Consider the following 72,089-nt stretch of genomic DNA (forward strand, 5'->3'; position numbering starts at 1 on the left):
GGAACACGAGCAGCACCTGGAGGCAGCGCTGCCCACGCAAGAGAAGCTTGGCGTAGTTACTCTAGAAGATGGCTGGAGGAGCATTCGATTCCCCATAGGTAGCACCGCTGTAGTGCTATCAATACAAGGGCGACGGATCCTAGACACGATTGGTTTGATGACAGTAACCTTCTTTCGGACGAGTGTGAGGTGATCAAAGGCAGTATCTGATCAGCATTTAGGCGGCGATGGATTACAGCCCCTGAAAAACAACAAAGCTGCTAGAGTGGACCAACTTCCCAGTGAGTTGTAGAAATACGGTGGAACACTGGCCAGAACGGTGCAGTGAGTCATTGAAGAATGAGTACCGGAGGAGTAGATGGAACGAATCGCGTGCCCCATCTAAAAAAAGAGCGACTAGCTGGAGCGCTGCAATTACTGGGTATCATTCTCTGTGCCGAGGGCAATCTCGAGCCCCTTCAAAACTCAAACAGGATTTCTGAGAAGATGGCGAATACGTACATCGGGCCGGAGGCCTAAGCCAAACAGGTTGGACTGGTCGTTCAAGACAAGATATAGCTAACCTCTCATCTCGATTTCAGATTGATGATGAAGAAGTCGAGGTGGTCGACGAGTTCATGTACCTTGGCTCACACCGCCGACAACGATGCCAGCAGAGAATTTCATCGGCGGATTATGACAGAAAATCGTGTCTACTCTGGCCTCCGGAGGACGCTCAGATCGAATAGAATTCGCTTCAGCACCAAGTTGACCATCTACAGGACACTGATTAGACCGGTAATTCTGTATGGACTTGAGACATGGGCTATGCTAGTGGAGGACCGGCGCACCCTTGGGGGTTTTCGAACGGAAAGTGCTGCGTACCATCTATCGTGGAATGGAGTGAAAAATCGGATGATCTAATTTTTAAAAAAGTTGGGCTGTAGCTGGCAGAAAAAATATATTTTGTAGAAAAAAAAACAAAAAACGCAGATGATTCGTTTTGCAGATCAGTATTGTCAACTGCCAATTATAAGACTACATCCTCCAGTAGTTGCATGCGTTTAAATTATCATCGATCAAATGTTTACCTAAACTGTCGATTCGTTCGATCAATTCTATATGCTACTATTTCAAAATGCTTATCAAATAAATTGCAGAACGAACTGTAAGTGTTGCAAAATCTCTTAGACTACTCCACCAATTAAAAAAAGAATAGCTTTTTCTTGATCAATGCCAACAGCTTTCAGCTTTCAGTTGTACAGTAGGTCTAGTTTAATCGAGTCAATAACCTCCATGGTATCACCGTCGAATGCAATAACGTCCTGAGGATCGGGGGAGAGCAAGCAAAGATTTTCGATCCGGGGAACAATGGCACTTTCACCGGTGCCTGTCGAGTGATTCTGGCTGTCACCACGATGATTCGATGAGTCGTACAGCAACTGGCGGGGTTGGTCCTGGTCGGTTCCAAAATTGCCGGTAGGATGTCCGATACCCATTTTGTCGTAGGACTCATTGAACAGTTCGTCCAGGGTACGGTTGATGTAGTCTTCAGACTTAATCTCCTGTGGTTCGGATTGGTCGGTACTCTCGATGGAGTGCGGCGGTTCTGAATCAGTCATCGGGGAAGCCGCGTCGTGTAGAGTCGGGAGAATTGCCGATGACTGGAGGAGCTTTTGCAGCAAATCACCCGTCTGACGGACGACGGTTCCTGGCGGTTGAGCCGGACATTTGTGTGTGCGCTGAGATACCTTGTAACGGAAGCTTTTGTCACATGCCGTGCACTTGTAGGGCTGTGTGTTGGTGTGGATTCTCCGGTGGACTAGATAGGATACCCGCTGACGAAAGCACTTGCCTATGGTAGGGCGATACAGTTTAAAGCATTTTGAGGGATATTTCATCTTTATCATACCACAAGTTTCGCAAGAGAAAGGTTTCTCCCCGCTATGGATCCGTTCATGGTTGTGCAGCGTCGAAAGTTCTTTGAAGGCTCGATTGCACACCGTACAGATGTGGGGCTTTTCGTCACTGTGATACAAAAGATGCTTGTGATAGGATTGCTGGAAGGTGAACGATTTTCCGCAGATTTGGCATGAGTAGGGCATTTCACCTGCAAGTAAAAGTCAACATCATTTTGCTGGTTGAGGTAAAAGGGACATCGATTACTTGCCTGTATGAAGCCGTTTGTGTTTCTTCAGAAAGTATTTGGTGGTAAAACTTTTCAAGCAAACATCGCACTCCCACTGTTTGTTCGTCTCTGAAATAGTTCCCAGCGATTGCGGAGAGGCCTGCGATGGGGAGGGAATGTCGGAAAAGTTCCCAGCTGGAGAAGCAGCACTGGGTGGACTAGCATTTGGAGCCGGACATTCGACGGCTTGCTGCTGGTGATTAGCTACGTAGATGAATTCCGCCAATTGTCTAGGATCTAGGATTTTTATTATTTGCGCTTGACCCATAGAGGGTGCTATCGAAACTGTTGATGTTAGCGGTGCAAGTTGCGGTTGAGTCTGTGTTGACATCACTTGATTGCTGTTTTGCATATCAAACTGCATCACATCTTGATAGTGGTAAGCGGATGTTGTGGTGGTACTGGTGACCGTTGATTGAGGGGTGGCGCAACCATTACTACTCAGTGTACCTTTCTTCTGGCACCCCAAGTGCACACACCGTATATGTATCTTCAGTGATCCTTTCATCCTAAAAGCTTTTGGGCACATGCTGCATTGGAAGAGATCTTTGGGTTCTTCGATTGTCATCCCCGTTTCCTGGCTAGTTTTTGGGGGGCTTCGGCTTGATACCGTCGAAATCTCGTGAAACACAGATTTGTGCATTTTGAGAAAATTTTTATCACTAAATTCTTCTGCGCAAATGTCGCACTTGACTTTGTTGACACTTTGTTTCTCCCGAAAGTTTCCATTATTGATGACACCTGCGCTGATGACTGTTGCTTCTTTTTTAGGTTTCCGAACATTTTTCAGTGAAGCCGTTATTGTAGGTTTCTTTTTTTCTTCCACCACGGGAGCACGCTCTTCTTCTTGTCCTAGGATCGAGTGTCCGAAAAGATGAATCGTCAGTTTATCCAACCCGAGCAGTTGCTCAGCACAGATCGGACATTTTAATGGCCGCGATGTAACCTTAAGTAGGCTAATACGTAAGGCATCGATGTTCGGAAAATTAGACTGACAACACAGTGGACACGACAGGGTTTTGGTGCACATTATTACGGAATTTTTCTCACCGAGAAACACTGACGAATGCAACTATGACACTTTAGAATCTCCCAAATAGGGCAATTTCACAGTTCGATTGTCCTCCACATTGCAATCAATTGAAAATTTTCACATCTTCTCCACCCGACCTGCACGTTACGATTGACGAATTTTCCTCTCTCTCTGGTGTTTTCCTCTCTGACGAGTAAGAATGCGCCAGAAGTGACCAAATTGAAACGGCCCCCGTAAGCCGTTGGCGCATGTCTCTCACAGTTGGGGCATGAAAAACATGGAGGACGCGTTTTCTTAAAATAAAATCACTTCGATGACGTAGTTTCGGAGAGAAGAACATTTGATCTGCATCAGGATCAATCGCTGTCGGTGTGCATTTGCCACCCACCAAACCAACACGCAACACGTGGTTGGGATCGCATGCGCATGGTTACTTTGTTTTGTTGAATTGTCCGGAGAGTGAACGCATGTTGCGATACCCGCGTGCTTGCTTCATTCATCGCGTAGCAACCGCGTTTCCGTTATTGTTGATAGATGGATAGGTGAAAAATTTGTTTATCTGGAAAACTCCGGACTTTAGTCTGAAAACTTACTTCGTTATTCAGAGTTCTTTTGGAAAATATGGCCCAACCGTACGTGATTCGTGTGATGGAAGAATTGGGTTGGGGCTCCAGCGATCGCAGCTTCATTCCGATAGCAAACGATGAGAATAAAAAGCTGTTGGAACTAGTGAACCGATTGGGTGATAAGAAAACAGCTTGTACTGAACGCATCCAGGATAGCGGCAGACGGCTGGCTAATCTGCAGCAGCACTGGAAAAGTGCCCAGGTCGAGTTCGATCAGAACCAGAAACTACTGACAGCGGACAAGAGTCAGATCGATGCCGAACATGGCATGCTCAAGCTGTCGGAAAACGAAAGCGGCAGGCTGCGGAAAATGGCCAAAGAGGCACAGTACACCCAGGCGGAGCTGGAGCAGCATGACCAACGATCGCAGAGTAAGCACGATTTTTTTTCAAGTCTCATATTTTTGGAAAATAAGAAAAATATCAAACGGGAGATATGGGATGAAAAGATTGAGGTATCAATGAAATAAACCCCAAAAAAACTTACATCGGGCAAAATAACCGGAATGGTTAAGCGTTGTTTGTTGTCTTATTTCGTTAAGTTTTCAAAATCAATAAAACTGAATTCTAGTAGGTATATCTAGAAAACGATTACTTAGTTACTTTATTCTACCTCTACTGATATAATGCTGTTAAAACTGTTTTAAGATGTTTGAGAGTATCATCGTTTTTTTATCATTTACATATTTAAATATACTTTTTCGGACCACTCTGGGGACTCTATATATTTTAACATATATTTAAACGAAAAAATGGTTTCCACTCCCAAAAAATATGAACGCTTTCTATACAAATCACGACTCATTTATTCTGATCGCGATCAAAACAATAAAGTGGATAACTCGGTTATTTATAGCAGAAAAAAAGGACCAGATCACATCACTAGGCTGATTAATTTAAAATTCATTAATTCTTACGCGAGCTGTTGACAGAATCTCCACAATTTTACACTACACTTTTATTTCACTTCACTTTTCAATGTTATCACTTTTTCACTTTTCACTTATCACTTGCAAATGCGCATTTCAACGCTTACATAGCGCCTTCTTCATTGCAGTGCAGTCCATCTTAGCCCTGAAGAAGGCGATATGTAAGCGTTGAAATGCGCATTTGCAAGTGGAAAGTGAAAAAGTGAAGTGAAATAAGGGACCATACTTAAATGACGTAGCATTTATGGGGGGAGGGGGATATCACAATTTTGTGACAAGCTGTGACAAGGGGGGAGGGGGGGTGGTAGTAAAATCGACGTAGAATTTTTTTAAAGACTGATTTTTTTGAAGGAAAAATGTATTCTAAAAAAACACTAAAACATTGCACAAAGTATTGCAGCGAGATCTGTCGAAATGTTTTTATCTGTGGCATTCTGAAATCTTCTAAAAGCTCTGCTACATAAACAATCACTTGGATTTCCAAACACACAATCTGTTTTGAATACAAAAATCGTTACATTTTTGTGGCTCTTAATAGTGAAAATTACAAGATACTCGTTTCATTTCCGGAATAGTTTCTGTGTTTTCTGCAGACATGGATCATAAAAACAATAACAAAAAACAATAAAAATCATGAAAAAAATGCTACGTCATTTAAGTATGTTCCCTAAAAGTGTAGTGTAGAAATGATTAGTTTGGCGTTTTTATTTTTTTGAACATTTTAATAAGTTTACCGATTCTGGACAATTATAAGTTTTATCTTTTAACAGATTTTTTAAAGTTTCAGATTAGAAAGTAATCTTTAGTTGTAATAGAGAGAGATACGGATTAATCAAGGGTACACTATTTCTATCAGTAGAGTAAAGCGGGCCTCAAACTCCTAAATTTTTATCGATATCGACAATTTGAATTACACAAACCTTCATGTTGTTATACAGTTGTAACCGTTTAAAATATAACCTAACATGTAGCCGGTTTCATTTCGCTTTCACAGAATAGAAAACGAAACGTCAAAAATTAAACAAAATTGCAGCCATTTTCTGAGTGTTGGAGAAAACCCTCTGCCAAACAGATGTAAACTGCTTAACCCATAATGGACCAGGTGTTCGATTTTTCGAACTGTACTTTAAAATTTTTTTACGTATAACTGAGATGAGATAAACATATTTCGTTTTTTGTATATGATAGCTGGGAATTTTAGCTGGGGTACAAAAAAAACCAACCGGGCACCCTTCCCCTCCGATTTCGATGGGAGGGGAGCGTTTGGCGCAAATGTGTTCAGTAACACAATTTTTCAATAATTGTTTTAAAGTTGAAATAAACAATAGAAACTTTTGATAGTAATATATTCTAGTAGCTAACAAATGACATTGTTTTGTACCATTTATCAATATTCTGCAAGCATAATTTTTCACGATTGGTCCACTGTTGTGTAAATTAAAAACCGTTAAATACTCGGTAGTGGGAAGTCGAAAAAACTTTTTAATAACACAAAAAACAGTACAAGAGATTGACCCCTTGCTAATCGCGTTTTTCGTTTTAGGACAATAGTAATCATATACTAGTTTTCGAAAAAAATCACAATTTCGGGTGTAAATACTGACACTTTATAATATTGCATTTTTGCCTTTAGACTTACTCCCATTATACTCAGTCAAAGTTTAAACGTTTTGAGACGATTTTCTACATTATTTTGTTAGCTTAATTCTGTCATCAGGTTGTTAAGTGTTACGTCATTTATGTTGTCATGTTGACATGTGTTGACATGACATGACATGTTGAACGTTACTAATAGCTACGTAGGCTGGGAAGGGGGTCTGAAATGTAAACATTTTGCGTTACGTAATTTGTGTACGACGCCTTGTGTTATTTTATGTATTTGAAAGACAGCTACATAATCGAAGTTTTCGTTTTCATCACTGAAATTGTCAATATGTATTGATCAAATTTTAGGAGTCACTGATTGCGTCGTACCTTACCATACTTAAATGACGTAGCATTTTTATCTTGATTTTCAAACGGTCCCTCTCCCCTCGTAACAACAAAACTTTAACCCCCCACTCCTGAAAAATCGAACCTTACCTTACCTTACCTAGTATCTTGTAATTTTAACTATTAAAAATCACGAAGAAACAATGATTTTGTTTTCAAAACAGATTGTGTGTTTGGAAATCCAAGCGATTTTTCTGTAGCACAGCTTTCAGTAGATCACAGAATGCCACAGAAAAAAGATTTCGACATGTTTCGCTGCAAAACTTGGTGCAATATATCAGTGTATTTTTAGTATACATTTTTCCTGTAAAAATTCGGTGCTTCAAAATAAATGTTACGTCGATTTTAATCCAACTCCCCCTTGTCACAACTTGTTATAAAACTATGATATCCCCACTCCCCCATGAATGCTACGTCATTTAAGTATTACGGGAGTCCCAGGAAAAAAAATATTTCAAACCCAAATTTATGTTTATATTCTATTGGTTTTTAGCTTCACTTTTAGATAGTAACAAAGAGGATGACTCGCGTGATTGCTTGGAAATGATTGTAATTACATCCCCAAACTGGGATTTTTAGAATTTGTAGTAGAACAGGCAGATTTAAAAGCTACAAGTCGCCCCTGAGCTACTTCCCGGTGAAATATATTTCACTCTCACGCTTACTTCACATGAACTTCACAGTTATTTGAGAATGAGAATAGGACAAGTGAAATGATGGAGTTTCCTAGCTCAAGCCCAGAAAGCCCATTCCAGCTCAGTCCCGAAAAGCCGATTTTTTTCAGATTTTTTTTTTCGAGACAACACCAGATCTCGATGTTTCATGCATTTCTTAGGCATTTAGCATCAGAAAATTTTTTGATATTGACAATTGCATAACCTGTCCTTTGGTCATCAGTCGAAAAAGTGAAACTTCGACCGCTTTGAGACATTACTTCTTTCTGAGTCTGATTGAGCTGAAATTCTGCATTGCGACTTTATTTGAGAAGACGAAACTTTCGAGCCCTACCGCCTAACGAAGTAAATAAAAAAAAATTGTTTTGAAAAATAAAAAAAATAGTTTTTGTGTTAAAGGTAAACAAATAAATATACATTGATCAAAATTTTTCTTTACGTTTGATTGCATTTACATAAAAAGTAACTACACGACATAATTATTTTTTTTTTTTGCAATAAATTTGTTTTCTGACTTTCCTCATAAATTAATTTAAATGGATATATACAAGAATAAATAAAAAAAATCTTTAACGCAGTTCCTCTCATTGATATCATTCCCTTCGTTCCTGAGATACGGATGCCTCTATTCAAAATGGGTTTTTAAAACCAGGATGTTAGTAGCCAGAGACCGACCTCCAACACCATTGTAAATCCAGAAGACTATTTCTGGCTGCTTGAATACATCCTAAAATGGTTAACTATTACCTAATCTGGGTTTTTCGATGGCAACATTCCGTTTCTAAACAACTGCCCAAAGTGACCTAATATCTTCCAATATGAGTATTAGTGGAACAGTTTGATACCCAGAGACCAAAAATCATCTTCAGACGCCATTTGCAATTAGATAAAAGCTTCCGATTTCTAAGACAGCATAAAAAGGACAAACATTACCCAATGTTAGTTTTTCTGCTCAAAGGCCGGGATTTAACTCCATAGGTTATTTGAAAACCCGATTTTGCGACTTACGATTTCTGGAAAACAACCTTGAATTGCCAAATTCAATTCACCAAGGTATATTCACTCTTTTAGTTCTAGAATATTGATGTTGTATTTGAAGTAATAATTGAAATAAAAAATGTGAAATTTGACGTAATATTTGTGCTAAAGAAATAGCGAAAAAGTTCAAGCTTTAATCATCCAATGTGTCCTTCCAAAACGCACAATGTCTGCTCTGAATTCGCACAACAAATGTGTGAAATGCATAACGCATCAGTTGTACAATGAATACATGGACAGGGATCGGAATCAGAATATATATCATACACACAAAATCGTGATGTTTTGGTAAACTTCGGCTCCGGGCTAACGATCTGTTTTGGGGCGCTCGAGAAACCTTTGCTTACTTTCGCGAGCCTGTGCGTATCAAAGGCTAGTGCATCCCTAATCACTGTCACGAAAAAGCCAATAGCGAGCTTTGTTGCAACAGGATTGACTGACGCTGGTGCCAGTAACGTGGAACAGAATCAGGGTGGCGACTCAATTTCCAAATATAAATTTCCTGATTGACCTGATGTTCCTAATTTTTTTCCCTGACTATTCAAATTTATTTTAAACTGATTTAAGTTACGGCTTTTTCACCTAAATGTACTAAAAAGGATCAGACTTGAACTGATTCTTGCTAACATTCCCACCAGTAATTGAAACAGTTTAGCTTCGCTTTTGCTAACTTTAAATTCGAACAAAATTATTTTTTGTTGAGAAACACGTCCAGTTAAATAAAAAAAAAAAAAAAATACACTGGACGACAAAAGTGAAAAAAAGTTGTCCTTATGCTCAAATAAGTACCCTAGAAATATTATAGCTTTTTTACCTGTTTATTTTGGTGCCCGTGGTAAATGCAGAAATGCTTTAAAAGTGCTCACCGTGTTCGTCGTTTTTCCGTTTACTTACGGGAAAATTTTATTGAAGTTTATGAAGACTTGAGGCATTTCCGAAACGTCTAGGGGCACCAAAATTCACAGGAAAAGTGTTATCAATTAACTATCTCGAGGCTTTGACAAGAAAACCAATCAGATTTCGAATTCTGGTTGGATCAGTTGAATAATTGTTTTAAAATCTTGACTGTAAAAAGTAGAAAATTAGAAATTAACAATTTCGAAATCAAACCTTCATGCTAAACACTGTCGAATGCTTTTTCTATGTAAAGAAGAGCAGCTCGGCACCTTGAAACCTCAGCTGGTTTCTTATCCGGCTTTAAAATTTGAGTATTTTTGGCATTTTCCGTAATTTGACAAAATGATCATTTTAAAACAGTTTCTGAGAATTTCTCAAGAACTTCATTCGAAATGTTTAAAATCCCATCGTGACGAGGTGCTTTTATACTTTTGAAAATTTTCAAGGTAGATTCGATCTCATTTAAGTTAGTTTCAATTAATTCTGCTGGTAAGAATTCCTGGGTAGAAATTTGATAAAATTAACGTGTGACTTCGTCTTTAATTGGGCTCACTATATTTCGAGTTATGAACACACTCAAACTATTGAGCAAGTCTTTGAGTCTTCTGTTAATTGGTTGCAAGAAAGCAATCACCATTCTTGATTACTGGAATATGACAATAGGCAGTAGTGGGCACCGCTAAACGAAAATTTAGCGACGCTAATCGCTAAGCCGCTAACCGGAAAATTTAGCTCGATAAATCGCTAAACGCTAAACCCACATTAGCGGAACTTTCGCTGATCGCTAACTTTTTAATATGTAAATAGTCATATCGCTATATTCATTGCTCGTGTTTTGTAGATTTGGACCACTTTGATCTTTTTTGGTTAAACAAACGAAAACAATTACTTTTTAAAGCTAAGTATTTACAATAAGAGGTTCACGAAACGGTATTCATATTTGATTTTGTAAAAACAAGAATACAAAATTTATTAAGCTTGCATTGAAAATAGATACTCTTAGGAATGTTTTCATAAAAATTCAATTATTATCTGAATCGAAAAAGTAGAACCAAAGTTGTCATAATTTCAAGCGCATTGCAATTTACCAAAGTTCTTGGTGTGCCGAAAATTTAATCTAGACCTTGTGCTTGTTCTTCAAAATGCTCCTGTGGCTTGTACGATAACTGGAACTCCATTCTAGGATAAAAAAAAAAACTGACAAAAGTAACTTTCGCAGTAAAGTATGTTCATCTTTCGAATCAAATTACGTACGCCATCAGCAATCCACAGTTTTTCTAAATATTTCTATTGTCACTTCTCTACAAAATATAGCGAATTAGCGATTAGCGTTTCGAAGGCCAAAATTTTAGCGACGCTAACAGTTTCGCTAACCAGCTCAAAAATTAGCGAAACCGCTAAATCGCTAACTGAATTTTAGCGTCGCTAATTAGCGAATTAGCGGAATGATGCCCACCACTGACAATAGGGATAGTGGAGCTTGCTCATGTCATGTTAGACGGTGCTTCAATAGTTCGGAAGTAATTGCAAGAAACCGAAGGAAAAATCTCGTCTAACCACTGGTTTTTATTAAAAAGCGTAGTAATTACCATAAAATGCGCGCACTACTTAATGACTTGTTAATCAATCCAATTCAGAACTAACTCCGTAAAAAAATCCCAAGCCTCTAAAATTTTCCCTGATGACTTTTCAAATTCCCTGATCGGAAAATTAAATCCCTGATATTCCCTGATTCTCCCGGTTTTTCCCGGTAGTCGCCACCCTGAGAATGCATATGAATTAAACCAGAGTCGTAGTTAAATTCAAAATGTTTTGAACAAACCTTCGTGTTTTTTTTGTTTGTTATTGATTCAATGATGTTTTCAAATGACCGGATTCATGAAAGGGAAAGAATCAGTTAATGTTTTCGTCATCAAGAGTTTGTTGTTGGTTGCACTGCTTCAACGATAGCAGCCTTCTAAAGAACATTACCAATACCAGTACAAAACATCATGACGATACCAACACCGGTTGAAACTTTTGAAGTATAGTGATTTGGAGGTGCTAAATACATTCGAAATATCAAATGAGTTATGCCCAGCACATATTTGTTGTAATGGTTCCAAACTCAATCAGTAAATGCGCTAATTTCACTCATAAGTGATCTGGTTACGCACATTCAAACTTTTGCGTGCTAATTTCGAACACTTTAATCATGAGCAATACCGGGAACGATCAAACAATACCAAGTTTGTTGTTTTTACAATTTAATACATAACGGTTGAAATAAAATTTCAATTATAATCAAATGAAATGAAAAGTCAGCAGAGGCGGGGGCCTAGAGTGGATCCACTCACAACCAACTCAACTGGTCTAGAATCTATCCTAGCCGACACCGGAAGATTTTCTGAGGCGAAAAATCTCTGGGATCACGCCTTCCATCGCATTAGGAAGTAAAGCCGTTGGCGCCGGTCCGTTAATGAACGAGTAACGAGTAAGTTAGGGTCCTGGGTGGAGTCGCCTCCCGGGTGTCGGTGATTGGTACAACAACAGTGGCGGTACTAAACCGACAGAAAATAAGCGAAAATAAAAACAAAAAAAGGAGAAGTCATCTGACCACGTTTCTTTTCATAACTTTTGAACCACGTGTGCAATCATTATAAATTTCATCGGTTAACCCTTAACTAGCTCGTTCATATGTTATCAACATTTTTCAAATCAGTTGTGTAGTTTCTGAGAAGTTTCGTGATTTTCACATCTAGACACATTAGAGACACATTTACAGTCCGCTTACAAGAAAGTTCAATAGGGTATTATGAGGAAGCTAGACCTTTCATTTGACACAAATTTTGTGGAGCACGGTTCAGCCATCTCTGAGAAAATTGAGTGAGTTTAGGTAGTCTTCGGAATATGTTTCTTTTCATAGCTGGATTTCACATTTAACACGCAAAGTAATAGTCCGATTGCCGAAAAATCAATAGGGTCATATGGGGCAACAAGACCTTCCATATGACACTGATTTTATGAAAATCGGTCCAGCCATCTCTGATAACATTAGTGAGATCAAAGAGTCTCCAGAACACGTTTCTTTCCATAATTTTTGAACCACATGTTCAATCTTTAAAAAATTCAAAAGTAAGGAGTTTTTTAGGTAGACCGTTCATTTAAAACCAATTTTGTTCAAATCGGTTGTGTAGTTTCTGAAATAATAAACTTTTATTATTTTCACATTTTTATGCATAACCTCTAAACTGAAAATCCGATTACAATAAAAAAAGACCCCATGGTCTTATAAGGCAACTGGACCATTCATTTGCAATTAAATCCATGAAAGTCGGTCCAGCGATTTCTGAGAAAATCGAGTGAGATTGGGAGGTCTTACACACACACATGCGGCCCTTTGGAGCACTTTTATGCCTTTAGTTTTTGCAGTGATTGCTATACCTTTCTAGGAGAAAGGCAAAATGCAACTGTAAACAAGAAAAATACCAAGCTCAGAAAAACACTATCAAATTTCATTTCGATTGCATAAAAACTTTCGCAGATGTAGCTTGTAACATCTGAAAATAAAGGCTTGAAAGCATGAAGAAGAATGAATTTCAGCTCAAAATGGTTGCGAAACGTCTCTGAATGCTAAAAAAAGTCAATAAAGAAAGTGATAGTTTTAAACGTTCTAATTAGCAGGCAAAGTTTAAATTAAATATGTTTGAAACTAAGACAAAAAGGGCTGCTCAATGCTTCTTAAGTAAAAAAAAACAGAAGAAAAAACAGATGAAGCAAACTAGATATCATAAAAATACTAGAAAACGCTCCTGGAATCCAGAAAATATAGAGAAAATGACCTTAAATTTGGTACAAAATAATTAAGTTATTCTAACGAGATGAAAAGGCCAAAAAGAAAATGATTCAAATTTAGCCTGAAAGGACAAAGCAAAAAATTATTCCAGTTAGCTAAAAAAGGTTTCATATATGGATGAAATTGATTCCAAATTTACCTCACATTTTACTTGAAAGTTTGAGGTTTATTTCTGATTAATTTCTGCTTTACTTTTTATTATGATATTAAGTGTCAACTAAGTTCTCCATGTATTTTTTATGCAAATACTTTATTTCAGAAAACAATGTTATCTTACAATTTTTCAAAGTTTTGGTAGTCACTAGCTACTAATTTGTTTCTTCATTCTGGTAGAGCTCGAATACCGTTATAATCCAGGAATCAAACCTGGTGTTTTCGAACGAGCAGAACTGCTTATCCGGTTATTACTTGTTCCGCTCGGTGGCACAAGGTCTGGAGAATATGATGAATGAGGTAAGAGCGGATTTAAGCGGTTTCATGAAGTTTCAACTACTCTGACAGTATGAGACTGAGCGTTGTCATATAGTAAAATCACTTTTTCGTGCCTCTGGTCATATTTTTCTGGCGCGGCTTCAAATTATAAGAAACCCAAGTTCGTTGTTTTTTAATCTTTCTCAAAGCCCACAATCGCCTGGAAAGAGCTACTAAAGCAAACTGTTTCTGCATTTAGCTCCAATTCAGCATCTTCAAAGGTTTTTGGCCGATTTTTACGCGGACAGTCGTCAACATCGAAATTACTGGTGCTTATAACGGGAGTCACTTCACGGTGAAATCAGAGTGAAGTGAACAGAATCCTATTACGGGACTCACGTAAGTGAGAAAAACGTCGCAAAGTGACATCTGCCGCGGAATCTGGGTTAATATGAGTGTCATATCAGTGAAGTGAGAACGGAAAAAGCGACGTTTCGCGTGGAATTATTTCACGACCATTTTGGACGGTTAAATGATTCCACGAAGATGCCATGAGTCTTAAAGTTGATTGATTTGTGATCTAATGGTTAATCTTGGATTTATTCTTCAGTAACAAAACGAATCAGAATTTGATCCGTGCTTTAAAGCGGTCAAATTTTCATTTTTTTGCATGATGAAAACAAATGCAAACTAGTTCAGGAAATTTCCGATACCTTTGATGCCGAATGTTTTAAAAATGCAGAACACGTCAAGATCTGGTGTTATCTAAAAAAACGGAAAGAAACGACTTTCGACCTTCTGGGATTTTTGAGCTGGGAAACATTCTCATTTCGCTTGTCCTATTCTCAATTTCACTTTACTGTCAATTTCACTCCACGGAGGTGATTTTTGTCACCTCATTCGAGGTGGAATCGGGAATAGGTCTAAAAAAGTGAAGTGAGCTTGAGAGTGAAATATATTTCACCGCGAAGTGACTCCCGTAATAAGCACCACTGTCTTTTAAGCGACGGTTACAATCACGGCATGTTGTTTTACTCATAACTAAAACAAAAATTTTTCTACTGCTGTCAACAAATAGTAAATTATCTCAAGAAGCAAATTCATCATCAAGTTAAAATCTTCAAAAAATCTACGATTGGACGACACTGAGGCATATTCGTTGGGTTAGGTATGTTGGGTAGAGATGGTCGGGTTTGATGTTTTTCAAACCCGTTCCCGATCCAAACCCGATTTTTTTGCGATTAAAACCCGAACCCGACCCGAACCCAAAAAAAATATTTTTGTGAACCCGAACGAACCCGAAAATTTTTTTGGGGGTCGATTTTTCATACCAATTTGAGCCTGCTCCAAGGCCAGAACGAGGAACGGTAATAAAATATTAGTATTTCTCACAATTGCATGATATTAGAAATTATTATGCTTATTTGAGATAGTCGAAACCCGTACCAGACCTGAATCGATTTATTTTTTTCTAGTCTAGTCTAGTCTACACTAACACAGCCAGTTCTTGAAAGGATCCTGGAAAATGATGTCAACCATTTTTTAAAAAATGATTTCCATACATTTTTCTTGTCAACGGCCAGGCCTACTGTGTAGCGCAATATAATACAATATAATCTAAGAACGGGGACAATCCGTACCAACCGATCCGTATATAAGATTTAATATAATTCGTTGGGAGTGACAAAGCTAAGAAAGTACACTCTTTTGTTGACCAAGCGGGATGGAACATAGGTATTTCCTCCTAATGTACGGGTTTCGAAACCAAGGATATAGCGCCTTTACTCGCTTTAACTGTTACGGTTGGAACTTGAGTACTAACTCTAGTCCTAGCATCTCTAGCTGATGGCCATAGCGCCATTACTCGCTCTCTGAATAGAATATGGATTAGTAAATAATAATTAAGGTAATGTTTTTACAGGAAAAGACTGAACACCTAAGATACAAACAAAGATTGATCGAATAATTATAAGCATTTTCCAGATCGAATAGTTATTTGTGTTTAAAAATAACTCACTTATTGGTTTTAGGAAAATGCAAATATGTATATGGAACAAAACAGAGTTCGAAGTTTATGGCATTTTGTAACCAAAATCAAAATTTAGTTTTCATGGACTTTCTCAAGCCGCCCAACAAATAGAATAAAATGAAATTGTTTATGTGCAGGAACAAACGTCCAAAAGCCAGGAAAATAATAGAATGAGAGCCTAAAATCGACTAAAATGTGCAGAAGAACTTTCAATAGATATTTACTAATCTCACGCACCGAATGGTGAATTCAAAACCATATTGAAAAACTATTCTATACAAAAGCTGAGCAGCATATTACGCTTTAAGGTTCCGGCCAATTTTGTCTTGTAAGCGTTAACGTGTTCAAAAATTTACGTTCCCTTACAGATTTTTCACAAAAAGCTGCAGGTTTTTATATTGAAAATCTGTGAAATTGTTTTTGGAATTCAAAATGAAGCTTTGAAGCGTCAACCCTGCTCACAAGCGCAAAATAAATCGTCGAAAGCTAGAGAAAATAAAGATGTTTTCTTCCGGTTGATCTTTTCTTCCTTTAAAATCAAAGAAAAAGCTCACAAGAAAATGTCAAATACTTATCTTTTGATTCACTTCTTTCCTTTAACCAATGGTATTAGTGCGAAAAGCGACTTCCTGCACTCCGCTTTTGTTGTTTTTTGAGTTCACCTTGCACTCACACGGATTCATGGTAAGCACTCGCGGAAAAACGCGCTCCGCCACCGAAATAAAAGGCTACTCCCAGGAATCATCACTGACCAGAAAAACAAAAATGACCGCAAGACCTGAATCGATTTATTTTTTTAGTCAAAAAGCCGAACTCGACCCGAACTCAAATATTTTTCTTTACCAAAGCCGAACCCAACTCGTAACCCTCGATATTTTATCAAATTTTCGAGCCTGAACATCTCTAATAGGTACAAATGAGGTCGAATGGTTGTTTTGGAATCTTTGTCGTTTTTGTCGTAATGCGATGATGTTTTCACTGGCAGCATTTCCGTAAACTTTTTCAGCTCTCGATGCGCTTTAGTCACCGTTTTCTTGGAATTAAGTGAGAAAAGTAACACTCTGCGCAAATGACGATTAATCGGCACAAAATGAAACATGTTCGCACCACTAAAGGTGTATGATGCCACAATAAAATAACTATCGTGACCTAGCGGTTTGTTAACCATATGTCTCAGTTTGGTTTATCAATTCTAGATATGTGATATTGACAAATAGCGAGAGCTTAGTTGCGCACCTTCTCGAATTATATATGATCAAAGATACTTAATATGGTAGTTCATCTTAATTCTTTCTTTCACCACTAGAGGAAATGAAGAAACTCACCGCCAACATGGAGCGACTTACGGAACGCATCAAATGGGCTAAGGCAGCGCTGGTGGAGTGGCAGCAGGTGATGGGCAACGGTGAGGAAACGAACAAGCTGATCGCAAAATATTGCCGCCTGGACGCAGGTCGTGCGGAAAGCCTTGAAGCTCGACGGAAAATCCTAGAGGACAAAGTATCCCGTAGACGTACTACGCTGGTTAACCTAACCGAGGAATATCGCTCACTGGAGCAGGTACTGGAGCGCACGGCCCAGTTATACCGACAGGCTCACCAGGAACGCCGCCATCTGGTACTGACGTGGAAGGAGGCTGTCAAGCACATGAACCAACGAGAGGAGGACATCAAAGTAGTGGAAGCGGAAATTGAACGGGCGCGCGAGTTGAGTGATCTGTTGAATCAAGATCTGCAGGCGCAAGCGGAGTTTTTGGAAGAACAACAACGAAACAACAAGGAGATTGAACTGAACATCGCGGAGTTGAACGTTGAAGTGTCGAAGCTTCGCAATCGTTCAAATGCTTTGACCGACAGTGTACAGTTGAAGACAAATGAGTACCAAGTGACGCGGAAGACTGTGCAAAACGTATCGAACAAACTGACTGGAATGCGCAATAGGAACCGGCAGGCGTTGATAGAGGAAGCGGAAAAGGAGAAGCAGATTCAAACGAATTTAGATCAAGTGGAAGAGCTACGAGACAAGTATGAAAATTTCAAAAGTAAAACACTGTGTGCGCAGGAAAGGTTGAGACAACTGAACGAGATTGTAGAACAGGAAGAGAAGCAGATGAAAATGTTGAGTGACGAAACGGCCCGACTGTCGAGTGCGCTCTATCGAGCTCAGACCCAGTTGGTGGCAATGAAAGACGAAGATAAGCTGATAAAAATCGAAATAGTTTCACTGGAATCGGGCATAGTAAAAATCAAGGCGGCAATGAAGTTACAGGAGCGTGAGATTATTCGTCAAACCGAAATTTCCTACAGTGTGGATTTTAAAATGGAGAAGATAGAGGAGAGAATTGCTAATATGAAGGGGGAAAACAAGCAGGAAGGAGCGAATATAGCGCACGCCAAATTGATGCAAGCCGAAGCGGTCTATCTAAGCAGGAAGCAAAATTATTCGCTTCTGCAGGCGCAAATTGCCAAGGTCCAGATTGATTTTCGGCACCTCAACACAGTTTTCCAGCAGGATAGCACGGACATTGAACGAATGACTGGTAAGCTAAAGGAGAAACTGTTGATTGTGGAGGGAGGCGAGAAAAAATTACGCCAGGTTACCACAGAAAACCAGGAGAGGTTAGTGGAGAAGAGCTTGCTGAAGATGAGAATTCATCAGATGGAGTCACGTGTAGACAAGCAGAACAACAAAATGTACACACTGGAGCGCCATCGAATGGAGCTGGAAACCGCGATTAATGAGCGGTTGATTGACATTCGCTCGCAGAAGGACATGCTACTGTTGAAGAAAAAATATCTGCAGGAAGAACGGGCTCAGTTGAAGGCAGATATTTCGGAGAGAGCTCTGAAAATCGAGCAGTTGAAAAACCGTTACGAGCTTTCACTGGATTTATTGGGTAAAAACGACGATGGAACTACGGTGACGGCCACTCAGATTAAAATTCAAACTGCTCAGGAAAAATATATGCTTCTGAGAGAGGGCAGTGAGTTGAACGTGAAAATTCTCAAGTCCGAGGAGGATCTTAAAGCACTGGAGAACACATTGAAGTTGATGAACTTCACGAATGAAACCTACAAGCGTGGTTTCCAGACGGTTGATGAGGATAACCCGGATATTCAGCAGATGCAGCAGATACAGAGTGACTACTGTAGAGCTTTGAGCGCATTACGGAGCGTCCGAACTGATTTGGCATTGAATACTGAAAATTTACATAATTTAAACGAGGAAAGAGAGGAGAATGATAAAGCATTGGAAGCGACACAAAAAACCCGCCTCGATAACAACGATATATTGCTTAAGATTCAAAAAGAGCTGCTCGATCAAAAGACAAAAATTCAGCGTGCAGAGCGCGAACTTCGATTGGCGGTGAAAGCGGCGAAAGCGAAAACTAACGACGAGGATCTGCTGGTCACTTTCCAGAAAGATTTGAATCTTAAGGAACTGGAGGAACGGAACGACATGGTATTGCATCAAATAGCCGACCTAATCGAGCAGATTCCGGAGATGAATCCTACAGTGAATAAGTACTTCTATGATAAGGCGTTACGACTGCCGATGGTGCGACTTGCCAAAAGTCAGATTTCGTGGCGCAGCGATAACTCTCCGGGGTCGGAGTACAGTGTTCATGGCGATACGCCTTCTTCGAAACCTAGTAAGCAACCTCCTTGTTTTCACTAATAATTGAAGTTGTTCAATATTGTTTTGACTTTTTTTTCAGTGTCAAAGATATCTGCCTGTTCTGCTTCGAGTCGATCGTCGGACTCATCGGAGAATATTGCCAAATCGTTCGACAACAGGATGAGCGCCGGACTTTCGGTAATTCTGATCGACTTTCCCGGAGCAAGCGTTAAGAAATCGCAAAGCCCAACGAAAAAATAGGCCTATCATTGTGGAGAGTTCTTTTTTGTTCTTGTACGGAGGCAAAATCTTTCGCAAGATATTCATCGATCGACGATCATCATCAAGTTTATTTTTCTGGCGTTTATATAATACGGTTGGCTTAATCCATTTTTTCTGGTATTAGTAAAATCTAGTATTATCAATCCTAGATGTTTGATAATGCTTAGCGTAAGAAAAAAAAACAAACAAACGAAAAATGTTCAACATTTACATGCATTAGTTCGTGTGGTTTGTTGTCTGGGTTTAAATGTGTGTTGTGACTATAATCGATTCCACCGTTTTGTGTCCATTTTGACAGTATATATATATCAAGCTAAATATCGCACTAGGTTTCACGTATTAATAGTTGGTAGAACGGGTAAATATGACCCTCTAACTTCGGTTCTACCCTATACAAATATTCGAAGGATTGCGCGCAAATCTTCAACCGTGGTTCGCAAAAAAAACGGCTGAAATAAATCACGTTCAGGCTGCCTAATTGTATCACTTAATTTGTGTTTGTGTTTATGTTTCTCTTATTTGTTATTGAATTGTAAATTCACACTTCGCCCTGCTAGTACATAACGACTAATTTATGTATGTATATAGATTTCCTTAAATGCAAACGGTTCTTCTTCTGTCCGGTCATTAGAAGCAATTACTACAACGTGTTACAAAAAAGACGACTACCGCTGCCGCAGTGTACAAGTTGATGGTTAGTAACGTCTATTCGATTTAGTAAGAGTTTTTTTACAGTATTCCGTAGAAAAATCTGAATTTAACAACCAGTGGATATCAACGGTTTAGCTACGGTTTTCTGCGTTTTTTTAGTTGGTTTCATTTGCAAAATTGAAACATGGAAATTTTTGAACAACAGTTTGTCTTGTTCTTTTACGTTGGCTGGGAAAGGGGTAACACTGAGTTGAATTGTCTACTTGAGTCTAATACTTGACTGGTTTTTGATTTGTTTCGCTGCCCTGCACAGGCCTTGCGCCATCTTTCTTATACTCTCGCCTGGATTACAAGTTGTGCTAGATTTCCGAAAGGGGGGTTTTGAGTAGTTATCACTTATCTGGAACATTTGGCTGCATTTTCGGTGTATTACGAAGAAAATTGGATGTTGGTTGCATTGCAACCAAATGGAGAATTGTTTTTTATCTAGTATTTTTCAATAACGTGAATGTTCAATGTAAACACTTTTAAAAACGAAACAATTGACCTTGGTGAGTTGATTCAGTTTTAATTTTCATAACCAATAGCAAAATGCTGGCTATTTGGACGAAGAAAGCATGTCTTTCCTCAACAACTTCATACCCCGGCAGGCATGTAAACATGACCCACGCTTCACTTCAATTCTTTTCTGTGTTTGTTCGGTTGCCGTTTTTTTTTCGCCATGGATGAATTTATTATTTGTTCAGGTGAGTAGACTGTTTGAATTAAAGCAATTCCATAAAAAATGTCCCAATTTTAAAATTTTAATAATTTGTATATTTGGATTTGATGTCAAGATGTAAAGTGTGTTTGTTTGATCGCATCGACGTTTTTAGCAAAGTTGTAGATAATAGTTTTGCCTTTCCGAAGAAAATGTACACCGCGAAAAAAAATTTTTTTTTTCTCATCAAAATTGGAAATTTTTTATCTCATTAGGTTTCGTTTTATTATTTTTCAAAGAAAACTGCATAAAACTACCATTACATTGATGGCTGTCTGACTATGGGAAAATGAGCACAAAAAATCGGTAAATACTCCCAGTTAGATTTTTTGTAAGCACAAAGAACTTTAGGCTGATATAAAAATCAGATTTACTCAGCCGAGTGCCTATTATTGACTAAGGTAATGTATCATGATTGGAACAATTTAGACTATTTTCTTAGTACATAGATTTTCTTGTTACATTTTCACCATTATTACCGCATGAAATCATAAGCAAATTACGTTTGTCGAAACAATCTGCGCATATAGTTTACAGAAACTGTAATCCATAGCGAATCCGACGTGAATTTGTCTCGTTTTATCTGACCATAGAATCGGAACAGAGTGAATCATGATCGGAACGAAAAATGTATCAAAATCGGAACAGCCATTTTATTTCAGATTCATTTGAATTCAAGTTTTTTTAAGGAAGGCAATTTAATTGCTTACAAATTTTCTTTGAATTCTTTTTTTTTTTTATTACTTTATTAGGGTGGCTTTCAGCCACAGGCTGGTTCGCCACCATGTTTAAATTCAAAAATGGACACTCAAGCAAAGAAAGTTTTTCTAACAAAAACTTTTCCATGAATTGTACCTTCGTGAAACCCATCAATATCAAGCACAGGTAAAGTGGAGCGGTGAAGTCTCAAAAGTAAGCTGTTCCTATCATGTTTCAGTTCTGATCCGATCCTGATACAAAACATGCCTTCACATTCCACTAATAATTTCAACTTTAAAGCAAATATTTCGCACAAGAAGTATTCTTACATGAAAGTTAGATTTTACTGAAAACTTTGCTGTATTTTTCGAGAATTTGATTCCATTATTACTGCTCGAAAACAAGATTAACTTAGCTTTTGCAATCGGACTTCCAGAAGTCGTGCCTCAAAGCGATTAAAGCTTCACTTTTTTGGCCAATGAATTAAGCATAAATTTTTTTATACATATAAAAAAAAGATTATGCCAAATGTGACTTTTTTAAAAGAATCAGCTTTCTGTCTTCCAGTACGAGAGCATACTGATTCTCAGAGTCGGTTTAATTTTTTTTTAAATACCAGATCTCGACGATTAATCCATTTCTACGACATTTGGCATAAACAATTTTTTCGATATCAAATATTCAAGAGTTTGTGTTTCATCGACCAAAAATGCGAAGTTTTACTTCCTTTGAGGTACGATTTCTGAAAGTCCGATTGCAAAAGCTAAGTAAATATAATATAACCCGAAGTGTCATCGGCAATATTTCTTGCAATAGTGTTGTTATCAGAGGACACCTCATCAAGCCATATCATCTTTGCCATTACTTCTTGCAATAAATTTTTGTTGCAGATTACAAAATTGAAAAACATTGGCGTACCTACGGGGGGGCTAGGGGGTATATAGCCCCCTCTAGGATTTCTGTAGCTCTTCCTAAAGTAGATCATACCATTACTGAATTTGCTTCTCAAAATTGTACAGTTGGCACTAGAGGCCTGGGAATTCAAATGATAATTTCTTTCACCGTTTGAAATTTCGTTGTCCAAATAAAGAAATCGCCGATTCCGGTAGGTGATTTCAACTATGGACTTCGGTTCATATTGCCACAAATCATATATTTCCCGAGAATGAAAAAGAATGAGAACAGTAGAGTAGATATTCGGTATTTTTTTTGTCGACTTCCTCCAGCTACTGCTGCAGTGCCGAAATCGAATCCCACGAGGAATACAAGCAGTAAAAAAAAATGCTATACCGCTTTTGCATGAAAAATAGCCCCCAAGGATTCTTCCTTAGTTACACCAATGTCTGTTTCTGATTCGCGTGGTTACTGAAAAATAAATACCAAAATATATATTATCATTGGATCACAAATCAATCGATTTTAAAACCACCCCCGTCTTCGTGAAATCATTTCACCGTTCAAAATGGTCGTGAAATAACTCCACGTGAAACTTCCAGACCGATGTCATGGCAAGTTTCCTGAAGCCTCCGCCGATGGTGATGGCGTTACTGTTGGAAATATGGTCATACGCTCCGTTCATTGTGCCGCATGTGTTACTCTACGGAGCAACAATTGATCCTTCATGGACGGTGCTTAAGCGGCTGTTTCGCAAGCACTGACAGCCTTTTGACGTATAATCGAGCCAGAGAGCCAGAGAAAAACGGCTTCAAGCGAAATGTATGGGGATGACATTCGTGACAGGGATGTGGAAACTTCACTTTTCCGGTCCACTTCAGTCACTTCAGTGATATAACACTCATAATAACCCAGATATCACGGCAGATGTCCCTTTGCAACGTTTTTCTGACTTATGTGAGTCCCATAATAGGGTTCTGATTTCACCGTGAAGTGACTCCTATAACAAAAAACCAACATCAGGTGCTCGATCTTAATATTAAAGATGATACCACAGACAAACAGACAACTTTGAACTTTAAACAAATTATCAATCAATCCATCGTTCCGATGATAACAGTAGTTTACGTGAGTGACACTAGCACCACCTGCTGCCGTGTTCGCGCTGCGTCATGTACTCTGACAACAGCGCTAGCGTACGTGCATGTGTCAAATTGGGAACTAGGAAAAATGTTTGAGATAGCATGACAGCGTCTCAGACGGCATTGTCGCGCGCCGACTGTTATTTGAATGAAAATTTGAAATGATCGTTTTTAGTGGAGATGGAACTTGGTTCCAGTGTTACGTCTGTTAGTCTGTGATAATACTATTCTGCGCACAAATATTAGTTTTTAAAAATTAGGGGTTTCTATTACCCACAAAACGTTACAAAAATCACAAAAATGTTTTTTTTATTAGCTCTTTATATTAAACCATAATTGATTTCCCTAAAGGGTCTATTCAAAAGTTGCACTAGTATAAAATATATGTTGCAAAAAGTGGAAGAGGTTGTTTATAAGAAACGACCGCAAGGTTAACGTAGAATTACGACAGCCTGTCTTAGGGCAATAATTTTTTGCAATAGCTTTGGAAATACACTCGATTAGGGTTAATCATTTTAATGGTGTGAAGCGATATATTTTTCCGTATTTGTTTCGTATATTATTTTTGCTTTAAAAATAAACGGAATCCGTTGGAAACTAGCTGAGTTCAGAACTTTTGAAAGTGGGCAATATTCGTGACGCTCGTTCATTTTCGGTTTTACAATTTGTACCCCTATATATGTTGCCGTAAGACAAAATTCTACGTCGAAAACGCACTAATCGATGTGCTCAAGTCGACTCTGTTGAAAGAAACATAAAAAAATCGTATAATCAATTCATAAATGTTTGATATTAGTTGTATTTACCAGACAATTGAACTGTGCAGTAACAGTTAGTAATTTCAGCCTTGTTAAATGTTTAAAATAAACAAAGCAGAAAGAATTTTAATTCTCCGAAGGTATCGTCAAAATCCTTGGTCATATTCATATACTTATATGAAGATTGTTTGTATTTCATGATGCTGTAAAAAGACGGAGTTTACCCAAAGAAAGGCCGGAATCCTCAATCGGCAAAGATGCCCCTTTTGTAAATTGTTATGAACCATGAGTATGATCGAGATGCTGTAAGAAGTGACTGGTTTGTAATGATGAAAACTTAGTAAATTGACATTTACGGATTTGTTTCGCATATACCGCTTGTGATGCACAGTGTTAATGAATCGTAATATACATCACACTGCTGCGCAATTGCAGCAGCATCAAACTGCTATCAAAGTTGCAATTTAGTAATAACCATTCATTATGCTCTTCCAAATATATTTAGCAGCCTTGAAAAAGACTGGTTGCTGCATTTGCAAATTTCATTCAATTATCGCATAAATGCTTCATGGTCCAAATAGCGCGCGATATCCGCTCTGACAAAGATTTTTTACGCACGTTGTGGAATGGGATAACTGAAAAAAATATTTCCAGTTATATCATTCTACTACGTTCGTAAAAAAGAGGATGGGCTACGCTGCTCACAGTTTGTCGGTATATAAGCGAAATTTGAGCGTGAAAGCGCATATTATATCGTCAACTGTGTACCTGCCAACAAATGTGTCATCATTGAGATGGCACCAGAGACAAACGACAAAGGAGCCAGGAAATTTGTCACAACAGGTCAAACCTCGTTGTAAGGAGAAACATTTTCGGTTGCTTCCCGGTTGGCGGATTACAACAAACGTTCTACTATTTCACTTGCCGCAAAGTTCAGACCACCGTACGTTTGCTACTCCAAGTAAATTGTTACTTTCTTCTTGTCAACCTATTGTTGCCTTATAAAGGCAACAATATAACATGTATCGTGTGTTGCACAGCTTGAAGATGTTCCTGTCACGTATCGGGTATAAGGGTCACAAATATGCTGTGATGTCAAGCAACAACCGTCTTCTTCAAGACGTTACATATTTGTTAATGAAGTGTTATGAATTTTCTAAAACGGACTCAGCACCGTGAGCGGAACTTGCTGAACTTTTCTGTTTGGAATCGGATTTGTTTCACATATACCGCTTGTGATGCACAGTGTTAATGAATCGTAATATACATCACACTGCTGCGCAATTGCAGCAGCATCAAACTGCAATCAAAGTTGCAATTTAGTAATAACCATTTATTATGCTCTTCCAAATATATTTAGTAACCTTGAAAAAGACTGGTTGCTTTGAAAATTTCATTCAATTATCGCATAAATGCTTCATGGTCCAGATAGCGCGCGATATCCGCTCTGACAAAGATTTTTTTTCGCACGTATCAACTTAAGTATCAACGCGCCCAGCGCGATCAGCCAAAAATTGAAACCCGGCTTTTCTTTCTTCTTCACGATCAGCAACCAACGTCCGTGTGGTATCGGCACAATCATGGAATGAATTATAAATAAAACACAAAGCGCGCATTCTTAGTCAACTAGGTATATTCTGTCGACCTTGTTAGGGAAGAAAGCATTGTGCGACCAATCAGAGGTCGACATTTGCGTTTCGACAAGGCTTGACAATTTTCAATAGTATAATCGTTCGAACAATCAGATTACAACTTTCTGCATTTGGACGGGTGCTTGGTTGATTTTCCAATTGATTACTGCAAAAATGACGGAAATCGGTTGGAAACTGACTGAGCTTAAAACGGTTGAAAATGGACAATTTTTGTGACGCTCTCGATGTTTTTGGTTTTTGAAATTGGATCCCTGTAATGAAACTGGTCCCCTGTGTATGTTGCCGTAAGACGTAATTTTACGTCAAAAATAGCGTTTAAGCGACCACTCATTGCGCCCATAAACATTGATGTTCAGAGATATTCCCAGGGCAACTGCTGTATCCCGCACTTCTATTATTAGCAATACCTCTATTGAGATTGAGTGCCATACTTATATTATTATACGGTTACGTATGCTATTCACCCTTCTATTTTACACTTTTACTGCTCCGAGCCTGGCAATGTTAATGCCAATTATAATTCCTTGGAAAGGTTTCAACTGAATATCCCTCTGAATTGTTGTGTGTAAGCGGTACTTATTTTTGCCAAAAGGAGTTACATTGGAGACTACATTAATGCTCGGGTCCGTTGACATCAAATGGCCTGAGTTCTGCTGGAAACCGAACCTCCGACCACCCACTTGTCACAGCGGACTCTCTACCACTCTCGTTGAACTGACAAATAGTCGGATCACCTCAGATAATTTTGAACATATTTTCTCACCGTTAATCTCATAATTTCGTTAACAAAAGTTAAACTTGAAGTTTAGGTTTGCTTGTAAAACGTTACCACTTTTAATTCTTCTGTAGGCAAGTTCAGTCTTCAAAATTTAAAGTAAGAAATATTGTGTTTAATTTCTAGGTGAAACATGAGTAGGTAGATGAGTTAATTAGAAGCCGTCAACTGTCCTATAACATGTGAAATATTAGTTCAATAAAATAGATTAAAACTAGTATCACAAAAGGGTATTTTTACCAAATTAGGCAACTAAGAAAAATCCTAAGGGGCCTAATTTTTTATTGAAAACGGTACATCAAATTTTATTTTACTTTTGTATATCTCGTGGGATCCGATTTCGGCACTGCAGCAGTAGCTGGGGGATGTCGACAAAAAAAAAACTAAATATCTACTCTGCTGTTCTTTTTTCATTTTTAGGAAATATTTGATTTGTGGTGATATAAACCGAAGTCCATAGTTAGAACACCTGCACGATTCGGGAAAGTATCCGCTTTTGGATTTTGATACCTGTTTGTTGTTAAAATAAAAACGCGCGTCAATGAAGGCAGAGGAAGAGATGAAGAGGTAGGGCAAAAAAGAGTAAATGCGTAAATCCAATCACGTCATTATTTTTATTAAATTGTTTCCTTGTTGAAGTAGATTCACTACTATTTTGGTGTGGTCGATAAAAAAAAATTATTATTGTTTAGAAATTCTCCTCTACGGTCAACTGTACAATTTTGAGAAGCAAAATTAGTAACGGTATGATCAACTCTACAGAAATCCTAGAGGGGGCAATGCTGAAAAGCGAAGACAAACCCTATTGACCTCTGGGAAGTTTAAGATCGTTCGAGGCCCAAAATAGAGCCAAAAAAATTTGGTTCTGGATATTCGATCACTTTGCCCCCCTCTGATCTAGAACTGTAATGGAAGCATTCTTTTGCCAATACATTAAACTTTATTTTTAAGCTTTTATTTCGAGCAGTAAATGTAGAATTGACGATAAAGACATAAACTAACTGGACAAATAGGATATTAAATCTAATAATATCCTATTTTGCCAGTTATTTCAGTTTTCTATCGTCAACTCTACATTCACTACTCAAAACAAAAATTTTAAAATGGCTGGACTTGCTTTGTAGTAAGTATAGTAACCCTTTCTTTACCATGGTTACTCTAGAGCACCATAGGTTTGGATGCAAAACGTCTTGAGGTGCCATCCACATTCCACGTGGATAGATTTTTAACGAGTTTCACCAGAGATGTTCCAATGCATTTGCCTGGAGCTGATCCATTGTAATTTAAAATTTAGAAAATTCATTCCAAACACAAAACTGTTCAACTGTTTAAATGTTTGAGGTATTAGACATGCATTTTTTTCACAATTTTTGTTTATAGATCAAACAAGTTTATCCAAATCTATTCAGATTCAGTGGATGCTCATCGCGCAAAGGAAACACGAATTAAACTGAAATTTTGCAAACAAACCAGAAAAAATATAAGGAGTCCCAAACTTCCAAATGCACCAAATGTTCCCACTTTCGGCACGGCATCTTTTTCCAGCGAGTTACACAATCTTTATGAATCAGTGAATAACATCGGTTTTTTGACTATTTATTTCGAGAGTATCACTGATGATAAGTTTTTTTTTCCAAATTTGAAACTACTATCGTATGTATGCTCTATTTTACACACTACATTTGTTATTGTTTGTTTGTTTTGATGGTAATTGAATTTGTTGCAATGGGTTTTCTAGTAACGGTACGCCAACAATAAGGAATGCATTTTTTAAAATAAAATCAGAAAGAGTGAAAATTCGTTTCTAGACAGATCTTCATCGGAGGTGACACTTTTGTAGTGTTTCAAAAAATGATAGCATTTGAAACAGTATTGAAAAGTATACCTGTTTGATGGCAGGTAAAAATACCGCTCTGAAGCAGATCTTGAAATAAAAATTGCCAAACCATTATTCGTTCTATTGTTGTTTCTCTTGATAGAAGATAGTAAAATAAAGGAATAAATAGACCAAAACACGTTCAAATTACTTACGCTTACTAAACCTCACACATACACACGTACGCAAACGTGAGCGGCACTGGACCTCGGTTCACTCACTCATTTGGGGCCGGTTAGCTCGGTGCAATTACGCATGTGTGCTTAGGTTAAGATCACATTAATATCAACTGCGTCGCATTGATAATTACATCACAATCCTTGCAAAAAGTTGACATCCAGACACTCTGGCCTGGCTTTAGTGCCTGTTCCGCGTACTACGCCGCACCGGATCGCCCGTCTCTGCAGCAGTAGTATCATCCACTGGTTCTTGTTTTATCAGTTTAGGTGTTTTGCCGGTCCCGACCTGTTTTTGAGTAGTTTTATCCTGATTACCCGCTGTGACTGATTGAACGGCCGTTGACTTTCGTTTTCGAGAAGGTTCCGGTACAGGATTGTGTACATAATTAAAATAACTAACACTGTCCGGCACAGTGGTGAACGTCACCTTCTGTCGCAGTGAGTAGGCATTATTTCCTGCTTCCGATCTGGACGAAGTGCCGAATGGTTCCATCAGTAGTGCGGCCGCGCCTCGTGTCCTGTTGAGCTTTTTCTGTAGCTTCTGTGCGAATTCAAAATCACGTCGTTCTTGTTCGATCATAGCTGCACGTCGTTGCTGATCGGTAACAATTAACTCTTTAAGTAAAAGTGCTTCACTGTTGAAGCTTTGTCTAGTCAACCGATGGGGCTTCGCTGGTTCCGTTGTAGCTTTCGTGGATCGGTTTGGTTTTACCTTACTGCTGTTAGGCTGTGGTGAGAATTCCAGCTTCCGCTTACGTTGACTAGCTGTTGGTTTTGCCTTTTTTTGACTGTTTCGCTTCTTTTTGTTAGTTTGTCGTTTCGTTGTGGACGCTGCACCGTCTTTGGGGCTGTTGGCAGAATGGGGCGTACATTTCTTTGCCAAGCGGTTTCGCTGTTGTTGGCTGCTGCCCTTATTCCAGTCGCTCGTAGTCGGTGGGGTTAGCAGGTGGACATTCACCACGGAAAACGCTGACCGACGTGGCGTTGTTGGGTCGATCGGCTTGAACGGACTCTTGCTCGGACTCAAACGTTCGATGGTGGCACCCGCTGATGTTAATGGCAATGGACCGGCGTTTTCCGGTCGTATGGAAGGAACCCGTATGATCGCTTTTGGTGAAAAGCTGTGAAGATAAAGAGTTGATTAGTTGAAGCATTAGGTAGTGTGTAATAACGGATACTTACCAGCTCTTTGGGGTGGTAGCAATGATCGGCTTGAAGTGGTTCAGCTCTGAACGAAGACTATCGCCATCGTCCGGATCATCGTCGTCATCGTTGCTAGGAGATTTACGGTGTAGTTTTGTAGGTTTGACACAAAGTTCACTCTTGTTAAGATCGGCCATGGTGAAGACCTTTTTCGATCCGCCTGCTGTTGTGAACTTATTGAGGATTGAGTGTTTTTGTTTGCCTGCCTCCGCATGGCCACCTCCCGTTGTTTGCTGCGCAGATTTGATTAAACTGTATCGACTTGAGGTGGAGGAAATACATGAGGAGGATGCGGCCGAAGCAGACGAAGTGGATGAAATGGAAATCACGCTGGAATGAAAATTTTTGATTTAGAATATTTGCTGGAGACTATTATTATATTGAACTGCTTACCTTCCATTGGACACAGATTTGGACGTTTCAGGGCGACTAGTGCTAACTTGGTTGCTACTGATCACATTCGATGACTGTTGTACCGAATTGCTAAGCTGATTGCAGTTGATGGTGGCGGCAATAGCTTTGGGTTGAGTGAAAGCTGATCCCGACGGTCCTGCAACTTCGTCATCGTCCAATTCATGAACGTCACTGGCGGATACCTGTGAGCGTTTTTGCTGCTCTCCATCTTCGTGGTTACGCTCATGCTCTGGCGTGCTAGTCGAGGATGATATTGACAAGTGGTCGCTACTGTCCACCAGGTCAATAATACCTTCCTGTTTGTATAGGTTAATGATGTACTTCTCCGATGCTGCCAGTTCTTTCTTTTTCTCCTCGATCAACTCTTTACGATATCGTTGCAGCTCGTTTTCGTACTCTTTGCGAATTTCGCCCGGTTCGCTTAGGCGGATAACACTTTCGGTTTCTGTGGGAATTGATTAACGGGAAAGAAGCCAAAGTTAGTGTTTTAGTTATATAATGATAAAACGATGTTTCGAAGAACGTTATCGTAGTGTCAAGAAGCATGTCGGGGCCAGCTTGGTATTGTTAGGTCATGTCAACCGTTTTCGATGATGTTTGACTATTGCTGCGACCCTCATCCTGCTCCTGTTTACTCTCTTACCACTTACCATTCGGCAATGTCTGTAAGGAATTTTTTCATTGTAACCAGCACACATACAGTATTACATGGGAGATTTTACAGAACTATACACTAAGGTCGCTTTTACGCGGATTCCGGAATTTACGCGATTTTTTTGACGCGGATTCCGAAATTAACGCGGTTTCCGGAATTTACGCGGTTTTTTTACGCGACACGTATCTCCCGCGTAAAAAGCGATTTTAGTGTACTGCCGTTCCTAGCAAAGTTGTTCCATGTTTTACACTTTTCATGTGTGAAATAAAAAGCTGTTTTAGCTCTGCCTCTGTTGCTGCATTTTGTTACTTGTCTGGACTGGATATCGTAAAGAAAAGTTAGTTCTTCGTTCAAAGCAGATTTCTCACGTTTCTAGTGCAAACTTTAAAATCCACATTCAAAAGTGTAAATTACGAAAAATTCAAAGTTCTGAAAAGCTAAACATTTACGAAAATTATCAAATCGTTACGGTTACTTGCTGCAGCAGGTTGTGTACAGGACACAACCATATATATTTTACCATAAGACAGTCACTTTTTATTATCCGTTACTTTTATATCAGTCAAGAGTCTCTTTTTCTTGGCATTAGAGATTTACATATATTACCTACCTGTCAAGATGGATGATACGCAGCGGTTCAAACTTCGAATCATGAAAGTAAACATTTCAGAAGAGCTCAATGAAAATCTAAGGAAAGGAAAAATCTACACATCCTACATAACTTTGATTTTCATTTTACAGTTAACTTAAAATTCTTTAAGTTCCTAATTAAATCTTTATTAAAAGTACCGATAATCAATTTTCGAACACAATTTGACAATTTTAAACACTTAGTGATTTTTGTGCTAGTTTTGAGATGGTTGCTTTGATCGAAATTGGCAATACACTTCAAATCAGTTTTAATCTGATTACAATTTGAATAATCCAAAAATGTTGAAATTCCCCAATTTACAACATCATTTGTCGAAAAAAATATGAATAAACAAAATCAGAGCAAATTGTTGATATTGCTAGTTTTCTATGCCAGTGTTGTTTGACCTTTACAATGGAGATCAATGATACAAACCATCTAATCTTCCAATGACATCACAATAAGAAACAAAAACTAAACTTCTCTGAAACAGCACTACATTCAACTTGATTAAACAAAAATAAGTCGCCTAATTTTGTCCAGCATCAGATAAGACAGCAGATCAATAAACTTCTCTCAAACAAAAAAATAACAACTCTTTCCACTGTACACTTACGTGGTGCGAAGCAGGTTCCGGAGCTTCCGTTCCCGTTGCACCGGGCTCCGTCCTCCTCCAAGTAATCCCGAAATTGGCTCTGTATTGCACTCCACAGCTGCTCGTGGACCAGCTTGTTCACTCGTGATGCATTCCGATACCAGGTGCCGAACCGCTTGCGACAGCATGGGCAGTTTAGATTGTTCTTCTCGATGGTTCCGCTCAAGCAGTTCCGGCAGAACCTATGCTGGCACGGTAGAAAGACCGGCTCCACCAGCACTGACTGGCAAACCGTACAGAGAATGTCGTCCAGCTGGAGATTTTCAAAGTTGAGCTGCGAAGAACCGTGACCTCCGTTTCGGCTGCCTGCTGCGGATCCGGCCGCAGACGAACCGGTGGCCAGATGGGGATTGGAACTGGCTGCTGGGTAATTCAGCAGTTTTGAAGACATTGTCCAACACCGCCACACAATACACAAAAATAACTTCACCCTCTCGTTTTATCTCCCTTCCGCTTCGCGTTCGTTTGCTCACTCAAACCAACCGAAAAGGGAAACCGGTAGGAAGAAATTTTTCTCAAGGACTTTTTGCACTTTGATTAGCTGATGCTGTCGAAGCAATTACACGAAATCGTTTACATTTTTATGCTCTAAAACGGTACCGGCAAGTTTACCAAACGATTCCTCAACATTATAAAACACTTTGGGTTTAAAACACGCACAATTTGACACTACAAAACGGTAGAATGAATGCAGCTTCGCTCACACTTTGGACGAAAAATGGCAGCTTTTACGCGATGGACAAAGTGTAGTTTTTTTTCTTTTGGTTTGCAGCTTCACGCATTCGGAGTTCTCTTCCTTTCGCTTTGCTATGCGTCGCGGTTCGTTTTGTTTCCACCTGATGTTGCGAATTGATACAAACGTCAAATTTTATGCTGTCCTTTTTCGGTTCGCTTAGAGGTTACACGGTTAACGCATTGTGTGCATTTCGAAAATTTATAATGCCTTCCAGCCCTATCTGCGCCAGTGTGAAAGACAAGTTTAGCTGCAAAATTCTCCGATATATCGGTTTTATTTTTCTTTTATTTGATTTTTTTCAGCATTTTTCAATGATGTCGATATGTATTGTTTTGATGAAATAGTGGCAAAAATAGCAGAAACTGAATTAGACAAGCTATTCGATTAAACAATTTGATATTTATATTTCCGCATCATAATTTATTGCGTTTTAGTAACTACTTTACATAACCAATATGTAGGCGAAGATGAAGTTCATCACTACAATAGATCATTGCACACGAAAAATAACCTCACTTTTCTGACACTTCCCACGGGTTTGTTTACAAGGTGTTCTATTCACTTTTATGTGATCGAAGTGAAAATGAATGATACAAGTATGAAAAAGATGTAAAAACTCTCCACCCAACGAATTCGTTACTGTGATCTTTTGGTTTTTTCTTGGAAACGCAATTTTTAACAAGAAACTTCCGCTTTTATTCGAGCCGAAAATTTGTCTAGGTAAACAAACCCACGACAACTATCAAATCTCTTTCTTCTTCTTGTTTTGTGACGTCATCGTGCAAGTAAAAGTTGCAAAGTTGTTGCAGTTATCGGTCTTGCAGTTAAAGAGCGTTGCAGTTAAAAGTCTTGCAGTTATCGAACGGCGACTGTAGTAAGCAAAGTGACATTTCTGCTGCTGGCTTGTGAAAAATATAACCCTGATTTACGCGTCGTGACAGGGTTGCCAGATGTGAAGACATGTCTTAATATTGAAAACATTTGAGTGCGTGTGAATAAGTGGAAGCCCAATAGTTGGTTGATCAACCGCGTTCGATTTCATGTGTCACTAGAAATTTTGGAAACTTTCATCGGGTACCGTGTTTAAAGATTTCCTAAGCATAAAGATATTGTTTTGTGTAGTGTGAAGATATTTGAAAAATGGCCTGGCCTCCCTGTGTCATGATTTCTTGACGGTAGGGTATGTCTTAAAACCACTTACAGTTGTTAAAATTTGAATTTTTTCCAATAGTTTTGCTGTTTAAAACAAGAAAAGTCAGTAGAACATGTACTTCTTTTGACATTTCTTATCAAAAGAAAAAATAATATACCTTGTTTACACTAAAGCACCCTATTTACACTTCGCTCGAAGTATAAGCTCGTGAATTTCGCTTCGCATAAACTGTAAACTGCAGGCTGATGAAATACGTGTACGTTCCACAACCGAGTTTTCACGACAGATTTCGCTAACGAAAGTTTACGCATTTTCACTTGTAAAATTTTTCACTTCGCATGGATCTGTAAACTATGCTTAAAGCCCTATTTAGCGTTCCAAGCGAAGTGAAAATCTCATACAAATGTTCATTTTTTACACTCGTTAAAAATTGCAATCGGCAAAAATTTCACTTCGCTTGGAACTGTAAACAAATTCGATCCAGCGAAATCGAAGGTTGTGGATCTCATCTTTTTCACTTGGGTTTACTTTTTTCACGCATGCAAACGCTAGTGAAAAAAATAGCAGCAAGTGAAAGCTTGATTTTAGGTGCGTTTATGTTCTGTCAGTTGCAGCCAATTTTCACATCGCTCGGAGTGTAAACTACACTGAAAGAAATCGACACGATATTATAAAGTGTTTTGCACTTGAATTCGTCCTATTGGCCAAAACATATAGAATTCATATGCGAAACACTTTAGAATTATTTATCGTGCAACACCTCATTTTCAAAAGGAAAACACTTTCAATTCTCGTGTTATGACATATGAACATAAAGTGTTTGGATTTTGAATCTCAAAAGAATGTTATCGAGCTTCGAATGATTTTTATTCGATATTGAAATGAAAACAGTTTTACATGGAAATGATTGCATATAATGCAACTTTTGTTTTATTTTTAAAATTGGAACTTTACTATAAAAATTCATCACAAAATAAAAACTATCCTTTTCTGTTGAGGAAGCCTGTAAAGCTAACAAAGAATTAAATTAATTCAATTTAAATAATTGATGTTTTAGTAAACAAATACTTGCCTCTAGCGTAAAGACGTTTTCATCAGAATCTCTATGATCTTGTGCTGGAAGGACGAAATAAGATTAGAATTCGATTCTTTTACGTGACATAAATCACTTACCTTGCAAAAATTTACAGATTTAGTCCGGAAAATCATCGAACTTCTAAGTCGTATGACACTCGCTGACATTACAGCTGTCGCCATCTTTCTACTTTTCAGTACAAACGGCACTTCATTTGACATATAAAAACAAAACAAATCATCTGAAAGTGTTTCGCACATGATAATCACTGTGATGAAACAGTGGGGCAGATTCAAGTACAATCCACTTGAAAGGGATGTTGGAATCATACGTAAATGAAGTGCGACTCATGGATGTAAGTTTATTTATTCTCGCTTATTTTCCGTCGGTCTAGTTCCGCACTGTTGTTGTGCCAATCACCGACGCCTGAGAGGCGACTCCACCCAGGACCCTAACTCACGACCCATTGATTAACGGACCGGCGCCAACGGCTTTACTTCCTCATGCGATGGAAGGCGTGATCCTAGAGATTTTTCGCCTCAGAAAATCTCCCGGTTTCGGCTAGGATTGAATCTAGACCAGTTGGGTTGGTTATGAGTGGATCACGCCACCTCACAACCATCGACACCTATGTCGGCGTTGGGATTTGAACCCAGGCGTCGAGCGTGGTTGGCGGAGACGTTACTAACCACGCTAGGCCCTCGCCTTATGGATGTAAGTTGATGTGTGCGACAACTTGAAAAGAAAGTGATCACAGACAGACGTCCAAGCAAGAACAAAATTGATCGAAAATTCCGTGTAAATTTTCAAAGAGAATTGCGTTATAAATCACTTGTATACTAGCGCCGCCTGGTGACCTTATCGCTACAATACATTTTTTTCGCTAGTATATGAAGCTGGCGTCATTGGTAGCGCTATCTGGTTACGAATTGCTACTACAAAAATCTTTACACAAGTTAGGTACTCAGCTTGGACGTCTGTCTACGCTTAAACTGTAAATTGCAGGCTTTTGTATGAGATTTTCACTTTGCTTGGAACTCTTAATAGAGCAACCATTCCAAGTTGAATGGAATTTTTGCTGGGCTTTTTTCGTATCTGTCAGGGGAACCACGGACCGTTGAGATGTTGGGTACGCAGCAAATATATGAGATTTGACAGCGATAGCCAGCGTTGCCATTGTGCCAGATAAAACTGGATTTTGCCAGATTTCTGTTTGCGCGCTAGACAAACAGATAAACCTCAGAATCTGCCAGATATTTGTAAATGAGCCAGATTTGCCAAATTTCATCCGTGTCGTCTCGTAAAAAGGTCATTAACGCGAGATGGGCCGTGCCTGGCCTTTACTTACCTACACCCGGCGAGAGCAAAAAAAAGGTCATCACTTTCAATTCTGCCAGGAATTTTATACAAAAATGAGTGACAGATTTTTGCCAGACTTTTTATTTTCGTTTTGCCAGATTTTATCCAAAACTTAGTGGCAACGCTGCGTGTGAGTCGGAATGAGGCCAAAAGTGTGCTGTCAAAATGCCTGCATTGAACGCGGAATTTTCATTTTCTTCCACTGACTTGAAACTTGGTTTATTCCTACGCGAAATTGTGTGATTTGTTTGCGGATAGTATCCTAAAAAATGAGTATTTGATTTCCAGTACCGAGCAACTCAAAAAAGATTATATTTTTCGGTTTGCTTAACCCCAGTAGAGTTAAGCAAGAGTCATTTATGCGGCAAACAATCCGAGTTTACTGTGCGTGACTGAGCTTTCAGAAAGCTCTATGTTAACCGCTTTAATAACACACTAGAGGCGATGATAAGGTCGATAAAGAAGTTTATGAATTTTGGGTTGTTTAGCTATTCACGGATTTCTGATTTTTATATATCAGCTTAGAGAGTGTAATTTTTTGAGCAAACGGTGAGTTTTCAAAATTTTATATCATCGTCCTTCGATTTAAAAAAAAAGGATAAAAATCGCTCTAAATCGCTTGAATGACAGTTGGTACATGGGCGAACCACATACATAAGACATACGTAACACTCAGGAGGAAATCTTCCAAAAAAGTTGGTACTAAATGAACTACTCGAATGGTACCACGCTCTGAATAAAATCACTGTTTGAGTTGTTTTTGAAGGCAGTGTACCTGCGCACCCCTGAATTTGTTTCGTTCCTACTCGAAAAATGCTGCATTGATTTTAGGATTGGGCGATCTTCAGGGAAAGATCGATCCTGAGAATCGATTCATTCAAACGGTCCTTGGATCGATCCACCCAAAAGATCGGAGCTGCGGAATCGATCTCAACTGGATCGATCATTTATTGCACTTTTTTGCGGCGCTGTGAAATTCATACTAACTGATTGGAACTAAAGTTTATAATGTTATAGCACCGTCCGTGATTATAATGCACAGGAGATAGAATAGATTGTTTTATCAAGTTCGAAAGGTTTTTGAAGGAATATACCTAAAAGTTTACATCATTTGAAAACTTTGGTTATGTGTTTGTTAGCGTGTCGGAACATCATTCAAAATACATTGCAGAATCATACGTCAAAACATCACACTTTTTCTCTATTGTGTGTAGAATATGATACAGGATAGCAATGATTATGAGATGGTCGGTGTGCGACCAGTCCGAACCAAGCCCCATTTTTTTCGAAAATTAAGTCACTGACGAGGCGGGTAAAATGTTGTATTAGGGATCGCAAGTGAAACTTGGCTGCTGACAACTGAGTCGAACAGTTTCGCAGGCGAGCTACCAAAATTGGTCAGGCGAGTAACTCGCCGCTCGCCTCGTTTTCTGTGATACGCCAGTACAGTCGAATTTCGCTCGTTGGGTTGTGTTCAGTTGAGTTACGTTTTAGTTGGGCTCCCGCTTGTTGGGCCCAACTGAATCGAAGCCAAACATCATTTCTGATAACGTTGATTTTCGTTTGAGGGGTTTGTGGATGCATTTTAACGCATAAAGTAGAATTTATTCAAATAAAAACAAATGAAGCTGAGTATGAATGTAAACAAACAATATTTTAATCAATTGTTAGAAAAACAATATGAGTTTTCTGGCGTAATAATACAACGTAGAACTATGCGTATTTTTGAAAGTATTTGAGAACACGTTATTATTGAGCACTCATTTTTGGCTTCAAATGTGTGATGTGTGGCTTAAATGAGCCAATTCCGAATTTGGCCCTATGCTGCACTTTTCGTATTTCTTTGTAAATTTGACCTTTTGCATGGCATCAAACGAAGCTCTATTATATCTATATGGAAAACATTGAAGAAAATCCAAAAAAGAAGGAGAGAAATTAGTACAAGCAACATCATTCTCAACGAATGGTTTTGAACTTTTGCGGTTTGTCAACCAACTCAACGGTTTATAGAACTTCTCTGCGTTCCCAGTTGTAGTCCTAACAACAAGAAACAATCGGTGTGCTCTTTGATCGATTTGCAACTTTGACAGCTCAGCCCGACGACTGAAAATTTTTCACTAGATGAGCTGCGGGTTCAGTGCAGCTAGCGAAATTCGACTGTATAACAAAAATTTCCTAGAACTTTGAGCGCCGATTACTCGAAATAATGTTTTTGGAGCTTGGTTCGATTTGAATGCACGCCGATCATATCATATTTGCTAGTTCGTCACCAGTTGCATTTTTTTGCAGGAATGGAATGGACTATAAGGAGGCATAATAATGTCATAATCGCACGCAACCATTCAAAACCCGATAAAACAACGAAACACGATCACTGACAATGACTCAAAATTGGATCTAAAAAAATTGCTGCATGCTGAAACATAAATTAAATTTTTAAAAGATCGAAAAGATCAAATCGAAAAGTAAACGATCTTTTCGATTTTTGCAAGGCTGAAAAATCGATCAAAAAAATCGAAGATCGGAGCGGAAAAGATCGATTCTGCTTAGATCGATCCAAGATCGACCAATCCTAATTGATTTTGTAAATAACTTTTTGACAGTTCCTCATGGGATTTTCTTTGGGGCTCGATAAAGCCGAGGAAAAGAAAATTCATTTTGTTCATTATTTGTCGAGCAGTTGGACGGGACGAGGTACGGAGTACTATGGGGCAGCGTGTGCCAGAAAAAAACGTCAGTGTTACGTTATCTTATGTATGTGGTATTACGACATACATAAGTCATACGTAACACTAGCGATTTTTCTGGTACACGTTGCCCCACAGTAAGGGATCATTCAAATAATACATAACGCGCTCAGGAGTGGGAGGATATTCAGCGAAGCGTTATATTGCGTGTGGCAAACATGTAAAATTGCGTTACATAGGGGTGGGTGGGTATTGAAAATTGCCAAATTCCGCGTTATGTAATATTTGAATGGTTCCTAACCCGTGCCCACCCTAGTCAAACTGCTCGACAAATAATGAACGAAAGGATTTTTCTTTTTTTCGGCTTTCTCGAGCCTCAAAGAAAATCACATATAGCGAGTTTCTTCATTCCCTTGCGTCAGGGCATATCTGCCGAGGAATAAAGCAACGGAATCGCAATTTAGGACGCAAGTAAAAAAGAGATGCCAAATAATTGTTTATGAACTAAGCACGTGCGGTGGTGGATTGAAGCTGACAAATTTTACGGTGCGCTTCGGGCAGCACGGCAGGTCAAAACTGGGTCAAAATCAAGCGAATAAAGAAGGGTTTTGACAGCAGTTAGTGCGCTTCCAGGTCAAAACGAGGTGAGCTTGTGGAATAAAGAAATTCGCTGATAATGAACTGTCAAAAAGTTCTTTGCAAAATCAATGCAGCAATTTTCAAGTGGAAACGAGACAAATGTAGGGCGGTGCAAGAACACCGCCTTCATAAACTACATAAACATTGATTTTTTCAGATGATGGTATCATTTATGTCTTTTACCTGGGGTATCACACAAGCTCTCCAGTCCCTTGATAAAAATCTTAGGAGATTTGCTAACAAGTACTTGTGTAATAGCCAGTAGCAAGTTGCATGCAATGTGGTTGATGGTGCTGCTAAAGGTATGTTTAGACTATCTGATTTTTTCATCAGATTCGAGCTGATTGCTCGAAAATATATCGAATGCAATGTTGGTTTTATGTTTACACCTATTCGATATTGTGATTTGACATGCCGTTCGATTTGTCGAAGGGAATAGGAACGTTTCTATTTTTCGTTCGACTCCAAGAACATAGCAACCTTTGAATTTTTTTTAGTTTTTTGTTTTGGCTTTTCATAACAAACATCATTTTCGTTTTTTGTGTCCTGGCAAATATTCAAATGGAGGAAAAATGACATTCATTTGGCAGTTCTTTCTCTCGACTTGTGCAAGCAGTGTGAACACCGCCATACAAACGGGTTTGACAAAGTATGTCGAACGGTAAATCGAGCAGACTACCGATTTCTGCCGTACTCAAAATCAGACCGACATGTCTAATAGTCTAAACGTACCTTAAGCTTGACATACGTATAGAAAACATCGCTTGCTTGGATCACGGATGTGCTTTTTTTTATGCTCAAGCTCAGCAGCCCGTAGACTAATTTTTTGGTTTTGCAGAGCCAAGAACAGTTGAAAAAAAGAAAACCGTTCGCTCATAAATAATAAAAACTGCACAATATTAGCTTAGGTTTGCATGAAAACTTTTATCTACGACAATTGTAGAAAAAATTCACAGTTTAATACATGAACAAATAACTCAGAAAAGGCCGTTACAAATTTCATTTTCATTTTATGTCACCCCCCCCTTCAAAAATCTTAAAGGGGGGAAGGAAAAAAAGCTCAAACCGTTTTGTTCATTTTATTGGTTTTCCGACAGCATAAATTGCAACAAACAAGTCCAGTGACAGCGAGAGTGTCGTCAAAAGGCAAGCGAAATGAATAATAATAATAATAAAGTGTTATTTTTCAACATTTATTTGAGTGCAAGTTACAAACGTCGTAATTTGCACACAAACTTTGATCAAGATATTTATTTTTTTTTCGTCTCGGTGTTATTTAATTTTTGCCACCCCCTTTGCTAACTTTGATAACCTTGGACATAAAAAGAATTCGAAATTTGTATCAGCCTAACTATAATCTGTTTAATTGAATTATGTAATTAAAATGAATTTGAGCAAAGTTGAAATTCAGAACTTTTTGTTAAGAAGAGAAAAAATTAAATCTTTGAAATATTTTATAGGTAACAATAGCATTTTTATGTTTTTATGACTTTCTCAAACGCTGGGAGAATATGTGCTGATAATAGATTACATCAGCGCAAGCGCCACTATAACGCTACGAAGCGTTGCCGTTCCAGATTCGCAAAACTTGCAACATTACTCGCCACCCCCCAATTTTTAGGCTGCTTGTGGTATGTATTGGTTTCGATTAACATTCCCGAGCGACAGCAGCAGCCGCCACTTGTTGGTATTCTGTGGGAAAGTAGCAATGCTGAAAACAGAAGCAAACAGAGGAAAAAGGACACCGTCACGGCCCACGCACGCAGGCACTTATCTTTTGGGTCTCAGCCGCATCACGAATATCCGGCGAATGGCCGAGAGAATGCAGGAAGCTCCGCCCCATTTTGGAGCGATACATGTTGCGGTTCATCGTTCTTTTTTTCTTCTCATTGGAAAGGCACAGTGATTGGCCGATGCTAAATGTATCCTATTTTCAAATTACTTCTATTTATTTCCCCAATCCCAACTTGAGCGCACTCGAGAAATGTAACTTTTTAAAATGCAGTACTTCTCACAACAATTGCTAATTGTTACAGTTTTCGGTGAAGCGTTGCAAATAATTGCTCGCCACTTACAACGAACAGAGAGGAATAATAGGTCTTAGGAAAAGGGTTTTCGGCTCACGCCGGCTTCAAGAATCACTTGACAAAGAACAAACAATGCTCCTTGTTCGCTTCGTGACGCTACGGCAACAAGCGAAGGATAAAGCCATTCTTCTGTCGAGTCCGAAAATAATGTGAAAAAAACAGCATCCCGTGCAAAAAGGACTCCAAACAAAAGGTGAGCATGCTGCTAAAGCGAATCTTGTGCTGAGTTGCGACCCTGGACGCTATTGATAAGATGCCGGTCTGGCAGAATTACAGGAATGCTAGGTAAAGGTAGGTAGGTATTGCTGAAACGATTCTTCTCAATGGCCATGTTTTAACGGATTAGCGATTGTTTTCGAGTTGGGAGTCCTGCTGGTAACGAGTGGCAAGATGTTGGCTAGCAGGAATCAAACAGTTTCCTGACAAACGATCGTTTGATTTTATTGCGTTGTGATTGGTGTTGTGCTTGTCAGGAATCAACAATATTTTTTTGCAGGAGTGATAATAATTCTTCGTGATACAGAATGGAATACATATTAGTATTTGTACTAATGCCGGTAGTGGAATGTATTTGGTTTTTTATTTGTACATATTTTCGTTTGTGAGTTTTTTCGTTTTGTTATTGAATCTGTTTTGTTTGGACCTTGAAAATCCGAGTACCACATATAAAAACCAAATCAAACCATTATGAGCTCTGAAAAACGAAACAAGAAAGTATTTTTTTTTGCAATTATAGCGTTCTCAATATCTATACATTTTTTGTGTTAGTTTGGTAATGATTTATCTGCCACAAACGGCGAGATGACATCGCTATTACATTTATTGTAAATTTTATTAGGGGAACTGTGGACAAAATGCTTAGTCGGGACAAGACGCGCAACTGCAATATTTTATGAAATATACACTTTTTCAAAGTTATAAATATATACTTTTTGAAGTTGATCGATTCTATTTTAAGTTAATAACACAGTTTATATAAATTTTCTAAATTACATAAATCCCACATAGATTGAAAATATGTTTAGAGTCCTATTTCTTGCATTGCTTTGAAAATATGTTTAGAGTCCTATTTCTTGCATTGCATACCATTGTTTTCGTAAGGCATTACGCCACAAAAAAAAAACAATGCCAGCATTTATGTCTACACAAAGTTGAAACTATGCGAAAACCATTTGAATATCCAAAAGAATAAGTTGCTGATGAAAAAGATTATCGATCTAGTTGCACTGCGCATAGCAGCACATTCGCGCATGCGCTGATTAACAATTGTCATAGCAACAATTGTCAAAACCATTGAAAAACTTAGTGTTGTTCTGATTCTGCATTGCTCCGAAAAAACCTTCTAAGATGCCTTAGATACGGAAAAATAGAATTAAAGACTATTCAGGAGATTCCGAGTCATTTTGGTTGTGTGGTTATATAAAAAAGGCAACGCATTTTACCCCTTCGCTTGCTGGCGCTTGCGGACCCTTTGTTGTGGGGCGTTTTGTACACGCGTTTTGTACACGGCACCAACAACAAAATTTCGATGACCTTATTTAATTCCACGATCTCGACGTATTTCAATGATTTTTAAGACTTCTAATGAACGTGTTAGAAAACTGGTTCATCTTCAATCTAGTGTATTTTGTGAATTACAATCTGCATTGATGAGTTCCTAAATTTATTCACTTATGTTCGAGCGTCTTGATAGAAAAATTTTCACTACACTTTTCACTTTTTATTCACTTTCACTATTTAATTCTATCACTTTTCACTTTTCACTTGCAAATACGTATTTCGGCACTGACATAGTGCCTTCGTCAGTGCTTATTTGGACAGTCCAAATAAGCACTGACGAAGGCACTATGTCAGTGCCGAAATACGTATTTGCAAGTGAAAAGTGAAAAGTGATAGAATTAAATAGTGAAAGTGAATAAAAAGTGAAAAGTGTAGAGTTCCTAAAGCCGGATTCGTTTTAACCGTGGTCTTAATGCTCCCAGTGCCCCTCTATTAATAGATTGTAATTGCTTTTCAGTTAATTGTAGGAAAATTGTGAATCTACATACTTGTTAAATGAAAAATTAATTAAAATAGAACTTAAACTTACACCTATCTCACTGACCATAAAATGAGCTAATCGTTGTTATTGAGGATTGCAACGGTTTTTGTCGTAATATATTGATAATATGGTTTGACGTATTTTCTATTGTTTACACATTAGTTAAACTACGTAGTTCATTCGTGCTAAACCAGGGAGAACGCTCCAATATCATTTTCAAAATATTCAATATCATTTTCTCAATCTTTTGAAGCATCATCTTCCTTGTTGCACAACAACTTATTCAGATGAAGACTGCACTAAATAATTGTTCATAAATTGACAGTTTAATCTTGAGAGAAATACCACTTATTTTTATTTAACTTTACTCACGACATTCTTCTTCATTTGCACCATGTTTTTAGACTTTTTATTATGATTCACTTAGCGTTTGCCAATCAAGGAAAAATAGTTCCCGAAGTTTTCAGCATTTTCACATACGATTTTTTCTACCTTTCAATACGTAGAAAATGCGTGTTTATTTCGAGCTGTGCAATCGAATTAACACACACTAAAAAAATTGAAAGCTAAGCCAACGCGTACTGTTGGTTTGTATTTGTATTTGAATTTGAATATAGGCTGAAAGCCCGTTACCCATCCTTAATAATAAGTTTTACATTGCACTTATACAGGTTAGTTACATACAAAAATATAAATATAAGATTGGTAAAAATACTACTCAAACAATGAAAAAAAAAAACACTAATATAGTTGTCCTTCAAAGTATAAACTAAGCTTATGTTTTAACACTGATGTAGGGGGGGATTGTACAAAACGCACCAGTTAAGCATTTGCGCGAATTACCGCGCTTCAAATCATTCCAAAGCGACATTGTACGAGTAGGAAGATTGTAGGGTCTATTTATTGCATGTTCATGGCGAAGTTTACTTTAAAATACTCGATTTCATTGTCTTTTTTTGGTAAAAATTACCACTGCCGCCAAACAAGCCCGTGACCAAAACGCACCACAACAAAGGTCAGTATGCTCCAAAGCAGTAGGCTAATATGCCACTAGCAGCTATCAGCACGCGAAGCGAGAAGCACTTGAAGTCTCGAAAGTAAAATCATAAATAATGGAACATGCTCTCAGTTGTCAAGCAATCTCCTGCAAGCTCTTCATAGTGCATTCTGCCCCAATTTTAATTTTGTTTGTTTTTAGGTAAAAGTTGATGAAAGTTAGTGAAATAATTTGAAATACTCATAGCATTATAAACTCCAAAAGTGTAAAGGCTAGGGGAACCATAGATTTTTGTATTATTTACTAGTCAGTTAATCATAAAAGCTTAAATAAAATTCTTGAATAGTTACATGTTGGACAGAGCCACAGCCAATTGCACAGTTTTTCGAGTATTTTAGTCATTATGGCACACTTTTTCATTAAGAACTGTAGAGAAGCTGGGGTTTTATGAGAAAAGCGATGAATTTCGTCATAAAAAGCCACATGTGTAAGTATTTTGGGGAATTAATAGCGTGGGCCATCTTACCCAACTGGTGCGTCTTGTACGGTTCTCCCCTACTCATGTCAATACTGATGATCTGCTGCAGTGTGTTGAAGGCAGGGGGATGGCAACATGCTATCGCTTTCTATGTTGAATGAGTGAAGAGTCTTCTCGACTAAAGTGAAAAGTATATGGAACTTTTGCTGGGCACCTGCCTCGGGGCTTTATTTTTAAATAAAGCCCGATATGTTGCCTACTATCAAACGTGTAGAGTTTAGATAGGGCTGCCATCCCCTTGGTTGAAGATATTCATTAATCGAGTAGTTGGCTCGTTCTGCGAATAATTCCTGGATCGGAAAGGAGGGTCAAGCGTTCTACGTTGTCGAAGCGTGACTTGACTGTTGTTAAAAATTAATCTTTCAGCAAGAAGTTGGCTGTCAGTGCGTCCGGATAAAATGTTCGTAAAAAAGACGATGTCGTTTATCTTGTGTCGTGAGTTTATCGTGTCAAGGTTCATCAGAGAGCACAAATCCTGATAGGGAGGTAGTCCTTCTCCATCCCACCTAGCGAACCTATACATTAGAGAAATGACAAGGCACTCACCGTTAAGGCAACTGTCAACATCAAAACGGGCGATCTGTATAATTTTGCATTGCCGTTATCCGTTTTGATGTTGACAGTTGCCTTAACGGTGAGTGCCTTGTCATTTCTCTAATGTATAGGTTCGCTAATCCCACCCGAGATTCCTAAGAGCAAACTTAACGAATTTTTTCTGGACTGCTTCGATTCACTGAATATGAGTTACGTAGTAAGAGCGCCAAACGACACTTGCGAAATCGAGTTTGCTTCTAACAAGTCCTTTGTAGATTGCTAGAATTGCGTGAGGATCATCAAGGTCTCGGCTATACCTTCTAACGAGAGAAAAAAAGTTCAAAGCTATCCACGATAACATTGTCAATGTGTTTCATGAAAGACAGTGTACAGTCGAAGGTTACGCCTAAATCACGAACATATTCAGCACGTGGTACAACATTACCTTAATTGAACAACTTTCTTCTGCTAGAATTAAACACTCAATAAGCAGTATTGAAGAACTTAAAGATGATGCAAATGCAATCAAAAGATGTGTGAGGTTTATAAAAGAAAGTAATTTATATGATCTTATTTAGATGTTATTTCTCAAAAATCTTAGTTTATAAGAGTATAATTATAAATAATTATAAAGTGTGTAAAAATAAATTATAATTGTAACCAAACATGTATACATACTAAAGGCCCGATAGCCTTGGAATGTGCTAGTGGCCGATCAAATAAACAAATAATAATAAATAATTACCTTAATTGAGATAATTGTACAATACGGGGTGAGCTTTCTTAGTAAATGTCAGTACTGAGCATTTGCTTGCGTTCACATGTAGTCCGCAACTATCACAGAATCTTCCAAAAATTACTAAATCATCGCAATCTTTGGCAGTCGTCATTATGTTTAATAGGTAGAAACAATTTCACATCATCTGCGTAAATCAAAACGATTGCATGGCAGATCACATCAGGTAGTTTATTCATCAAAAGCACAAACAGCAATGGGCCTAGATATCTGCCTTGTGGTACTCCTGAGTGGACAATAAATGAATTCGATTTTCTTCTCCGGATCTTCACAAACTGCACTCTACGTTCAGGATACGACTTGAGCCAATTGTAGAGCGAGCCACGAATCTCTGCATCTGCTACTGCCCTCAATATACTATCAATGCTAACAGCGTCGAAGGCTTTGTTCATGTCTGTATAGATACAATCAACTTGAAACCCTTGGAAGATGTAGTCCGTAACCAAAGCGGTAAACTCACAAAGGTTTGTACCAACGGATTTGTTCTTCAAAAATCCATGCTGCACTGGAGAAATATGATTAGCGATTGTTCCATAAAGCTTTTTATACACTAGTCATTCGAAGAGCTTCGGGACAGCTGATTGTATTGCAATTCCACGATAATTTTCTACATCATAGCGTGAACCTTTTTATGCACCGGCGTAATTTGCGATATTTTCCAAATTGGCGGAAAATGACCGGAAGCAAGGGAGGAGTTAAATAGCCATGTAAGAGGTCTTATAGCTTATAGCATACATAGGTTGTTATAGCAATCAAACAAAACTGCTTAGTGAAATATCAGCTTCCAAAAATGGAATCACTGTCAAAGTCAAACCTTGAATCCTCGGAGAAATTTGACATATTTTCGTAAAATTTCTCTTACTGCGTCAAAATTCAATAAAATTTGGTTAAACAAGTTTTAAAATGCCAAAAATTTATTGAATTTTTTTTTAGTAAACTTCATTCTGGGTAAATTACGTTAAACTTAGAGAACTGAATGAAAGGTCGCCTGCCGGGTTCGTCGCTGCTTTCGGGAAAACTCATTTATGTATCTGAAAAAGTTATTCTTGCTAGGGACAAAAATAATCACAGGAACGGTTGAAAAGCTTACTTACTTACTTTACTTTTTTGGCTAACGGACCGTTTACCGGTCTAGGGCCGAACGAATTAGAGATGTCCAGCTTCTTCTGTCTTGGGCAGCCGTTATCCAGTCTCCTCGTACACCAGCAGATCGTGCATCTTCTTCCACCGCGTACGAGGCACACCGAGGAGTCGACGGCTTCTTCCTGGTTCTCTACTGAAGATAGTTTTGGCGGCTTTCTCGTCAGGCATTCTGGCTACATGTCCAGCCCACTGAAGCCTGCCCCGCTGTATTACCTTCACTATATCAGCATGTTTGTATACCTGGTACAACTCGTGATCCATGCGTCTGCGCCACACTCCATCTTCCTGGAAGACGGTTGAAAAGCTATAATCCTAAAATTAAAAGACTAAAGATCAAGCGTTACAATTCCGTCTAGTATTTTTTTTATTGCTTTATTAAGGTGGCTTTCAGCCACAGGCTGGTTTGCCACCGTCTCTAGTAACTGTTTTAATTATAATCTGCAAAAACCAATTTTATCACATTTTCAAGCACACTTTTGTGAACAGTTAGGACTAGCAGATGCTACGGTATCTTATTCTTACAAACGTAATCTAACTTATTTTTAAAAACTCCCACTTCTGTATCAGTTCACCTAATCTTGTACAATTTAACAGTTCTCTTGATGGTGTCAAACAAAGCCGACATGAATGATCCGAAAACCAACATCATCAATTGTCTGCCTGCCCCGTTCGACACCAGCAGCGATAGATCACAGTTTAGGTGACAAGTTGGGTATTCTTCAGCCACTCCCTCCTTCCACTCATCCACTTTTTCTCTCCAATTGGTTAAGTTGATCTACGCGCACCATGCGCTGTGGGGAGTTTACTTTTTATCGAACTCCAAAATCACCGCTCACAAGGTTGTTTTGCATAACAATAGGGAAGCAGTCCTCCTAGAGAGAGAAGTTATCTCTACTCTTACACCCTAATGAAATAGACCATCATCGCGCGTGAGCCCCGGAGACCACCCGAAAGGCGATGCAAATAAAACAATTCACGTTTTATGCATAAAGCTGTGCCCCATATCGGGCAGCTTTTCACACCTTCTTTTGTTGTGGGGTGTGGGGTTTGATGTTGCGTACGTACCAACATAATATATACAGCATGTGTGCGATTGTGAAGCGAACTGGAGAGCTGCCGCTGCCATCGCCGATGCGATGATGGTGATGGGACGAAACAGTAATAATCCTAGCAGGCCGCGTGCACCCGGGTCGATATTTATGGGCAATTTGAGAGCGATTTGAGTGAAGTTTGTAAAATCCTGAGCTGTAATTTGCTGTCGTGGTGTGTGAATTTGTGAGTATTTTTTTTGTGTGTGGTGAAAATGTGGTTCAACGTCTTTAAACCGTGTGTTTTATGGTGGCAGTTTTATTGTTCACTAAACTGTTTGATCGTGGAAATGTTTCGCGCTGGATGTGTTCATCCATTATTATGCGATAAACAAGACGGTTTTATGACAGTTTCAACACTGTGACAATGACCTGTTGGCTCTGCTTGTTTAGTGGCACAATAATAGCATGTGTTGTTCAAAGGCCACAAGCGGCATGAATGCGGTTCAAGCATAACCGTGCGTCCAGGGGTTCAATACAATGACCAAAAGGTTGAACCTTATGTTTTTTCAAAAATTTTAGTTTACAAGATAAAGATAAAAACGTATAATATAGAATAGCAGTGCTTAACTGCCGTTCTATGCATAATTGTCCAATGTCACTTTTATTCGATTTTCGTTTTTTTTATCACAAACGACTAATTTTATCTTTATTTTTTTTAAACTTCAAAATATAACATTGTTTGTTTTGAAAGTATTCAAAAACAATACCATGTCTGTTTTTTGATTTATTGTCATATAACTCAGTTGTTTCTTGTACTCTGCACTTCTTCGATGGACAGTATCACTGTTGAAGTAAATGATATGCTTATCATTTTGTTAGAAGGAGAGTCAACAGGAGTACTGTAGAATTCAAATTGAAGGAAGGGTACGTGGTGGGAAACCGATTTCGAACCCACGAGCACCCGCTTACCAAAGCGGACTCTGTAACCTTGCGACTACGGAGCTCCCTGAAAAAATGAGCTTAGGTAACGTTCATAAATGACGTAGCATTCGAGGGGGGAGGAGGGGGTTTGCAGTTTTGTGACGAAAGGTGACGAGGGGGCGGGTGGGTGGTCAAGCAAAGCTACGTTGCAAATATTAAACTGAGAAAAATATTTGGATTTATTTTTATTACTTCCTTGTCTTTTGTTGTTCATTTATGACACAAGGTATGTTTTTGATAATAAAATTTGCAAAAAAAAATATTATTAGGGGGGGGGGGGGGTTTAATGCTACGTAATTATCTAGAGGGAGTCCTGATTTTGTGACGAAATGCTACGATGGGGGAGGGGGGTGCCAAAAAAGCCTAAAAAAAGCTACGTCATTTATGGATGTTCCCTTAGTCAACAGACCACAGAGACCAGTAACTCAATCGAAAACGACAGTTGGTACCAGAGCATTCGATAGTATTTTGAAAGCAAAAAAACAGTCCCCAAGCCGGTGGACAAATTTTGGATTTACCTTTCGCGTGTTTTTTTGTAACTCTTGTAACAGAGTGTATACCGAATTGCCAACCTACAGTGAAGATGCTCGTCAAGGAAGATGCGGATTGACGTCTTACGCTTTTGTTTTCTAAAAACTTGGAATGAATGTGCAATTTAAGAAACATTCTCTTGTCGAAGGAATGAAATCATATGCTGGACTCGTTTACGTTAACGGAGAAGTCTCTACAAATTGATCTAGATCGCCCTCTTTTGCTTGCAACATTAACCTGTGGGGAAAATTTTCGTTTCGCTGAAGTAGCGGACAACAGACGGCTAAATTTGAAGGACTAAACTGTTCTTTTCGGAATTTAAATTGGCACCTTTTACTAAACACTGATGTTAATACTGCTGTTGAATGTTTCTCTTGAATTTCGAATAAGCTGTTCTCTATTCGCGTTCCTGTTTCTCGTCCTCGGCCAATTCCTCTTTAGTCGAAACGACGACTTCAAACATTCAAACGAATTAGAGGAACTGAACTTAGGCATCTTATGCTAAGCATCGCAATCCAGTGACCAAACTTGAATTTAGGTTTCTGCGCCAGTAGAAACTATAGAAATTACAACCTACCTCTACAAACAATATGTGATAAAAACGCAAACGAAAAACTGAAAAACCGGACTTCAATCTCCCATGTTTCTTGAGAATGAATCTGCCAGCTCACCCGATGGTAGCTGTGAATAATTCGCCAAACATTTCTTGAGCGTTTTCAAGACAAATTTAAACACCGCAGAGCAAACATAGAAATCAATCCAAGACGTTCCGAATAAACTAATTAGTCTGTACAATATGCAGTTTTCTGACAACTGCATTTTTTGTATACAAAAATTGTGCATCACTGCTATGTGTACCTCTTAGGATTATTTTCAACAAATCATTGGCACAGTCAGAGTATCCATTATTGTAAAAAAAATGATTTCTGTTCCCTGTTCTTGACGGCGATAAACAAAACATTCTACATTATCGTGGTATTACCTTGTTATGTGCAAGATCCAAGTTGCTTGAAATGTTTTTTGAAAACTATCTATCACACAAATTTTCTTTTTTTTTACGAAGTTGACGTGTAAAATTGACGTCATATTCAACCACTACTCTCTTCCGATCTTCTGTTAGCGGTGTGGGTGTTGTGTGAGATTTCCTATGTTGGATTCGTTTCTTTTTATCATAAATGGCTTGTATGGTTCTTCTATTATATCCATTCTGCTCACCAATATCAAAAATATATTCCATTTCGTTTTTCTTACCTTCATTACTGAGAGGCAAAGATTCCATACGGTGGATCATATGGTAATCTAAATCTAAAAATGGGAGCTTGTTGTTTTGTTACAAAGTGTTGTTTTTTCCGAAGTGAACTGGATATTTTTATGAATACCATTCAAACCATTCAATGCTTTACTTCACATACTGTCTGCTTAATGAACTTGCGTGTTAACGGGAAAAAGTCGTTGTTAAAAATAGAAATTTAGTTCGAAAAATTAAGCCGTACGGAGCACCTTCCGTTGTTGTGTCGCACTTGCAAGCACGATGCAGACTGGCTTTGGTCTCGATCACACAGGTCTATAAGAGTTATCAGCATCAGCTGACTCTTCTGTGTGTGATGAGACATTCTTTTCAGTCTATAAATAACGCTTGCACAGCAGTGTGTGTAGTTAGGGATGAGCAATAGAATAAGTCGGCAGTGGAATGTGATACGATATAGATTGTGGAACAGTACCACCGTCCTCCGTAGTTTAATTGGTCAAAACACCATGCCGGAGACAGGGAGATTGCGGATTCAAGTCCCATCGGGATGCGGTATATTTTTCCAAATCTGTATCACATTTCCAGTTCGCTTATTTTTTGCTCTCTTTACTTTACATACTGTCTGCTTAATGAACCATTCAAAATTACCAAATACTTTCCAAGTCCTCCTGTTGTAAAAAACAAAAAATATCATCAACATACACATTTCTCTACCTATCTCAAGTTGTTCACGTTCTCTGAGTTAAAATTTGTTCCATTTGTTCACCTACACAAGTAAAAACCTATAATAATCCACCTAACGGTCAGACCCAGCCTTTCTCATTCAAACTTATTTTTTGTAAAAATAGATTTATATTAACGCTTAAATCCAATAAAGGTATATGCACTGTTTTGGGGTATAGAATATTGATGTCTTAATTGAAGTATAAAACATGAAATTTGACGTAATGTTAGTGCTTAAGAAATAGCGAAATACAAGAAATGACTCTTAATTTCGAACAATTTAATAACGAGCGATAGCGGGAACGTTCAAATAGTACGATACCACATTTAAAATATGTTGAGGCTATATAAATAGTCTTTGAATTTATTTTCTTCCAAAACTTTTGAACCACATATCAAATTGTTATGAAGTTTGATACTTGTAAGTTTGAGAGATGACTCGTTTGTATGACACTTATTATGTTCAAATAAGTCGTGTAATACTTGAGATAATAGACTTTCGTTGTTTTAACAATTTAATACATAACAGTTGCTTAAGTTCGATTATAATCAAATGAAAAAGGAACGTATAGGGCAGCCAAACTTTGAAACCACGTGTTCAATCATAATTCATCAGTTAACCCTTAACTAGCCCGTTCATCTGATATCAATATTGTTCAAGTCAGTTGTGTAGTTTCTTAATCAATGAAGTTTCGTGATTTTCACATTTCGATACATTACAGATGAATCGGACTGTAACGATTACAGCAAAATTCTATGGGGTGTTATGAGGCAGTTAGACCTTTAATTTGACACTAATTTTGTGGAAATCTCTTCTATACCTTTAGTTTTTGCAGCGATCGCTATACCTTTCTAGGAGAAAGGAAAAAAATTAGGGGCTTCGCTATTTCCTCCACAGTCCAAATAAGCACTGACGAAGGCGCTAAGTAAGCGTTGAAATACGTATATTAGGGTGTCCCAAAAAAAATCGATGTTGAAAAAGTCTAGGTGCTCAGCCCTAAATTGAAAGATAATGTTATTTAAAGCATTTTTGTAGAACATTTCGACTTTCTAAAAAATTGTTTCCAGGTTGCCCAAACGTGATTTATGAAAAAATGACTTTTTTAAGCTACAAACTCTATTTTGCACTTTTTTCAATTCTGCTCGACTCCTAAATTTTTCCATATATTTTTTTATTTTTGTGTGGTTGTTTTTGAATATGGTTCAGTTCAGCATTGCATTCAGTTTTTTGACTCTCAGAGCCCATTAAACATCATAAAAAATATATTTTTTCTAATAATTTTTAGATAAAACCCTTCAAAACACAAATAAAAAAAAATTTTGATCAAGAACTGAAATTTTCATTGCAAAGCGACATTTACAATGGAAGTTTACATGCAAAAAGATACTTGATATCTTATCGGGGAGCTGAGATATTGGCATTTTTATATTTGATGGAAAACTATGCATTTTAACAAATATGTTAAATAACTGTTTTATTTTGGGAGATAAAAAATAATAATGTTCAGAAAACAAATGCATTTTTAGATGGCTGATAACTTAGTAGAAGGTTTAAAAATTCGGAAAAATTTGCGAAAAAAGTTAGAACGGAAACTGTGATTTTTAGTGCCTTCTATTTGAAAACTCAATGTTGCTCATAATATATAAGAGATAAAAACATGATGTCTTCAGTAAAGTTTCTTGTTTTAATATAACCTAAAACTTTGTCGAACACACAGTGCGTCTATCTTATTCCGATCAAAAAGTAAATTTTTCATCTCACTCATAGGTGGATTGATCACCCATCTTTCTACATTAAAAGTTTTTGAATATTCTGAAACTTTTCCGAACATACATTATGGCCATAATCATCATTTGAATCACTATTATGAAATTATACGCACAAAAGGCAAAATAAAACACTGTGCAATGGAGATATTAGTGGCATTTTTGACAAAATGCATAGTTTTCCATCACATGTAAAAACGCCGATATTTCAGCACCCCGATAAGATATCAAGGTCTTTTTTCATGTAAATTTTCGTCTTGAATTCCGCTTTGCAGTGAAAATTTCAGTTCTTGATCAAAAAAATATTTCATATGTGTTTTGAAGGGTTTTACCTGAAAATTATAAGGAAAATTCACTTTTTTGTTATGTTCAGTGGGCTCTGTGAGTCAAATAATTGAACGCGATGCTGAACCAAACCATGCAAAATATTCAAAAACAACCCCACAAAAATAAAAATAAAATATATGAAAAAATTTAGGAATCGAACAGATTTGAAAAAAGTGCAAAAAAGTGGTTTTGTAGCTTGAAAAAGTCATTTTTTCATAAATCACGTTTGAGCAACCTGAAAACGACCTTTTAGAAAATCGAAATGTTTTACAAAAATGCTATAAATAATATTATCATTCAACTTAGGGCTGAGCACCTTGACTTTTTCAACATCGATTTTTTTTGGGACAGCCTAATGGGCATGTGATACTCCAGAAAGTATTTATTACCTAAAAGCAGTTATTAAATAGTTATATTTAGTAAATTTAATTGGTAGGTCATTGAAAAACAGTCGCATTATTATGGTGTCCCGTTACGAAAACAGTTGTTTTTCGTATCGTGCGAATGTTACACACTGTAGAAAAGTAGTATTCAGGATTTTCTTAATGCTCGATGAGACCTATCTTAGCATATGTCAGTGTTGAAAGTGGTGCATTTTACTGAAAGTTACAATAGGGTCAAATTTATGGTGTAGCGTTACGAAAATTTTATGTGTTTTATAAAGTTACTGAAAACGAGTTTTTGGGCTCTTGTCATTGTATATTGATAATACAACAAGAAATTATAAATGCTTTTCAATGGAATTACATGCTTATTGCTAATGACACCCCATGAGGAATTGCTAGACTGGTTTTCAGATAACGTTAAAAATGTAAAAATGTCTTTTGTGCTTGAAAATTAATAAAGCTATGAAAGCGTGATTGTATTAGAATTTTAAAGGTAGTGTAAAACAGGTAGTGTAGTGTAATTTGACTATTTTAACCTCACACTCGTTTAATAAAATTTTGTGGACATTGTTGACATTTCTTCAAACAAACGAACGGCTTTCTATTTTATTTTTTATGAAAAAAAAACCCTTCCAATTAACTTTTTTATTGATGTACAAAGATTGATAATCGGATGAGCAGGTTTGAAGTAAGAGTTATTCGAAAATATTGTTTCAATTCTAGGGACCATAAATGTTGGTCAAAATTTACATAAAAATCATGATTTTTATGAAATAATGAAATATGAAATAAATAAATAAATATGAAAATAGAATTTCATGAACTTTCTGAGAAAAATATCAAACTCCCTCAATACCTGATGGTTACGACACTAGAAGCAAGCCACAAAAACCCCAAAAACGATTTCTTTCATGTTTTTAACATTGCTTTTCTTATTTCAAGTACGTTTTGATATTTTTTTTGAAAGCTTCCACAAATATCTGCATTTTTGGTTGAAAGATTTGAAAACGGTCGAGGGACTGCAAAGTTAAATTTTTTTTTGAAAATAATCATTCAAATCAATCAATCAAAGCAACGACCGAACCAACAGCTGTGACGTCACACCGCAAATGGTTTTACTCTCTCTTATGGAAGCAATTCATATTTTTTCTTGTTCATGCTTGTTTTTCCAAAAAAAAATTTCCTCAATGATTTCCTGAATATTCTAAGGAAAAGCACTGTTCACGTTTTGCTAATTTTTATTGAAATTTAATAGGAATTAGCAGTTTTTTTTCGCTATATACTGTACTTGAATCTCAATATCATCTTGAATTTTTTTATGTTACATATTATTTTCGGATATACCTATCTAATATTCAAAACATTTTGAGATGATTGCATTATATTATTTGAATTCCTTAATGTCCTTCGTATGTATTTTAATGGCGCAAAATTTCTGTTATTGTTTTTTTTGGGAAGCAACGCAACTGTTCAGCACTATAGGCAAATATGCAACAACAGGAGACTGCACACTTGAGCATTCCAGAGTATCACAGCTAAATATTCGAATTTCCTTATCACTACACTATAGCACCGCAGAAAAATTAATGACGTATGTACCTTTCCTAGAAACCGCGATGTAAATAAAATCATAACAGTTTTACACATGTACCAGTACAACTATGACACCATTGCCACACCCTATATAGACCATACTGGGTCTGATTATCCTGGACAGAGATCAATTCGTGCAATTTTGAGTAAGAATATAGCAGAAAAACCCATGTTTTTCAAACGAGACGAGTTGCTCGCCGAGGCTTCTGTAAAAGGGCCCAATATTTTATAAAGGTACAGCTATTTTTGTTTGCCAGTCGAAAAGTGGAGGGTTTGTAGAGATAGTTTTGCATAAACTACTTGTTTTCCCTTGACTTTGAAGAAAACTGTATCAGAAAGGATTAAGATCTGAATAAAATATAGCTTTTCATGAAGGAAAACATTCACAGTACGATACGGTTAAAGTTATATCAATCTGAAACGCCTCCATCGGCGTAAATTTGAACTAAATGTAAATGTCATAGCATAAACTTATTGGTATAAGCATAAAAAACAACTTTGTCAAAGACAGTGTGACTAAAAACTAATCGAGATGCCCACATTTACAAAGCTCGTAACGCGACACCATTTGCAGGAGACTGTTTTGCGTAACGCGACACCATCGACGTACCGAAATGGGTTTGGGAACATTTCGCTAAACATTCAATATTTTCTATGTTGTAATATGTCATTTTGTTGGATTTGGTCTCCGGAACAAATATCCAGAAGAAGCCAGGGTCCAAGAACTTACGGCAGAGCTGATATCTGAACGCATGCTATCAAAGGTTGAAAACGCGAATTTCAGCGATGGTGTCGCATTACAAAATGTATCGGGTTGCAGTACATGATACAATAAGGTAGTTGTAACCAACCCGTCATAAGAAAGTACATTTAGTTGGCATTATTTAGGACCTGTTTAATCATATGCTTTTTAAACTAGTTTTCAACATACAGGCTAAAATGTACGCCAAAGTCGGTTCCTTATGAATGTGTGATGATCGTGTCTTCGATGCGTTCTCCTTGATTCGGCACACATACACGCAATATTTTCAAGTTGTTATTTTTTAAGGCATGACTAAAAATTTTCCCTTTTGTAACAAATTTGTTACTAAAAAGTATTTCAATTCATCCTGTGTACGTGTATTAGTTTTTTCGTCGAATGCATACGGAGTAAAGAAAAAAGGTTGCCAGTTTTGCCAGGGCAAATGTTTATGATTTCAAAGCCTTGTTTCTTGAAATTACATCACTATCTTCATACAGAGCTGCGAATTTTCACTATCAGCAACAGAATATCAGTTGAAATTGAAGGCTGTGAATATCAATGTCAGCACGAAAGAGCTGGAAATGAAATTACTTTCAGGTTGAATCGGTTGACAGTAGTAATACTGACTACGGCGATTTCGCACGCGCTGTGTTGTTTTAGCGATGTTCATGTGTTTGAGAATGTAGATGCTCATTTACTTTATTGGCTTTATGTATTGGATTGGCTCAGATCAAATATATTCAGCTTGTTACTAGACAATATCATTTTTTCCACTGAAAGATTTTCAATGAGAATTGATACAGGTGGCACTCAATATCAGTCTCAATCTGAGAGAATGAAATTGCTGTTGTGTGATATTAATATTTTAGTTTCGAAATTTCACAGCTCTGCTTCAATCTCTATGCATTAGAGAAAAACCAAAACATTCCTTTTTTTCAAGCGAAGGCAAGCCATGTTGAAACCAAAGACTCGCTATCGCTTTATGGAAACCAAAAGAATTTGAAGTTCCGTACATATGATTTTTTTTCCTTCTTTAGATTTGTTTCTTCCCAAACTAAATTGTGTTAAACACAAGAAAGACTCATTTAGATCTGTTTTATTTTACAAAACTTGTGCCAACTTAAAACGCTTTTAATGATTTTGCAGTTATCTCCTGGCAACTTTGGAAGCAGTGTAATAACTTTTCATTTCCACGCGGTAGACAGTAACTTGAACAAATAAATGTCTAATTTTAATAAACAGCTCTTGGTGGACATTTATAAATATAAAACTTAAGACAATTCTTATTTCGTACATTTAATTGAAAGTGAAAGCAGAATCTGTAATTCATAACATATCACCGAAAAGGGTTCTACAAGTTAGCAATTGATTTATCTTTAATAAGTTTAAGTTGAGTTTCTTTTTCATCATATAATATGAGATATTGTATTCACTCCCCGTTCAAATAAGAATCCTCCGCACGGCTATGGATGCAAGCAAGTAATCGTGATAATTCACTAGATTATGTGCAAATTTTGAACACTCCAGCTGCCGGTTTAAAGGTTCAATGATTCCATTCACTCTATCCAAGAAACTGTGGCTCATCCTGCATATGTTGATAGAAGATTTTGCAAAACAGTAGTAGGTAAGCCTTCCAGCATTCGTATTGAGCTACACCGGCGGTGGTGGCTGCTGATTCGACTTTGATCGCTGCCGAAATAAAGCGTTTGCTCAGCGAAAATTCCACATTTTGGGAAACTGATTCACCTAATCTCTAACCACACAAGAGGACCCCGGAGAGGAGCAGGAGCGGAACAGAGAAATCAAATTATCTTATCTAATGCAATTATCGGAGCTTCTTCGGTAGCGGTAAATCTCATTTCCTGGATCATGCTGCGCCCGGCAAGGGGTGAGAAATTAGATAAAAAAAAACAAGATATTGTAAGGTGTGTGAGCTTAGGAAAATATGTACAGCCTTCGATGGAGCGTCGATTAAAGAATCGTTTCTTTTTCGGCAGGCCATCACTATGACGTCGCACATGATTGCCTTCCAGTGTAAGTATCAGTAAATGGAGGAAATCACAGCAAGTGCCGTCGTGATACCTATATAGTAAGAAAATAAAGTGGCAGGAAAAAGCTTTCAAAATAATTCAATTACGCCTCCTTCTATACGAAGCCCCCGCACGGTTGTTGTTGCTGGGGTGAAGTGTATACAAACATAAAACTCGCATGTCATAAGAGTCCTCCGCATGTCGCCACACGGACCGCTACCTTCATACACGGCCATCGTCATCGGCGTGCCTCCGTTCGCCTACACGGACGATGATGCTCTCTACCGAACGGGCCGAAAGCGAGGACGGTACGAGAGAGGACGATGGAAGAAATATGCTTTTCTCCTGTTCCGAATTATGTTTATCGCATGTTTGCTAAGAATATCGTTTCCCATAACTCATGGCGCCCGGCTATTTCCCTTCCTGAATTTTGAAGTGCTTGACTCCGGATTGCGCAGTAGTCCAACACGGGAAAGAATGCGGAGCCCACTTGTGGGGGGAAGGCATATCCAACTTACGGCCTGAACACGCGCGAAGGAGCGCAAGAGAAGCGCACCAAATTGAGCGTATTTCATATAGATTGTTATAAATAATATTATCAGAATCTTGCATTAAATAAAAGCAAAATCACGCTGTGTGCGAAATTGATCAGGCATCCCTGCAGTTTGAACTATGATACATCATGTTGTCGTCATACCGAGTGTGTGTGTATGTGAGTGCTTCGTATTTCGCTTCCTCTGTTCTCTCCTTGGTTTCTTTCTGAAGACGTCCTGAACGCTGGCTGATCCATATGAGAATGGTTGGTTGTTTGTTGTAAAAAAAAGTCACAGATTGTCAGCAGACCCAGAACGTCTAAAGAAAATTAAAAAAATTAAAAACGCTAGAATGTCATCAATGTCATCAATGTCATCAACGTCATCAATGTCATAAATGTCATAAATGTCATAAATGTCATAAATGTCATAAATGTCATAAATGTCATAAATGTCATAAATGTCATAAATGTCATAAATGTCATAAATGTCATAAATGTCATAAATGTCATAAATGTCATAAATGTCATAAATGTCATAAATGTCATAAATGTCATAAATGTCATAAATGTCATAAATGTCATAAATGTCATAAATGTCATAAATGTCATAAATGTCATAAATGTCATAAATGTCATAAATGTCATAAATGTCATAAATGTCATAAATGCCATAAATGTCATAAATGTCATGAATGTCATAAATGTCATAAATGTCATAAATGTCATAAATGTCATAAATGTCATAAATGTCATAAATGTCATAAATGTCATAAATGTCATGAATGTCATAAATGTCATAAAGTCATAAATGTCATAAATGTCATAAATGTCATAAATGTCATAAATGTCATAAGTGTCATAAATGTCATAAATGTCATAAATGTCATTAATGTCATTAATGTCATAAATTCCATAAATGTCATAAATGTCATAAAAGTAATGAATGACATAAATATCATAAATGCCATAGATGTCAGAAATGTCATAAATGTCTTAAATGTCATCAATAACTTTAATGTCATAAATGCCATATATGTCATAAATGTCATAAAGGTCATGAATGTCAAAAATGTCATAAATATCAAAACTATTAATAAAGCAAAAATGAAAAAAAAAAATTGTGAAAATGTAACAACAAACAACAAATATGACAGAAATATTGAAAGTTACAGAACAAAAATTATGTAAAAAACTTAAATTGTCAGTAATGTCAAAAATGACAAAAATAAGTCGCCAGTCTTCCGTGTCTGTGATCAAAATGCGATCTGCCATTAAGTCGTAAGTGGGGCAGCTCTTTGCTTCGTAAGTGGAAAACTGTTTCTTGTGCACTTCCATTGCTTCCGGAAAGCTTATAAAACAAAAATATACTGAGTGCTTTCTTCCCGGACTGGCAGCACACTACGTTCCGAGGCTGAGGAAAGAACGCTCGATAGCAACAAGACGAACGGATTCGCCTGTGCTTGTCGTCCCAGCACTCGAGCCAGGATGATGAAGGATAGCAGAGGCCAGCAGAGTTGCTTCGAATGGTTGGGGCTTGTTTGGGAGAATATTTCATTTTTATTTATTGAATGTGGCTTGTTTCACTTCTTGGCACGGCTGCCAGCCGAGAGAGAGGCAGTAAACTTTTCGTTCTGGTCGTATTGTCTTAAATAACTCTATGTTCAATGTGTGTAAGGCAAGAAAGGCGACTGGGCGAGGGAAAATTTATCGAAACGGCCATTTCTTGGTGATTCGAGTAAAGATTGCTACCGTTTTCACTATTAATCATCACCCGACTGGATTGCCGCATGCCGGGTGAGACGGAAACAGGGTTCGGATTTCATGATTTTTTTTAGGTTATGACAGAGACTCAAGTGTTTAAAGTATTTTTGTGATTCAATCCTCCCATTGATAATTACCTTTATACAAATGAGCAACATTGTGACAGCATTGATAGGATATTATCTGATTTGTCCTGTTTCACACAATAATGGGACGTTTATGGTGAAGGGGAAGTTTTCTTTCATTCTAACGATGTGTCATTTGTTGTCAAACTAATGAGCCATTGTGTTTACGTATGACTCGGAAATTCTTCAATTACCATGGTGATTGAAAAACCACTATCGCATTCTTGGATCTGTTATCTACCATCACCCTGGAAAAGAATTACACTAATGACTGACGACTGAAGAAGATCCTTTCTCTGGGCTGTGTTCAAGTGGCAACACGTGCTCTTGCCATTTGTCGAGCAGTTGTTCGAGTTTAAAATCCGCCTCAATGTGGAGTGCAGTTGGAGAAATCCAGAATTGGCCGTACGCCCCTATTTCTGCTCAACCGGTGAACGCTCATTTGAATTTCGCGTCATTTTTCCAACTGAAATTCCCAGGCTCTAGAGCCCTTCTTTCAAGATTTTTTTCCTTATTTCAGAAAGTCACCGCGCAAAAGGGCATTTAAATACGTTTCGTCCCGTCAGTCACGACTATTCATTACGGTCTCGGAAAGGCATTAATAATAGCCTAGAGCTGAAAAGATTGCAACTATTTTGGCTCGATAATTGCTGGGTAATGGAGCGATCCGAGCGCAGAAGAAAAGAGCAGGAGAACAATGCGACTTGTTTCCCCCTCACGGTCGGTCGTCGTCTTTGCATTTTACTAAATATCGCCGTCAAGTCAAAAGTCTTCTTGCGCAATACCCGCACTGGACCCGCTTCGAATCAAACGGATCGGAAAGTCACCGGATTTCTTGCAGCAATCAGAGAAATTCGACACCGGATGTTGAAACAAAGCAATCGCCAGAAGGGGTCTCGACGTCGTCACCTCGTCGTGGCATTTCGTCCTGAATAGTCTCCGGAGAAGAATCGAAACTCAGCAAGTAAAGAAAAAAAAGTATAAAGATTCCTCAACTTCTCGCAAAGCGAGAATAGTAATGAGTGTGTAATTTTCCTACCCTCAGGCAGAAGGACCTCTGAGTGGGGTCTCTACTGCTCTAGGCAGTGCGAGGATAATTGAACGGTGAAGAATGAATGCACATTTCAAAACGGCTCGACATTCTCGGGAAGCAAAATATTTGCTGACAAATTGAGCACTCGAAAAAGTGCAGCCACCACAAACTCCGCAGCACCGTGTGGATCGGATTCGGTACGAACGGTCGGAAATTGGAAACGGTTGGGCAGAAGAAAGTTGATTAACTTTCGATTATAATTGAAAATTGTGGTTAAATGCTGCTAATGACAGTGGTCATTTTAGACAATGGTATGAAACGATTCGGAGATAATTACACAAAGTGAAACTATCATTCGTAGGCCAGCGGACAAGCGAACAAATTATGGTTTTGGCAGATTCTGCGGCTTGCGTGTTTCGAAGATCAAACGCGGTTTCGGACAATTCGATTGATTTTCAGCAATTACGAACCTAATGATAAGCCAATGTCACAAACATTAGCGTTTTGGTGAAAATGAGGTGTCATTAAATTATCTTTGTTGGTTTTACACGTTTGATTGGTGCTATTTTCTAGTGTCTATTTGTTAGGAAATTTATAAAAAAGTTGTTATTTTATTATAGTTATTTTACATATTCACGAGACTACGGTAATAAAAATAAGATAGTATAAGAAAATGCTTGTTATTTAGAAGTCGTTTTGTTATAAGTTTAACGTTTTATTTGATGGAGTATTGATTGGGTTAATTTCTTTTTTTTTACGCAAAAGGGATATTTTCTTGAAATACTTAAATAAAAAACTGACGAACTTCCAAAGAGCAAAAGAAAAGAAACGAAAGTCACCAAAACACTAAAAGTTCAGAATCGCTAAGAAATACTTCTAGAAGCGCGAAAGGATCTGTTAAAACTATTTTCTCTAGCAGACCCGTTTGTAAACGCCTTTTAAGTTGGATCAGCTGCAAAACTTTACAGTTTCTCCTCCGTACTAATTTCGACAATGTGAATTGTAACTTTAGGTTAGATGGATATTGGTTAAACTAGGTTACCCTTTCTATTTCACTATCTACCTAATCTAGAAATCAAATTAACCTTGGCATGTAAATGAATATGCACTTTAAGAAAACGCTCTCCAGCACTAGCTTTACTTGTTCGATTGATCGTTCAATTCTGTCTCGTCAGGATCGGAAAAAGTATGCTGGAATCGTCACATTTTTTTTAAACCTATAAAAGGGCAACAAGATGATACCACAAACTAACATAGCTCTGAAGTGCATATTAACCGCAAACGCATAATATTTGATGAAGGTTTAAAGGGACTAAAATTGGTGAAATTTTCAAAAACTGTTAGAGAAAATAATTTGAAATCGAACTCTAAATCGGCGAAAAGCACTTTTGAAGACCATAAAAGACCGGACAAGGTAGAAAACCAAAATTGTCTCTAAAAACACCACAAAAGAAAAAAAGGAGGATGATCTTAAACTAAACTGGTTTTTTTTACGATTGCCAAAAGATGTTTAAGGAAGTTGAAACTGTCACAAAACGGTTCCAAACATTGTTGGACAAAATGATCCGGAATCCAGCTCAAAATCAATATAAAGTGCCATCGAAAACCAGAAAAGACCAAACAAACAAAAGTTGTAAATTTCGCTTACAACATTTAAGATGTTCAAAAAAGATCAAGAAGAGGAAGAATCCGAAATAAACTTTAGGTTTTAAGTCTGAAAGGCCGAATAGGTAGCAAATTTAAAATTACAAAATAAATACTTGAAAAAAATTAAGAAAGAACAGAAAGAGAAAATAATGCAAAATAATGCTTTGGACTATCGAAAGATAAAAAATGCTTGCCAATCAAGTTCAGAACCACCAATTAATACTTCTTTATTTCTCGGCTCTAAGTTAAAATAGAAATTCTGAATCAAGCTTAAAATCCCCGAAAAATGTTTCTAGAAACAATAAAAGGCTGTACAAGTTGTACCAAATTTTCCGTAGGAAAATGAGAACAAGATGACATAAAAAAGCGCCCCTAAAGGTAAGCACAAGCTAACACAAGCTAATCATAGTTTTTTTAGCAAACGGAAAATGGATCTCTGAATCGCTAAAAATGTTTTCAAACGCCAGGAAAAAGGTAATCCTGAACCCAACAAAAATCGACCAAATATACCATCGAAGAAGTCGACCTTAAATTAAACTTATAAAAGTTAACAAATATTTTCAAAGTCGAAAAATATACTCAAACTATGTTTAAAAACGCCGAACAACGTTTCTAGCGATTAAAATATTTTCCGAGAAAATGATCGGTAATTATTATGTTTAAAATAGTTGAAACAGAGGCATTCCATGCCCAACAGGTAAAAAAAAATTTTTGTTCAGCATGTCATTTCCGATCCGTCAAAAACTTAAAAGGATATCTGTGTGCCTTAAAGGGTAACCCGACAGTTATTGCGACACTTTCAAACTTGTGCAACTTTTTTCATACTTGACCAAAATTAACCAAATTTTACCCAGTTGCTCTTAAGATTAATGTTTATGCATCCGTTTTGCAGTTGTCAGTGAGATTCCGGTCGAGATAGAAGAAAATTAACAAGCCTTTTGCGAAAGAAATCTCAATTTTTTTCCAAAGGTCCCAGCAACGATTGGCAGTGGACCTTAAGCACATAGCTGGACGAAAACCGATGATAAAGCGCGAAAACCGAACGTAATTTCCTACGGGATCTAAACATTTCGATGTGGGACTAACTTAAAAAAAAAACAAATGTTTCGCAAAGTTTCTTTCGTTCAGAAGGCCAAGAAACGATCCGGATTAAAAACATACAAGGTGCCCGATTTCCCAAATCAGGATGAAAGCCAGCATAGTGCTGTCAACACGCGTGCCCTCAGACTTAACACGGATTACACGGTTTTTGGGTCGGAAGACATGTACCCACCAAACTTTTCTGAACTGCATCCGATCGAAAGCTTTTGGGACATGGTGAAGCGTGTACTTTGATTTGCCAAAAGAGAGACGAAGGACGAAAAGGAATCGATGAGAAACAGGAAAAATAAAACAAAAAAATGTACCGGAAATGACTACAAATTCTGACGTGAGGCGTCAATAAAAAATGTCCGGCAATTCACCAAAGTCCATTCTGAAGCTCAACCGATGAATGTAAACTAAAGTAAACACATGTACTGAACTACTGTAAAAAATTGATTTTGTATTTTCGATAACTATAGCCGATTTACCATAAATCCAAAATATCTTTATCAAACGATAGCACGTCTTTTCAAGGTACTTTTGCTTGTATATCGTTGAGTCCAGTGCCTTGTTCGTGAGTATTGGGTGAAGACGCTGATTCTTACGGTATTTTACGACTATTAGTGTTGATCGATGAAGGAGGCCGAAGGAGGCAATTGGAGTCTTTGAGCGTAGGATTCTGCGCTCAGTGCTTAGCGGGTTTTCTTAAAGAATGGAGAAACTAAAGAACATGGAGTAAAACAATACAACGCAAACTAGTTTCCACAGTCAGAAAGCATACAGATTAAAATAACATTTTTTTTTCTGTATGGGCTTCCTCACTGCGACCAGAATCGTAGATCTATTGTGAGATATGCCCGGGTGTCTGCTGTATCCCGCACTTCTGTTAATAGCAATACCTCTATTGGGAAGTGGCATGCTTATTATTATTGTTCATCAGTGCTTGTGTGTAATGCGCTACTCTTCCTTACACGCTTACTGTTCTACTATACCGATACTCGTTCCTCTTGCCAAATATCACCAATTATAATTCCCTGGAGAAGTTTCGTCGTGCGTCCTTCTGGCCAGTTTTATTGATAAGAGGGACTAATTTTTTGTTAAGAGGAAGTCACGCAAAGGTATTTGTAGGTTTCAGCGTAAAGGAAGGGTAACTGGTGGGGAGCCTGAGAATAAACCCATGCTTAAGTCCTTTTTGACATCGGATGGCCTGATTCTACTAAGATTCGAACCCATGACTATCCGCTTGACAAAGCGGACTCTGTAACCTTGCGGCTACGCAGCTCCCTAAAAAAATAACATTTTACTTTTAATTCTAGCGCAAAACGAGAAAATATTAAATCTCCAATAATTTATTCGTTGTCCTTATAAGGACAATTGTTTTTCAATTTCATATCGGATATAGTGTTGATCGCCCACGCTCGACGCCTGGGTTCGAATCTCACCGCCGACATAGGTGTCGATGGTTGTGAGGTGGCGTGATCCACTCACAACCAACCAAACTGGTCTAGATTCAATCCTAGCCGACACTGGGAGATTTTCTGAGGCGAAAAATCTCTGGGATCACGCCTTCCATCGCATGAGGAAGTAAAGCCGTTGGCGCCGGTCCGTTAATCAACGGGTCGTAAGTTAGGGTCCTGGGTGGTGTCGCCTCCCTGGGCGTCGGTGATTGGCACAACAACAGTGGCGGAACTAGACCGACGGCAAATAAGCGAAAATAAAAAAAAGCTGCCCCGACAGAGGGTATCTATGCATTTTTCTGATAACACAGTTGAAAGCTATTTTCACACTGGAATTTTAACAGCCCATATAATGCCAGCATCCCAAAACGTTTGTGTGTTGTCAAGTCCACGCTACTTCGCAAATCGATTCTGATCGACCATTTCCGATTTCGCTGAAACTTTGCACAGTTTTTTTTCCAGTTGATAAAGAAGTCATTCTATACTAACAGTTCTTTCTGCAGACTCACGACTGCTGTTTCAGAAGGGCCTATCCAAAAATGTGACTGATAAATGAAATATTTTGTATCAGAAAAACAACTTGTTTGGTTGAAATGGTGTCTTTAGCAAAGTTGTAGGTAATAAAATTGCAATTCTAAAAAAAATATATACACTGTAAAAATATTTTTTTTTTTCTAGGCCAAATATTCCAAATTGTCACAAAATCTGAAATATCTCAAAAAGTACCTTTTTTAAAAATCTAGTTTTTTTACACATTGAAAACGATAATATTTATCACTATCTGTCAAAATTTGGTGATGGTAGAATGAAAAACAGAGTTATAAATTATCGCTAAGAGCATGATACAAATCCAACGCGCTGTTTTTGTAACATAATAAATCAGCGACGATTCCCGCTATCAGACGGCTGTAGAAATAAGACGCGTAGAGAGAGCTAGTTGCTCAACATGCAGACGACATGACGTACAAATACGAAACTCGTTACTTAGTTGCGATGACTTGGAATACTTTATCGCTTTCAAGTTTTGGATATTATTAAAAAAATCATCTCCGGGATTGCGGATTTGCGGGTTCAAGCTGGGAGATTGCGGGTTCAAGTCCCGTCGGGAAGTGGTATATTTTTCCAAATCTCTATCATATTTCCAGTTCGCTTATTTTTCGCTTTCCCTACTGCATACATTGTCTGCTTAATGAACTTGAATGTTAACGGGTAAAAGCCGTTGTGAAAAAAAGGAATTTAGTTCGAATAATAAGTTAAACTTTTGCGTGTAGTTATAGCAGCTATTTGGCTGGGAAATAATATAGGTAGGTATGATAGCATGGCAGGTATTATCGATTTAATAGTTAATTTTACCACAAAAACAGCGCGTTGGATTTGTATCATGCTCTTAGCGATAATTTATAACAACAGAAAAAAAATCCCCGAAAATAAGTTCTGAGTAAAAATGATAAAATATTCAAACGTTCATAACTTTTTTGTTTTTAATTTTACCATTACCAAATTTTGACAGATAGTAGTACATATTGTCTTCTTCAATGCGTAAAATCACTCACACACTTTATTTACACATACTTTATTTACACATACACATTTACATACACGCATACGCCACTCACACATACACACACGCTATTCATACACATGCACACCCACACGCTACTCAGACACACGCTTGATATACGACACACTATACCAACACTATCGGCAGCACCCAAACGGTTTCCAAGTCTTTCAATGGTCCCTTGCAACGGCTTCCAATGGTCCCCAGTGCCGTTCACGTCCTATTTCGGGCTGTATTCCAACAACGATATTTAAATTAGATTACCACTGTTGGGGTCCAACTCAGATCGAAGGGAAACCGAACTGTTCGCCTTGACGGTCGACCAGGGAATGATCTTCTCTCAACACGGAATGTCCTTTTATAGCGTCACTCAGAGTGGGAAACAGAGTTGCCAACAACATTTTTAATTGAACTGGAAGATTGCTGAAGAAAAAACTGGAAAAAAACTGGATTCCGAATAAATTGACAAAATACTATAAAAATAAATTGTGAGAGTGCTTCTCTGTGATGGTTATTGAACCCAATATAAGTTTTACAGCAACTTCGGGCCTACATTTTGTTGAAATTATAAACTGAAAATTTTCATCGACCGGAGCAAAATTTTAAATTGCGCAACCAGTTTATCGCAAAATCAAGAAAATGAAGCTTTTTTAATTGATGCAACATGTTACGTTACATATGTGGATTCGAACAATTTTTAAACTGCTTCGCAACTGAAATCAATTTGAAGAATGCCGCCTGTATATGATATCTTTGAGATAGATTGTTTCTATTTTTATATAACATTAACCCATCATTGCAATTATTTTTTTTCTTCATGATCTGATAACACCTATTTGTTAGTTTTAGAATAAAGCTGAACTTACTTGTCTTTTTATCTCAATTATGCAAAACACATCCTTAATTTGGCCGTGTTTCGTGCGAGAAGATACAATACTGAAAATGCTGCTTATCAATCCACAAAATTTACGTTCTAAAAATATTTCCAAACCAGTTAGTAGCTTGAGTGTCCAAAAAATCTGGATAAAACTGGTAGATATACAAAAAAACTGTAAGATTTTGGGGTTGAACTGTTTGACTGGATCACTAAAAAAACTGGAAGAATCCAGTTTAAACTGGAACATTGGCAACTCTGGTGGGGAACTTGGGTAATTGGGGGAAGAACCAATCACATGGAAGCATCTCTGCTTTCTTTCTTCGTCGCTTACGTTGGGTGACGAATGCGATGCCAATTGGCTGACATTGCTAGCCAATGACTGAATGCGTGAAATCATTTCGTCTATGTTTTTGAAGTCTGCGTTAGGGAAATATACCAATCGTATGAAAAATGTATGTGGATATTCGACCTTCAAACTTTTCCGCAATTTTCACGGAGTAATAAGAAAATGGTAACTAAAATTATCATGTCATACAATATTTTTTTTTAGCTTTCCAACGGTATATTAATTATTGAAATCGGAACAGTTGTTTGCTCGCTATTAGCTAAAATCTTCCATTCCGCCAACCAAAAACGTTAACGTTACGCCGTACTCCAATATAGGTGGATTGGGACAAATGGAACCTAAAGTAGTTCATAGTACTTCAGCTTAACTCCAAGGAAAAATATTGACATCATAATTCCACTTGCCCCTTTTTAACCTATACGTTCCTGAAGATATCAGAAAAATAAGCTAAAATATGATATAACTTTGTAAGGAAAAGTCCTGGAGATATATGATCTACGGCAAAAATGTGTGTTTTGTGTGCCCTAACAATTTTCCCGAACTACACTTTCGTGTAAAATGCAACTAACAAAAGTTAAGTACAAAAAACTAACTTTTAAATATGTTTCATGTATACTTTATAATTTTGTACCGAAAAAAGATAGGATTTTCATTTTTTTTTTAATCAACGTTTATTTGACACGGCCAGGGGGGATTTACTGCTGTCAAAATTCATATATGTGTGCGTTATCGCAGATCAACTCTGGTCCATGAAGTTTGTTGGTCCATGACGTTTAAAAGATTTCCTGTGTGGTGAGGAAACTTCATGTTTTTAGCTGATTGCAGGCTGCTGCCACCAAATTTCACTACGCAACGCAGTATGAATAAAAGTTTTCCGCGATTTCTAGAGTTTTGTTAAAAAAGAACGTTACAATTCTACTAAATTTTACTTCAATCAAAGGGACAAAAACCAAAACAACCGGACGCCTTGTTGCCAAATATGCTGGTCACGGTTACACGATATTTGACAGATAGATTCCCCCTGGACACGGCACAATACAAGTTAATGTTTTACGGAGCCAATCATATCTAGAATTATACTTCATAAAGTATCTTAAAAACTAAAGACAAATTTTTTATCCTCGCTGCCGACTACGAGTTGAAATTAAATCTAAGATTAAAACTAAAATTAAACGCGTTTTAAAATTGGTGATTTGTTGTTGGGGCGTCATGATGTTCTTCAAACAGCCAAAAACAATGAGCAGCTTATTTGTTATGTTCTGCTAAACCAAGACACGAACTGGAAAATGGACTTTCTTGGGCCTCTAGTTGCTGGTATCGTGCGGGGTCTAGTTGCTGGTTCTGGATCGGGGGTCCAAACGTGTACTTGCGGTTAAGTTGGATGTAGACGGAAAGGAGTGGGGCTAGACTGGTGCATGGATGGATTTCAAGGATTTTCATTTGTTCAATAAAGTTTCATACTTTTAAATTTTCTACAACTTCGCCGAATAAACTATTCTTCTATCTCTTAACACAAAAAAGTTAATTTTTATTTATAGTATAGTAAACTTTTCATATTTTTTGATAATTCACGATTATGCGGGTCATTCATACAAAAAATTGCTCCAAAGACACTATTAAGCTAGAATGAAGGTGAAAGGCGCTATGGAACTAAGTTCCACTTTTTGCCTTATTGGACCACTGTGCAGCGCTGCTGCTGATGCTATCCGCTGTTATGTAAGGATTGTTTCAGCCGCTGTCTAGAACTAATATGAGTAGTTTCCGCTGAAACAGGCTCTTATATAGGCTAAATAGCGCATTCTACATTATTAGGTCTATCTGTCGACCGTGCTTGGGAAAGCAATCATAAAACGACCAACCAGAGGTCGTGTTTTGCGTTGTAACAAGGCTTGACAATTTTCAATAGTACAATACCTAGTTTGAATTATCAAATTACATTTTTCTGCAATTAGGAGGATTCTTAGAAGATTTTCCATTCGATTGCTGCAAGAACGAAGAAAATTCATCAAAAACTAACTGATTTATTAGCATTTGAAATTGGACAT

At 37.8% G+C, this 72,089-nt stretch overlaps 3 protein-coding genes across 4 annotated transcripts; 1 reads left to right on the plus strand and 2 right to left on the minus strand.

The window, feature by feature from the left end:
- Positions 1-921: 921 nt before the first annotated feature.
- Positions 922-3,493, minus strand: LOC129728969 (zinc finger protein 91). Its single transcript, XM_055687443.1, has 3 exons — positions 2,150-3,493; positions 1,892-2,089; positions 922-1,834 (listed from the first exon to the last, which is right to left on the minus strand). Exons 1-3 carry the CDS (start codon positions 3,195-3,197, stop codon positions 1,233-1,235), a joined length of 1,848 nt encoding a protein of 615 aa, XP_055543418.1. The 5' UTR covers positions 3,198-3,493; the 3' UTR covers positions 922-1,232.
- Positions 3,494-3,750: 257 nt separating this feature from the next.
- Positions 3,751-20,146, plus strand: LOC129727517 (coiled-coil domain-containing protein 39). The gene is made up of 3 exons (XM_055685417.1): positions 3,751-4,197; positions 16,937-19,282; positions 19,349-20,146. The coding sequence occupies exons 1-3, from the start codon at positions 3,822-3,824 to the stop codon at positions 19,507-19,509; spliced, it is 2,883 nt and encodes a 960-aa protein (XP_055541392.1). The 5' UTR covers positions 3,751-3,821; the 3' UTR covers positions 19,510-20,146.
- LOC129727518 (uncharacterized) lies at positions 19,571-33,309 on the minus strand. 2 transcript variants are annotated; one of them, XM_055685418.1, is made up of 4 exons: positions 32,436-33,309; positions 30,513-30,978; positions 30,099-30,449; positions 19,571-30,037 (listed from the first exon to the last, which is right to left on the minus strand). In XM_055685418.1, the coding sequence occupies exons 1-4, from the start codon at positions 32,863-32,865 to the stop codon at positions 29,095-29,097; spliced, it is 2,190 nt and encodes a 729-aa protein (XP_055541393.1). In that variant the 5' UTR covers positions 32,866-33,309; the 3' UTR covers positions 19,571-29,094. The 2 variants fall into 2 exon arrangements, with proteins under 2 accessions (XP_055541393.1, XP_055541394.1); XM_055685419.1 differs by lacking the exon at positions 32,436-33,309 and adding an exon at positions 31,799-32,410.
- Positions 33,310-72,089: the final 38,780 nt, after the last annotated feature.

Source organism: Wyeomyia smithii, chromosome 3 (assembly GCF_029784165.1).
Source record: "Wyeomyia smithii strain HCP4-BCI-WySm-NY-G18 chromosome 3, ASM2978416v1, whole genome shotgun sequence".
Lineage (NCBI taxonomy): Eukaryota > Metazoa > Arthropoda > Insecta > Diptera > Culicidae > Wyeomyia > Wyeomyia smithii.

Bases quoted from the DNA above. Each gene is read 5' to 3' on its own strand.
- LOC129727517 (XM_055685417.1), top strand. From the start codon at position 3,822: ATGGCCCAACCGTACGTGATTCGTGTGATGGAAGAATTGGGTTGGGGC. The intron at 4,198-16,936 runs GTAAGCACGATT...TTTCACCACTAG, and splicing joins GCATGACCAACGATCGCAGA to AGGAAATGAAGAAACTCACC. The intron at 19,283-19,348 runs GTAAGCAACCTC...CTTTTTTTTCAG, and splicing joins TACGCCTTCTTCGAAACCTA to TGTCAAAGATATCTGCCTGT.
- LOC129727518 (XM_055685418.1), bottom strand. From the start codon at position 32,865: ATGTCTTCAAAACTGCTGAATTACCCAGCAGCCAGTTCCAATCCCCAT. The intron at 30,450-30,512 runs GTAAGCAGTTCA...TTTTCATTCCAG, and splicing joins AAATCTGTGTCCAATGGAAG to CGTGATTTCCATTTCATCCA. The intron at 30,038-30,098 runs GTAAGTATCCGT...TTATCTTCACAG, and splicing joins GCTACCACCCCAAAGAGCTG to CTTTTCACCAAAAGCGATCA.
- LOC129728969 (XM_055687443.1), bottom strand. From the start codon at position 3,197: ATGTGCACCAAAACCCTGTCGTGTCCACTGTGTTGTCAGTCTAATTTT. The intron at 2,090-2,149 runs GCAAGTAATCGA...TTTTACTTGCAG, and splicing joins ACACAAACGGCTTCATACAG to GTGAAATGCCCTACTCATGC. The intron at 1,835-1,891 runs GTATGATAAAGA...GCCCTACCATAG, and splicing joins TTTCTCTTGCGAAACTTGTG to GCAAGTGCTTTCGTCAGCGG.